We start from the raw sequence: 72089 nt of genomic DNA, 5'->3' as shown, positions 1-72089 counted from the left end.
TAAAGATAAATTAATCAACAATACAAGGAAAGAGTATGAACGGTACCAATCACGTCCAAATAGTGAGTTAATCTCTTCAACTATGTGGTTACTATATTAGGGGACAATACAAGGGGTATGATACGTAAAAGATATTGTATATATCCGTTTTCCCCAACTTTATATAAAATAAATAAATAAAATTTTCGCCATGAGCATGAAAATTTTCGGTTGTTGAACAACCGAATTCAACATATTTTTTGTTGTTCAACAACCGAAATTGAAAATATGAAAATTTTATCTGTCGGGCTATTTTCGGATGTACAACCTCTGAAATTACCATAAATTCAGATGTTGAACATTCGAGATTACCAAAGTGAATGTTTTAACTTACGCCCATTTTCGAATGTTGAACATCCGAAAAACTCACAAATTCGGATGTTCAACATCCAAAAAGGGGTAAAGTTGTCTTTTTTTTAAAATAACGTTATAAAAGATAAAAATCGAACACAACTGTAATAACATAAACTATTTGGTATATCCATAATAACACAAAGTATAACGGATTTTTATATAATTTTCTCATAATAGTTAATATTATATACTGAAATTGAAATTGTTGATTTACATTTTATAGTTATTTTATTATTCAAATAACAACAAATCCAAAATATCTTACAATATCATCTAATTTAAATTGTATTATTGACACTTATAAGAAAAAATAGTATATTACATAACTTATAATGTAAATAAATTAAAATAAATAAAATAAAAGATTTGGTTATCAATGTAGAAATAAATTCTAAAGTGGCATGAGTTAGTATTATTTTCTCTCTTAAAATATCCTCTAAACTAATATTTTTTAATATTCAATAAACTAGAATTAATATTACTTTTTGTTTTCTTAATATCCTATGAGCTAGTAATCATATTTCATCTCAATTCATGACTTAATTAATTATTAATCATACAATGAAATAATCCTGTGAGATGCCTAATAGAGTTTTTATGTTTTATTTGGGTAGGTAAATTTAGATTTTTTTGGTGGGATATAGGGGTCGTGAGCACCCAATTATTATTATTAATAATTTTTTCCCTTTTTGTCATATAATTTAATTATCACCACCGCGTCGACTCGCCATTTTTTAAATCACTGATTATAACCATTAATTATAATACATTATTACAATATTGCATCAAAATAATTTAAAAATATATATAAAAAACTTTCCTATAACTTAAAAATAATTCTATTGCATATAAAAATAATTATAGTGACATAAAATTAACATAATTATATTTAACTTATTAACATAAACAAATAATAATTTCATATAATTATGTTAATTTTTGTAAATTATTATATAGAATTTTTTTTTGTAATTATATATAATTAAAGATTAATTATATGTATTTTATGTTTGTATATTATAAAAAAGAAATAAATATATATATAATTAATCTTAAAAAAAATTAAATCTTATAAATAAATAAGTATGATTAATCTTAAAAAGAATTAGACAATATCATTTGATAGATTGACTTGTATAAGAGCGAAATCTATTTATAAAATATTTAATTTATACACCACAATACCGATGAGAGAGAGCTATTTAAATAGAGATAGACGGGTTTAGAGAGAGAAGAGAAACGGGGAGAAGGAGAGGCGAGGATTGAAGCAAGGGGCGAAGTAACGGAATCGTTACTAATATTAACGCAAATGACAAGAGGGAGTGAGATTTTAGCTGAGCTAATTAGTTGATATGGGCCGTTTGTTTTTTATCGGACGGTTAATGGAGTTATCCCACATCCAAGTTTTTAAAAAAACCACCTTTGTATAAATTGTTCGTGGTGGCCATTTTTTATTTCATTTAAGTGCGTGAGCAGGTTTGTGAGGCGTGTATTGAGATCCTGCTGGAATAAAAGAAATCACCCGGCCGGTTTCGGGTCGAATCTCCTGGTTTCCCCGTGAGGGAGTACAAGAATGATCCAATGGGAGGAAATTGTAAACTTAAGTTGAAAATTTATGGCTTTTTTAGCCAAAAAAAACAAAAAAAATTGTTTGTTGGAACAAATGAGCTCATCGCAACAACTCCAGCAAGTTTGATGGTTGATCTTCCATCTAATGGTGCTTCTTTGTTAAAACGACACCAAATGAGGCATTTTTATACCTCTCAACCTTTGAGCATTATACAGTTTATACTACAACAAATGCTTCACCGTGTTATAAATCATTTCAAGAGGTTCCATATGCATGATTTTCTTAGTCACATCGTGCTGAAAATCATCTTGTTTAATCCCACTCAATCCTTGCAAGGAGTTCTATTGTTTCAGGGAACTTGAACTTTTAATGATTTTTGAAGCTTTCATTGGGAATGGAAGCCACAACGAGTAACTAAAATATGAATGTGCTACCATGATTTTGGAAGCTCTTAGTGAAAATGAAAGCCACATTGAGCAATTAAAGTATAAGTGTGCTATCACCAAGACCTCAGCCCTTTCTCTCTTTACTTTATCTTTCATCAATAATTCCCTATGTTATGTCCTTCCATGTGTTATGCAATTTGCAGCCAACTAGGATTCGACAACTCTTCGTATTTATCCCAAAGTTCCAAGAACTCAAAATGAGATCAACTCAGAGTTCACAATCGATCATGGCGTAGCAACAATTTCATCAATTTGATGGCTATGATTTGCCGAAAGTTAGTTGATCCTTACCGATATAAACCCACTACTGTTGAGTGTCGGTTCTCTTCAATTTGACTCTATTTGGACTACATAAAATTTATCTACCTTCTTAGAATTTGAATTCAATGTTACACAATAGAGGGCAAAATAGACGCCCTCTTAATGTTACACAAAAGGTCATCATTAGCATGGCATTGGTTGAATTTTGGGTGTGAATCATTAATGGTCATTGGGTTCAATGCTTTTCCTTAGAAATAAAGCATGTCCCTTCAAATTCTTCATTTAGTGTTCCAATTGTGATAGGGCTCATCTTCCTCCTCTATTTATAAATGCAAAAGGCCAGAGTCCTCCTTACCCTTCCACCATGGCTAAGCCTTCTACCTCCTTTGGTTCTTCCCCCAAGTCCAAAGGACTAAAGTGAAAGTTGGACAATGCGATCTAGTATCATATATATAGATATTAATTTTTCTTTTTCTCACCGGTTAGAATAATTACAAAAGATCCAAGTACAATAAAAATAACTTGAAATAAACAAATAAATAACCAAAAGTGGATCTCACTTACTGCGACTAATTACAACTTCTTTATTCAATGCATAAAACCAACACAAAGATTATGGGAATAAAAAAGCATAAGAAATAAAATACTGCAAGCCATAAAGCAATATGCCTGATGATTACCTTAACCATACTTAGTGCACCCTACATCGGATCTCCTCCTCCGATGACTCACATGATCAATAGTCTATTTTAGATCTAAAAAGTATGGAAAAGTCTTGACTACAACCCTTATCAATATGAAAGCAATTGAACACCCATAAGCATAGCCTAGAGCCCAATGTCTAGTAGTTGTGGGGAATGCCCCCTCTTGCACCTAGCTTGAGGCGTGGCCCCTGCTTTGCTTACACTAATGGAGAGAGAGAGATGAGAGAACTAACTTAGATAGATGAAAGAGAGAAAACCCCAGGGGGTGTAGCGCCACCCTAGAAGAGACAGTAGAGAGAAGAGATAAGGGGTATAGAGATTAGAAGGAGAGAGCACGATTATAGAGTTTTCAAAGTTTCCTTAGGGTTAGCCATCTTTAGTGAGATTAGATCCTGACCATTGATCATAGAAGACATGTGAGGCGAGAGATCTGAGCTATACAACCCTTAGATCAGCCATCATAATTTTAAAAATGTGCTAAAATATTATCCTTCTATCAAATAATACAATATAAAAAATAATATTATACTTATTTTTATTCTCCATAATCTTCTTACACATACTTTTTTATTGAAATCAAATATCTTTAATTTCAAAACTTTCTATTATTGTTTCAATCAAAATCTCTATAAAATACTTTCTATAAATTTTCAACTTGATTGATTGTCTTAATTCACAAGGCTAGAAATTAAAAAGTAACCCCACTAAGTGGGGTGCGCACCCATGGGGTCCCTATGTTGGCCCCACGCACATCACAATGGTGGACTTGGTCGCCCCCATGGGCCTCTCAAATATTTATGAGTTATAAAATTATTAAAATGATTTTTAAAATATTGCAAATAAAGGAATTTTCTCTCTGAATATTTAAATATTGCAAATTGAAGATCTCTTAATATATAAATCCATTTTGTAAAAATAAAATATTTAGAGGCTCATAAAATTCAAATAATCATTCTAAAAATCATTTAGCATCAAGATAATCAATTCCAAATAATTTTGATGGGAATTAGAATCAATTCCAAATAATTTTGATGGTAATTAGATCCAACGAGGTTTAAGAATCATAATGTCGCTGAATCACTTCATCTTCTACTGTGGACTATAATCCACACTTGTTTTCTCAAACTGATCCAGCACATGACCCACAAAGTATTGTAGAGGTTGATGACTGGGCTACTAAAGTCAACCCATAGGCAAGGGGACACAATCTTAGTCTATAGATTACAAGTTCTCCCTTAGAGACGAGTCAATGTCACACATACTTGATGCAACCACAGCTCTATGGTGCATAGAAGAAATATCTCGCACATGTACATGCTTCGCCCTCAATGATGACTTGCTTTCTTAATACGATTATCATATGTACATTTCGTGATAGTTTAGTGATGAGGCTTTGGCCCTCGGTTCTAGAGATATATATGATGGAGCACTAAGTAGTGTACAAATAAACATTGGAGAGATGAGTGAGTTTCAGTGATATTAAGTTATGGACAACTTAACTGGGCACCTGCAGGATGAGGTACTATGGTGTATGTTATTTACATATGACATAATTTTGATCAATGAGACCTGAAACAACGTCAACACAAAGTTAGAACTTTGGAAGAATACTCGAGAATCCAAAGGTTTTAAACTTAGCCAGACTAACACAATATATGGAATTCAAGTATAGTAATAATAGGAATAGAGACAAGGAAATAGTTAAGATTGATGGTTAGAAAGTAAAGAAAATATCACATGTTTGATACCTTAGGTCGATAATCAAGAAAAATAAAGAGATTGAAGAAGATGTCGCATATAGAATTAGAGCTGGGTGAGTAAAGTGGAGATGTGCAACTGGAATTTTATCTGATCGTCGCATACCAATGAAGCTAAAGAGTAAGTTCTATAGGACAGTTGTGAGACCAGCTTTGCTTATGGGGCAGAATATTGTGTGAACAAAAAATAATATACACATAAAATGAGCGTAACGGAGATAAGGATATGAGATGAGTGGCAAGATAAGAAAGAATAGAATTCGAAATGAATCTACTCCAAAAAATTTAAGTGTGACACTAATATGCTATAAGATGAGAGATAATAAACTTAAGTGGACTGGCTATGTATGATATCGACCCCGTACAACACTTGTTGGAAGGTGCGAGTCAGTTCAAGTAGAAAGATTGAAAAGGGCAAGGGTAGGCCCAAAAGGATATGGTTGGAAGTAATCCGAAAATATATGGGGACTTATGACTTCACTAAGGGTATGGCCTTAAATAGAGCAGAATGACATATCATGATTCATGTAGCTGACCCAATTAATTAGAAAAAAGACTAAGACGGTGATGTTGCTGATTTTGCTCACACAATGATAGTGCAACTATCTTCATGAAACGGTCGAGTTACTCACTCATATTGTCTTGTGCTATATACCTATGGCTATGATTTCTTTGACCAGTCATTGTGTTTTTTTTTTCATTTTTAATCCCTGCTTTGATACGAAACTAATGCCAAAACAAAAAAAAGGAAATCAAACCACCTTTATTTTAATCCTCAAACAAGCAAAATTCAGTAACAAAAAGAAAAAACTATGAACGTAAATCAAGCTAAGTGAAGAAGGAACTCCCTTTATTTTTTTCATAAATTAAATTTTATTCCAAAATAATTTCAATGATACGTCCAACCTTTTTCATATCTTAAATAAATAATTTAAAAATAAAATCCAAAGACAACTTTTTTTTTCATCAACTTACGCAACCCTTTTCTAGATCCTATAGTTTAGGGATTATCTCCCATGATTCTTTCTAGATCCGCAAGTATATGAATTATCTCCCATGATTCTAAATTGCATCCCCTCAATTTGAGAGGACACTCCCTAGCGGGTTGCTTACCCAAGGAAGTAAGTATACACTATGATCCTTCCGGAGCATGCTACAAGGCAAACTATTCTCATTTGTCTCCTCAAAAGCGAAGCTTCAACTGAATGGGAATAAGTACGGAAGACAAAACCAAAAAAAAAAAAAACTAACAACGTTACACTGATAATTGATTTTTTCATGTAATAAAATGTTTCACTAATTTCATATTTTTTTTCAAAAAGGAGTCCTTCAAGTTTTTAGAATACTTTGTTGTATTAATAAAATGTTTCATTAATTTCATAATTTCTTAAAAAGGAGCACCTTACAAAAAATAAACTGAATTGTACATTGACCCAAGTCTATTTTAAATAGGGAAAAGTTTATATAAGGTTACAACCTTAAAATGTAGAACTACGGATGCACCTCAAAAATCTATCGGAAAATATTGTTTTAATGTTGAAAAACAATCTAATTGATCATCTCGATATTGAAATATATGACTATGAAAAATAAAAAGAATTTTGAGTCCTAAAAATAGTGCATCTTACAACACTTTATCTAGACCGTCCATTTTCAGGATTTCCATATGTTTATAGATCTACTTGATTTTAACCATTTTTGGAGTTTAAAATTTTACGATTAAATATGAAAATAGATTATGAGATAATCCTAATAATATTTTACATCAAAATTATATGTTATAATAAAATTTGGAGTTGAAGGTTGCAACCTTATGGAAACCACACCCTTTTAATTATCAAGTATTTCAATATTTATTTTAGAAGTGGTAAATTGTATATAAAAGGTTAAATTTTTTAAAAGTAAGTAATTTTGTTCTATGAGCGTAATTTAAAATCTCAAATAATTCAATTAATAGATCTGATTTAGTTTTAACATTGCATTTAGAATTTAACATTTAGTATATAGTAATTTTACTGATTAAATAGACAAAATTAAATTTAAACTATAACATAGTAATTTTATTAATTACATAGACAAAATTAAATTTAAACTATAACTATTTTTAGTTACAATGGAGTACATGTCACTCATGTTTTGGATAATCTATCTACACTTTTAAGTATTATAGCCGCCCGAATCAAACGCAACAATTGAAAAAGTAAGTGGTAAAACATACTTTTCATCATTACATTGTTAAAATCTGAATCTTAAATTACAATATTACCTTATAAATAGAATTATAAAATATTAATAAAATGTCAATAGTTTTAATAATTCTTTGTGATTCACAATATAATGATAATAAACAAAGTCCACATTTAGCGTTACTAATATGTAAATCAATTTCCAATTAAGTTTTCAAACGTTATTTAAAAATAGAAAAAAATGTCATAGTTCTATGGTGATAATCGAGTTCAATCAAGAGACAGGAAGAGATGTGGACTTTCCTAAGGCACTGTATGCTTTGAGAGAAACGTAGAGAAAGACTTTCGAACTTTGGTTATCTATGAAATAGAGATGTGGAGATACCTAAGATGTGCTAATACGAAGAGAGGTGGACTTTCCTGATTCATTATAGGCTTTGAGAGAAAGCTAGGGATAGACTTTCAACTTGGTTAAAAGAGAGATACGGAGATACCTAAGATTTCCTAATATCAATGTCTTTCTTCCTGATCAAATTTAAAGGATGTTACGGTCCACTCTTCTTCATGATCCAATATTCGTATGCCAAATGAGCTCATGTCTCTTTATTATAAGAATGCAGTTAGGGCTAAGATATGTTTGCAACTTGATTTAAGTAGTGCTTACGATAAGGTCTCTTGGGCCTTTATTGTGGCTAGGCTGCTGGTTTTGGGGTTTCCATAACATTTTATTTCCTAGGTTCGACTATGCATTTCCAATACTTCTTTTTCTGTGTTAAGAAATGGTTTTCCAAAGGGTTTCTTTAGAGGAAAAAGATGATTAAGGCAAGGGGATCCTTTATCTCCGTATTTATTCTTGCTAGTTATGGACTATCTCAGTAGACAGTTTGATTATGCTATGGTGCAGGAGATGATTCATAGGGCCTTTTCTTTGGGTTGTGATTATGGGGGTTTGCATTTGTTTTATGCTGATGATGCTGTCATTTTTTGTGAAGAATCTATCACCTCGGCCATTGTTATAAAGGAGTTCTTTCTAACTTTGAACTTACTATTGGACAAAAGCTAAACACTACAAAGAGCAAAGGTTTTTTCTTTGGAGTAACACAGATTGTCAATATACAATTCTGAAAGAGTTGGACTTTGGGGAAGGTTCCTTACCAGTAAGATATTTGGGGTTGCCATTGTTGCATGGCTATCTAAAGCACAATTATTGCCACATTCTAGTTGGAAAAGTTATTAGTAAGATTGGTATATGGCAAGCTCTTTGTTTATCTTACGCAGGTCGTTTACAGCTGTTGAAATCAATACTTAGTGCCTCATCTATTTTCTGAATACTATCTTTTATTCTATAGAAATGAACTTGTAAGATAATTGAAAGGTCGCAGAAGAATTTTCTAGGAGCAGGTGTGGCAGAAAAAAAAGGTGTTCACTTTGTCAAATGGAAGATAGTTTGCCTTCCTCAAGAAGAGAGGGGGACTAGGGGTATGCAATATTGTTGATTTTAATACTGTAGGAATGATGAAGCTGGCTTGGATAATCTTGGCAGATCCCTCATCTCTCTTAGCTCGATGTTTTAGGCACGTATATTTCAGGAATTATTCTATTTGGGAGGTCAAGACGAAGTGGTGCTGCTCTTATGCTTGGAAAATTATTCTATAAGATTTATCTCATTTGAAGGATAATGTCCAATGGGTTATTGGAAATGATCAGCTCGTGAATTTTTGGGCAGATCCCTGGTTATCAGGTCAATCTATATGGGACTCTTGTGGTGGCAATATACATGAGGATTTGGGGGACTTCGTTGGGAGAAAGGTTTCTGATTATATAAATGTTCATCACAATCTTGAGTTCTTCCTTCAACCACATTAGCTCCTCTATTCAGTATATGGAGGAAGGTCGAGAGTTGCACTATACCTTACAGCCTCGAAAGGATTTTTTAGTCAGGATCAACTTTGTTAGTGGTGTATTGTTTATTAAGGAGGCCTGGGATTTTATTCGAGATAAAAGATCATTGTAACTTGTTTTTTGAGTTCTTTGGTCTTCCAAATGTCATCCCAGAGCCAATGACTCTCTTAGATGGCTCTTCATAATTGCTTACCTACTGTATTCCGTATGCAATGCCATTTTATTAGGAATAGTGATGCTAGCCTTTGTCACCTATTGTTTCATTGTGTGTTCTTGCCGGGTGTATGGAGGTCGGTTGCATGACAGTGTGTAAGTGTTTCATCCATGGTATTTCTGCTTCTGATATGTAGAAAAGATGGTTAAGCTTCAGATTTAAATCGAATGGTCTCCTAAATATTTGGACTGTTATTTTCTTCACAATAATTTGATTCTTATGGACGAGAACATAATAGGAGAATCTTTGAGTCAAAGTCTACAAGAAGGGAACAAATTGTTTAGCATATTTTTTATCATATCAAGTGGTTGGCAAACACAAAGAAATGGGCATTTCATTCGTCAGAGAGAGCAATCATTGAAAATTTTCGGATTACATGGCGACAGTAAGAACCTAGACGGTGGCATGGTCACTCCCTGAACTCCACCACTTAAAGCTGAATATTGATGGAACTTCCTTACAAAATCTAAGATTAGTGGGTGGTGGCGGTGTTATCAGAGATAGTAATTGTGCTTTTGTTGCTGTCTTTGCTAAGCCATTTGGCAGCGCCTCAAATAATTATACAGAATTTTTTGCTCTTGAAGAAGGTCTCTATCTAGCTATCTAGATGAATTGCTTTCCCCTCCAAGTTGAAAGTGATTCATCCTTATTGGTAAATGTCATTCATGATCGTTGTCGTGTCCCATGGAGGTTACATACAGTTGCAGTAATTGTCGGAGTAGATTTTCTAGTCACATATGGTTAATTTCTCACATTTATCCTGAGGCCAACATGATAACCGATGCTCTTGCTAAGAAAGCCTATTTTAGTTATGGAGCCACTATTTGATGCTCTCGACTGCCGGACTTTACTTCTCCGCTTTTACTTCATGATTTGGTACAATTGCCTTATTATAGGGTTGTAAAATAGTGAGTTGTCTCTTCTTTATTGTTTATTAATAAATAAAAACAGGTAGGGTGCTTTCTCCCCCACTGACTTACCAACACATTTTTTTTTAAGGATGTCCTTCCTATTGTAGTGGTGGCGATCAAGACCCATGGACCCCAAACTTGATTGATAGACCTGACCCAGGCCCAGATGTGGATCCAAGATTTTGGTGGGTTGGGTCTAGGTCCAAATCGTGGATGTATTTGGGTTTGGGTCCTGCTCCATGTGGACCTAACCCTATTTTTATTAATTTATTTTAAATATAAAATTTATAGGTATAAAATTTATGTGTGTATATATATAGAAAAAACTGAGGTTAACCCAGTAGCTAACAACTTCAGTGTTAGCCCAATGGCCTAGATTGAATCTGAGTGGATCTAATGGTCATGATTATATTTCATATTTGAATTTTTATTTTTTTTATAAAATCAAATTACTTAAAATTTTGAGTGCGTATTATTTAAAAATAGGAGAATCTAATAAGAATATCAAAATTTTTTTTTGCAAAAATAAATTAGAATTTTTTTTGGGTAATTCAGTGGGGAAGAGATGCATCTACCCATTTTTTCAGCATCAACAGGATTGAAAACCATCACGTGGTAACTACGTATAGGGGTGCTACCACCACAACCAACCCCTTTCCGTGTGAGTGTGCCTTTGACTAAATTCCTAGCTTAACATTTTTTTTTTCTTAAATTTTATCTCATAACCTAAGCCATCCATTTTGACGTCTAGTAATAAGTAGCAATTTCATAATAGTTCAGCCGATTTTTGCTATTTAGTACCTATTAGTTGTAGTGTTTCGAAATGCATTTAGTGGGTATATATAATTTTGAATTTATAATTACACGTGGCAAATCAAGACAAAAAAAAAAAAAAAAAGACGGTTAAAATGTGGGGACTCCATTAATTTCATCTGAGAGGTCGGACGTAGAAATGAAGAAGACAAACAGATGAAACGGAGTCCGACAGAAATGAAACCGGGTCGTTCTACTTTGGCGGTAGTAGGGGACGTGTCCAGACAGGCTGCAGGCTTCTTAGGTTTTAACACTAAAGAGATCCCCTTGTCATATGATATGATTTGATTTGATGCGGCCGATATCTAACTTCTCCAATTCTCCCTAAACAAGGAAAACCGCCATCCCTTCTTCTCTACCTGTTGTTTCACCTTGTTTGGTACATTAAAGCTGTATATTTTATTGTGCGGACTTTGACATACCTCTGCATGGTATTGATGGATTATATTTTTTGTTTTGAAATTTGACGTTCATATGCACTATACAAATTAGGGATTGCCTATAGGGAGATTATTCATTTTTATTACAAGAAGGTCATAATCATTATTGTTGTCTTGTAAATTTCAAAATAGATGGTTGTAAAAGTGTTAATAGAGGCAAAGTTCTAAAAATGAAATTTCTTGGACTTTGTGACGCACCCTAAACCATCATATATGACATCTAATAAGCGGAAATGATTGTGACCTCCATGTATAAAAGATAAATGGTCTCTTTGTAGACAATTCTCCAAATTAAATAGATGGCATAGAGGCTGTGACACCTACCATATTCAAGCTAAGTGGTCTGATATTTGGAACATTGAATTGGTTTTACACCTCAAAATAATAAAAAAAATTAAATAAAAAATTAGTTCGATATTTGGATCATCGAATTGATGGGAAAAATTGGCAAACATAAAAAAAGGTGGGAAAAAAAAACAGTGGTTCCTAGTTTAGAACATCAAAACATTGGACCTCCTCGTAGATTTTAATGAGTTTTGGACCTCCACATTATCACAGTTAAATATGGTTACAGATTTTGATTTTCCTCTTTAAAAATAATCATGATTCTCAATTTTTTTTTTCAAAAAACAATTAGAAGTAGCCATTTTCCTCAAGGGGGAAAATGCACAAAATGATCCCTCAGGAGCATACAACACACTCCTTTTGTCTTTTAAAAAAAAATATTGTAGTTCTCCTATTAATGTCCGCCCGAACGGTTCAAGTGTGAGCCTTGTTATTGCAAAGCCCTGAAAAAGACTTCTCCACGTTTGTTTTCATTCTTTTTCTTATAAAGTGGGGGGAAAGGAGTTGGTAAACGTCATATAACTTTTTTTTGTAAAGAGAGAGAAAAAAAGAGAGAGAGTGGAGTAATTTTTTCCCTTTCTTTTTTGATTAGTAACTTGAGAAAGAAGAGTGTATTCATTCATAATACACGATGGAATTGGGGAGGCCATGCAGTCTTCTTCTTCTTCTTGCTCTAATGGTGGGGTTGGTGCTTCAAAATGAAGTGGCAGTGGCATTGGCAAAAGTGCCTGCTGTTTTCATATTTGGGGATTCCACTGCAGATGTGGGGAACAACAACTACTTGAGGAGCAAGGCCAAGGCGAACTTTCCCCATAATGGCATTGATTTCCCTGGAAAGAAAGCAACTGGGAGGTTTAGCAACGGTTACAATAGTGCCGATTTTATTGGTATTTGCTTTTTTTTTCACCCTTTCTGTACCTATTTTAGGCTCATTTGGATCGATTCGAAAAATATGAGCCTATATACTTATTCTTTTCAGTAATGGGTTCGGTCATGGTGGTTGCACCCCCATATCTAGTTGTGGTTTTCAATCCACCTATTGACACCCAAAAAGCTAACTCTCTAATCTATCTAAAAAATCTGGTAGGCCCCATCTTTCCCACTGAATTATCCAAAAAAAAGAAAGAAAATATTTACTTTTAATCAAGAATGGTATTGTTTCCTTTCGTGTCTATTTTAGAATAATTTCAAGAAGTGTTTGTTACCAAAATAGCTAATCATGAGGGACGCCTACTCTGCTCCGTCAGAAAACATTGGTAAATGCCCCCCTCTGATTTTTAACAATATTTTACCCTTTTTATATAGTTTTTGCTTTTCATGTATACATTTCTCGTGTGAGCCCACTCAGATTCGCCTGGGTGACTCTCTTCGTGTCAGTGGCCGTGTTCTTGGCCCAAGGCAATTCTAACAACATAGCATCATACCATCATATAGTCAGTCATCGTCCATTTGTGATGCCAAAGGACGGAAACGAATGTAGTTTGTTGTGACGGGTGTATTGTATGTCTTATAGCGTAGCATGCCTTTTGAGGCAATTTTGTACCAGTATTTTCACACACATTTTCTCTCCTTTTTGAACAGCGATGCATGTTGGTCTCAAGAGCAGCCCTCCACCCATTCTCTCTTTATCAAAGGGAAACTTCGACAAACAAATCCTTAAAGGTGTGAATTTTGCTTCCGGAGGGTCGGGTATTTTTGACACCACTGGCAAGAAACTGGTGAGTGCAAACCCATCCACTACCATCTATGGAATTCCTTTCCCTCTGTGTGCTTTCTATTTTCGAGCTCGTTAAGGAATAACTCATTTCGGTTTCAGCATCAAGTTCTGCCCTTGAAGACACAGCTGAGGCATTTCTCTGCAGTATACAAAAGCCTCACACAAAGGTTGGGGAAAGTGCGAGCAGAGGAGATGCTTGCTAAGTCCCTCTTCGTCGTTTCCGTAGGAAGCAACGATCTCTTCGATAACTTCAACCCTTTTATTCCTAAGACATCTGCTGAGCAGGACGAGTTCATTGCCAACCTGACTGCTACCTACAAAGGACACTTGAAAGTAATTACAAATAATTATCTTGTTGACCTTTATAGAAACCAGATATTGAGTTTCATATGTATCTTCAACTTCGGCATGATCATTATGACTTGTTCCAGGTGTGTTGGACACATCACTGGTACTATTATTAAGCAAAGGCAAACGACATCTTGAACACCCTCCTGTGTCATATTTTCCAAACCACTCTCCAATGTGAAAATAAGACTCGTTTGCCCTTGCCTAATATTAGTACCAGTGATGTGTCCAACACATCTGGAACAAGTCATAATGATCAAGCCGAAGCTGAAGATACATCTGAAACTTAATATCTGGTTTTTATAACTGTCAACATATCTGCACGAAATCCTTTCATATATATATATATACAATCTTGGAATGGAAGAACCAAATCCTCAGAATTTCCACTTCATTGTTTTTTAGGCTCTTTATGGAATGGGAGCGAGGAAGTTCGGGATAATAAGCGCCCCTCCAATTGGGTGTTGCCCTCAGATGAGGACACTAAGCCCTTCTGGCTCCTGCTTAGAGGAGTTGAATGACATGGCACGCAAGTTCTTCTCTGCTTCAGAGATCCTTCTCCGCAATCTCACCTTGGAGCAGAAATGCATGAAGTATTCAATTGCCAATACATTCGAGATGGTCGAGAACTTCTTCCTGAACCATACGCAATTCGGTAACAAACTCGGTCAACCTTATATCATTGCTTAACCTTATATCATTGCTTTTCTTTCTTTCCCCACTGCTACTTTCCAATGAGGAAGAGGAGGAACACATGTATAGAAATGGGAATCAGGCATGGGTTTCACTGGTTTGGTGTTTGACATTTGTAACACCATGTCCAATGTTCGAATCCCACCACCTAAAAAGACAAAAAAAAGGAAAAAAAGAACTGATAATGGCTAGAGATTGCTGTTTCCTTAGCTTTACAGGCAAAAGAAGTATACAAATAACAGATTGGTTTTGTTACCAAAACATCTCAAAGTTTATGCTGATATTGTTATATGCATAATAGGCTTCACTGAATTGGAGAAGGCTTGCTGTGGGAAAGGGAGGTTTAATGGGGAATCTGCTTGCACCCCAGATGCAGATTACTGTCCAAACCGCAACAAATACTTGTTTTGGGACCTTTATCATCCTACACAGGCTGCTTCCAAGCTTGCAGCAAAGACCATTTACTATGGCTCCCAGAAATTTGTGACTCCAATAAATTTCATGCAATTGGTCACTGAAAAATAGTAGGTAGTGCATACATATAGAATGTATTTATTTGAAAGAGTTATAGAGCGACACAGAGCTATGCATCAAATCACATTAAAGCATGAATTTGGTCGCAAGTTATATCGGTGTATGACTTTGGAATAACTTATTCGAAGACAGTAAATTATGAAAGAAAGATGAATATTGGTTTGATTGTAAGGGGTTTCTAGAGGAAGTTTCTGCCCACCTCTGGGCCGACCAAGCCCCAGTGCCTTCCTTTCATTTTTTTTTTTTTTTTTTTTTTGGAAAATATCAAGAGAAGTAGAAAGCTCTTAAAATATTACTAAAAGACTACAAATTATATATATAAGGGTATTCTTTTAAATTTCTATATTAATCAAGTACGTTCGGTGTTGGGAAGCAAGAATATTAGGGATAATGCGGTAATTTTAGCCCAATTCTCATTTGGTTATGGCTTCTTTGGAATTATCACAGAACCTCTAATTTTTCACTCTTTCCAAAGCTAAATATGGCCAATTTGGAATTTCTCAACAATTTTTTTTTAAAATGTACCTGATTGATATCGAAATTTAAAAACATACCTTCAAGTATAATTGACAACCTTTTGACCCGATTAGCGATACTGCAAGTGCCCTTTTTTTACATCCCTTTTTCTTTTTTGGCTATGCTTTTGGTCTTTGGTTCCTTTCATTACACCCATCCTTTTTGGTTAATTCAAGATTGTAATGTTTTTTATTTGAAGATTAAAAATTTATTTTATAGTAAGAAAGTAAAAAAGAAAATTAATCAAACTACACATAATTAGGTCAAGTAGTTGATATTTTATGCACATTTTTTTATTCAATTTCAAGATACCCATCAAAATACACATGACCAAAAGCTGGAATAGTTGAAATGGGGTAAATTATTAAATTATTTAAAAGGTTCACTATATTGTACTAAATTTTCCAATAATAAATAATAAATAATAAATAATAAATAATAAATATCCTTGTTTTAGGGTTCGGGAATTTTGAATTCTACCGCCCCTTCATATTATTTCTGAAAAGGAGTAGGGACCCGTTTTTATTGTGAGGATGCGCCTGAATATTCCAATGTATAACCGCAATATATTTTTTCAGGCCACTTAATAGGAGCATAATAATGAAATTACCCCTTGTTATGTAGGATTTGTGACCCGGAACAAGTGCATGCGATGAATTCCAGATTTTTAAGTTTGACTTGGCCAAGGCCAAATGACATAAATCCCCTTATTTTCAATGGGTAATGATTTCATGCAACACTTATATCGAAATATAATGCAACAACATTAAAAAATCATGTTTGCAATTGTATCCCAGAACAAGCCGAAGTACTCATGTTATTTGGTCAGGTTACTTAGGTAGGCCCAAATTACCAAGTACAACTACTTATTTAGGTTCCCAACCTTCAACAAGGGCAATTTGGATGATTTTTTGATAAATTTAGGGTAATTTTGATATTTTTTAAAGGATGTAATTGAATATAAACTTCAAGGGTGCAGTTTGTATAGAGAGGCTCTAAACAATCAAAGTAAAGCGCCCCTTCAAATAGTGTCTAGAAATGTGGTTTCAATATTGGAAATCTTTGTGAAAGCCTTAAAAATTTGAAAATCTTGAAAATTGATGGTCCAAAAATGCATTACAAGATGCATTGTTTTTAAAACTTGGAATCCATTTTTTCTCATGTCCATGCATCTTTAGGTCTAGATGATCAATTTGAGGATATTTGGGCATCAAAACAACCTCTTTTAGTGAAGTTTTTGAGGTGCGCCCTAATTTGATTGTTCAGAGCCTTGCATTTATATAAACTTTTTCCAAACTTAAAAGATAAGCATTATATTTTATAAGGTTAATTGAGAACATTTAACCACCTTAAGGATTTTGTAAAGTGGGTTGACCTTTTAAGAAAATGTTCCCATTCAGAAAATATTTTAATTTTAGAAAGACCACATAGTTAGTTATCTCTCTGTTTCTCCATGTGGAAGCCATCTCCTTCCTCTATCTCTGTGCTCTCTCTTACAGCCTAAATAAATTTTGTGTGATCAATCTGATCTATCTCCCAAATCTTAATCTTCTCTCTCTAAAAAATTGAAAGCTAACTTCTTATGAATCAAAATCACAACTCAAAATTGAACTTTCTCTTTCCTAAACAATAATCGATATTCCAACACAGGTTTCATCTCTACTAAATTAAAATCCAAAACTAAAATTCAATTCCTCTTCTCCTACTATCTTTTTTTAGTTGTGTTGGGATGATAGATATCTAGGGTTCATATTGATATACATCATTATGGATGTATGGATATATATCTCTTAATAAGGTTAGGTATCTAGAAGATAGAGACCAATTTACTTGGTCATCAAGTTATCATACTATATTTATCTCCTCTAATTGTGTGATATATTTATCTCCTCTAATTGTGTGATTGTCCTCTATATATAGAGGTACTTATCGATGTAAACATCCATCCAAAATAGTGAATATGTAGCTAGTTTAGCTTTCGATCCGTAGATGTAAGGTTTCGGCCTGAACTATATAAATGTTGTATTTTCTCGTCTTCTCTCTCCATTCTCCATTCTATACTCCCACAAATTCTAACAAGTTGTAGTAATGAAAAATTATTGTTGCATGGAAAAGAGTTCAATGAGCTCATGCAATGAAAAAAAGTGGGTCTATAGATCGAGACTTGAGATCTTTATCAATTTTTTGTTGGGAAAAAGAAGGAGATGAACTGATGTGTGATGTCGCTAGATGATGTATCACAGAGGACCCATGGTTTCTCTAGAATGATTGAGAACCGTTTTTTTTTTCTTTGTGTTTTTCCATGCCATGAAAATCTAATTTATAGAGAAATAGGAGGAGGCTGTTCTCCAATGTTCTGCTTTTCTTCCTAGAATATCTGAGAAGTGTTTTGTCTACTGGGAGATAAAGGAATTATCTACTATCTATTGGAAAGAGGGTTTTATCTATCTAAAAAATATTTCAAAGATAAATAGTAATTAATGGATAATATTTTTAAAAAGTATTAATTAGATAAATAAAAAATATGTTGCATATGTGCATGTCCACGTACGTACCAATATCTCCCACTTGGCCATGAGGATTGAATACATAGATATATCTTAAATTCAGTACTGCCTAATGCAGCGTTTTAAAAAACGCCGAGTCGAACCGGACTCGCCCGGTTCGACTCGGAAATAGTGAAAAGGGACCGGATTGCCCAAAAAATCGGAAATCGTCCGGTTCTAGAGAGAACCGGACGATTCTGTACAGTGAATCGTCGATTCACTGTACGGAATCGGCGAGTCCGAACAGTGAATCGGAGATTCCGTACGGATTTTTTTTTTTTTTTTTTTTTTTTTTTTTTTTTTTTTTTTTTTTTTTTTTTTTTTTTTTGTAATCCATGATAGATTTTTTTGTAATACTTGATCGATTTTTTTGTAATCCATGATCGAATTGTTTTTATTTTTTTATAATCCATGATCGAATTTTTTGGTTTTTTGTAACCCATAATAGAATTTTTTGTAATCCATGATCGAAATGTTTGTTTTCTTTTCTTGTAATCCATGATCGATTTTTTTGTTTTTTTTTTTTTTTTTGTAACCCATGATAGAATTTTTTGTAATCCATGATCGAATGTTTTGTAATACATGATCGAAATGTTTGTTTTTTTTTTGTAATCCATGATTGAAATGTTTGTTTTTTTTTTTGTAATCCATGATTGAATTTTTTGTTTTTTGCTTTTTTTGTAACTCATGATAGAGTTTTTTGTAATTCATGATTGAATTTTTTGTAATCCATGATCGAACTATTTTTTTCTTTTTTTGTAATCCACGATTGAATTTTTTGTTTTTTTTTGTTTGTTTTTTTTGTTTGTTTTTTTTTGTAATCCATGATCGAATTTTATGTAATCCATGATTGAATTTTTTTAAAATTTGTGATTTTTTTTGTTTAATCCATGATCGAATTTTTTTTTGTAATCCATGATAGAATTTTTTGAAAATTTGTGATTTTTTTTTTAATCCATGATCGATTTTTTTGAAAATTTGTTTTTTTTTTTTTTAATCCATATTATTCAAAGAGAAAACGAGAGAGATGATGATTCTGAGGCCACCCTATCCCAGCCATATTATTCACATATCGAGTCCCAACAGCAACAGTGTAGGGATGAGCACGAAATACTGTAAATTAAATGCTGAATGGCGGTTCATGCAGGGAAAGAACATATCAATATTCGCATATTCATTGAAAAACATGAAAATTCTTAATGGAGTACCCTCATTTTTTATTGAATTCCTAAAAAAAAATATTTATAATGAATTTTAATAATTTTTTTGAATTTTTTTTAAGCTTTATTCTGACCGATTCACCCGATTCCCGATCTGGATCGCCGATTCGCCGATCCGGATCGGTTTTTTGGAAGCCCGATCCGGTTCACCGATCCGTTTTTTAAACCATTGGCCTAATGGATTTAACCTTTATGAGTATATTCTTGTCGTAAGGCTTTTCACACTTGTGCGATTATATATCTCATGACCCAGAAATCATCTAAAATCTTGTCATGAGGTTTTTCATACTAATGGGGTTTTTCCTCTCATGACCAAGAAAAAAAAAGAAGTCCCTTTTGAGAGTTCCTGACTTAGATGTTCGTCAGTCCCATCAAAGTTACATGCATTAACAATATTTCAGCACTTAATCCCTTTGTCAAAGGGTTTGCAATCATATTAGCTGATAGTAAATAACTCACTATTATTTCATTCTTTTAAATAATATTGTAAATATAATGATAATCAATTTCAATGCGCTTGTCTTTGGAACTATTAACTCAATTTCTAATTGATGAGATGACATATTGATTATCAAAAACCATTTTAATTGGTCTATCGGCTATATCCACCTTCAAATCCGTTATGAAATGTCAAATCTAGATGATATATGTTGTAGCAATGCAACAAGCAATATACTTGCATTCCGTAGTATACCGAGCTATATAACTTTGTTTCTTATTTTACTAAAAAACACATCCACCTCCAAAAGAATACATGTCCTGAGGCTGATTTTATATCATCTGGGTCTCCTGCAAAGTTTGCATCAGAGTACCCAGTAACCGCAAAATCATCAGCTTGGAAGTATAATTTGTAGTTTTCAGTTTTATGAGTATACATGAGTATATTTTTTACGGATGACTTGCTAACATCCCAGGATTACTCTAAAATTTACTTACAAGATCATATGTATGATTCAAATCAAATTTTGTACATTAAATAAACAATATTGGCAGTTAATAATGTGGTGTCAAAAGTATTTCACGGAGGAGCACATAGAAAGTGCAATTTGGGGGTTTCGGTAATCCCCCCACCCTAAACAAAAAAACAAACAAGGAAAGGGCGTAAGGGTCAAGAAATTTTGACCGGGTCCTTGGTATGGATCCAGAAAGTGCTGCATCGTACTTGGGGAGGAAGGTGGCAGCCACATGATTTAGCCTTAAATAATTGTATAGATGAGTGTTATGAGCAATTTAACACTGATGAATGTATCAAACTCCAAAACACGCTCAAGATTGACCCAAGGCATGGACGTGCGCTTGTCGTGGGTTAGATGGCGCTGCGCCCACAAACCAAGTGCTAGAAATTAGTAAGTATAGACCTCATGGTGGTCCTCTCTTTCTCTATGTATATAAAGAGGGGAGGAAATGTTTGATTTTTTATCATATTGGTGATCCTCCTCTTCTTCTATAGAAAGAGCTCTTCTTCTCTATAGTAGAAGGGAGGAAACACCAATTGAAAGTAGAGGACATGGCAGCATATTGGTCTGGGCCGCTCCTACTGCTGGGGTTGTTGATCCTGCAAAGCCCATCATGGGCGGTGGAGGGGGGCGATGCACCTCCTGCAGTCTTCTTCTTTGGAGACTCAATCTTGGATGTAGGTAACAACAACTACCTCAATACGAAGGCCAAGTGTAATATGGCTCCTTACGGTGTGGACTTCCCTGGCGGGAAGCCTACAGGAAGGTTTAGCAATGGCCTCAACATTGCAGACTTCTTAGGCATGCACTCTCAACCCTACTCTTCTCTCTCCCTTCCCATCTTTCTCTTCTTTTTGGTAGTTCAGCTGTAGGAATTGAGCTTAAGCTTTGAATGGTTAGCAGCTGACATCTATCGGTAATATACTCGCTTTCCAGTAACAAGTCATGAAATTGAATCTTTCCTATAACATCTCATGGATCATGTCCATGTGGTTTTTGCTTCCTCCCTACAACATATGATTATGTTTTATTGATCTCCTTCAACTAATTTGCTCTATCTTCCCCAAGTGGTAAGAGTCAGAAAGATGACTTCTCCTTTGGATAGTACGAGACAATGAGTATTCAAATTGAGTCATGGTGGTGCAAGTGTTAGTACTTTCACCATTGAAGCCTAACCTAGAAACATGCTCAAAGGGTAGGGTAACTCGGTTTGGTATTGAGGTATTTATTACTTCACCGTTCTCAAACCAATCATTTGTCTTTTTTTTTTTTTGGGTAGTTCAATGATAGAAATTGAATTCAAGATGTAACTTTGCCTGATGTACTTAATGATTCTTCTCTGCTCAAAAGCCTATGTGGGTGTAGACTCAACCTCAAGCCCAATAGTAAGACAAAGACCAAATGACCACCCAAAAAAAACAAAGAAATTCTTAACCTCCTCCTATCCAGAAGAATGATGATAAGTTTACCATACAGTTGAGCCTCTAGGTGCGTAGTAATATAAAGTAATATTTACTCAATATAGTGGTAGTAATGTAAGGACATAACGGCCATTAGCTTTGACAAAGAGCGTTCAACTTTTCAAAATAATAACGGTCATACGATAAATATGAATGTGTTTTGAAGCGTTGGCAAAGTCGGCCAAAGTAGCTTCAAGTTTCAACTCGACCAAGGACCAAGTCACTCGAGCTTGGGCCCTTGCCGAGCTGAGTTGTCCGAAGTTGAAGGTCAAATTTGGGGATCTTAAAAAAATATTAAAAATGAGAAATATATTTGCTAAATACTTATTTATATTTTTTATCACTTTGGCAAAGATTGAAAAGTATTTTAGCCATGAATACTTAGTTTCATATTGAGAAATTTACGTTATAACGGAGTGGCCTAAAAATAGGCCGTTATTAACTGGAAGAATAGATTCCTTAATTTTTTTGCTACATTTGCTCCCTGTCCGATTTTTCAAAAATCAGATTGCTTTATTTGCAGCCTCAAAAACTTTGCCCTCTTCTTTCTCTGTCTCCTCTCTTCAGTCTCACCTCCTCTCGGCCATCTCTCCATTATAATGGGGGAATTTATGTTCAAATTGTAGAAAAGGAAAAGAATTTGAGCAGTAGTTGAGAGCTAAAATAGAAAAACAAATAAAAAGTTGAGAAGAATATGTTGAAGTATTGTATGGAATGCTCAAATTGGTTTATCACCCATCAATCCTTTTTTTTCAGCTATGCAGGTGGGATTGAAGGAGAGCCCACCAGCTTTTCTCTCCCTCTCAGGGCAGAACTTCCAAAAGGGTCCCTTCAGTGGTGTCAATTTTGCTTCGGGAGGATCGGGCATTCTCGACAAAACCGGCAGCAACTTTGTATGCACCATGCAATAAGATTTTTATGCATTTGTTTTATAGGAAAAACTACACAAAAAAACTATTTCCTTTTGGTACAAGATCACATTTATATTTAACCATTAGACATAAAATTAGGTGGTTGAGAGTGTGTTGTTGATAGAGCTCAAAGTCTTGTATATTATTGCAGACCTCCACGCACTAGATCTGACGTAACTAGGGATGACAATTACCTTCTAGAATATAAAGGAAACTGTCTTATAATGTAAGGCCTTTCTTATACTATTTGTCAGGAAAACAAATTCTAGGACATCATGACACCATACCCTATGGTTAGGGCGACTAGAGTTTACAATGGCATTCTTTTACTCTGTCTTAATGTTGCTTCTCTCAATTTGTATTATCCTCGTTATGCATGCTTTTAGGGGCAAAATCTACCGTTGAGCGTACAGATCTCCCACTTCAACAAAGTCTACAACGACTTCAGAATCGAAGTAGGTGAAGCTCATGCCCGAGCAGTGTTGGCTGAGTCTCTCATCTTCATAAGCGTCGGAGGCAATGACATCGTTCAGAACTTTAATCCCTCAACCCAAATGGACCAGCTGGTCGCGAATCTTGCCGTAACCTACAAGGCACATTTACAGGTGAACAAAAATCATCATCATCATCTTTATCTTCATCTTCTTCTTCGCTAATCTGACTAATTGGAGTGGATTTTTAGAAACTTTATAGCATCGGTGCGAGGAAGTTTGGGATATTGGGTCTGTCAAAGACTGGGTGTATCCCAGTGCTGCGAGCGCAGAGCAAGACTGGAGGCTGCATTGAGGAACTGAATTACGTGTCCCAAAGGTTCGACAATCAAGTGGAAAATATGTTGCGACAGCTTTCCTCAGAGCTGAGGGGAATGAAGTACTCGCTTTTTGTTGGGACTCACCTACCTGAAGTTGGTAAGCCATTGTTCTGCCCATTTCTCTTTTGACATCAGAAATTCACAAAACCAGTTTCGGGGTTCCGGGCACCTGCTGGATATTTTTTCTTTTTTAATGGCCCACAATGTCTTTGTCAGTGTACAGAAAAGGATCTTGGCCAATGTACTCGGCCTTTGGTCGAGCTGAGTAACTTGGTCGAGTCTAGCATATGGCAAAAAATAAACCATTTTTTGCAAAAAAAAAACGACAAACAAGTAGTAAAAGTAAATTGAAACCTAAAACAACTTGAAAAAGTTAAAACAAGCTTAAAAATGTAGTGAAAAATGGATTTGAAAGAACAACCTAACTTACAGTTTGGGATATTTTAAAAAAAAAATTTAAAAGTGGAAAATATAAAACTAGTGATTATGGCAAAAAACACTCACTTACCTTTACCAAAAACATCCAAATTATAAAAGATTGGAAGATAATCCATCATTTTTTTATAATTTTTGAAGATTTTTTAAATTTTTTATATCCCCGAGTTCTGAAATTCAACTCGAGGAAATTCGGCATCGTCCCATGCCCGTAGTGCAAGACCGAGTTCGCCACCTGAGTTAAAGTGGAGTCAGACAAGTCACGGTACATTGGTCTTTGAAACTTACGCTTCTCGGGTTTGCTCGGTGCGGCCACTCATGTGATGCATCTGAAAATACTATGAAATGACATGGTTTGGGCTCCGGATTTGCCCCATGCCTATGTGAGGTAAGTTGGCTGCGTCAATCCAAGTGAACTCAGACGAGTCAATTAGGAACCAAGAAAATACAAAGATCTCAAGATAAAAAGATTAATGAAAATCAAAAGAAGTTGTAAAAATATTAACAGTTTACAAAAGATGGAAAGAAGCATATAGAAGATGAATGTGGAAAGTTGATTTATTCAGAAAATTTGAAATAAAGAAAATACAAAAATAGTGCATATAATAAAAAATTTATAAATAACCATCGATAACATAAAATTTTCTTATAAATATATTTATACATCATTTATTAGTGATTTAGTAATGAAACGTATAGGTTTCTTTTTAAAGTTTTCTATATACTTTGAGTTTGTATATTAAACTCGCCTTAGAAAGGTACTGAGGTCGAGTAACTCAGCCAAGTTGACTCACATAGGCCGAGTATTCGGTCGCTGATTAACACTGTATATATTCTTTTAGAATCACCAGATGAGTATTTCTAGAAAAAGAAATTGAGTTTTAGTTCCTAAACCCTTAGATTTGAGAATCTATCAGGGGGAGGAAATAAAATATATGCTCATGAGTTAGCATGGAATCTTTTGGCATGTCTAAGACCAAGAACCTGAGGTCAAACCAGGGCATGGCATCATCTATCTAATACCCACCACACCCTCCCCCTCTTTCACACATGCACAGTGCACACACACACAAGCATTCTTTGATCACTTTCAAGAAGAAATTAGAATGGAAATGGAGGATTAATAAGTAGATTTGTGTTTGATGTTGGAATATAAAAATGATCTATTTATTTTTCATAGAAGGTGGCCACAATCACTCTTGTCGATTAGATTTCAATTGGGTGGTTATGAGTGATCATTGACTAAACTCAAAATTCAAAAAAAAATTCTTAAATTTTGTGACACGTTCTAAGCCATCTAATTTGGGCCATTAGCAATTGCGACCTTGTAATAAAGATAGACATGGTCTCCTGGTATACAATCCCTATACTTGATTGAGCCAGCTTTTTACGTGTCCTAGGGTTCGCTGAAATGAAGACTGCTTGCTGCGGATCGGGCAAATTCAACGGCGAGGTCCCTTGCAATCCGAAAGCTAGTTTATGTGCCATGCGCAACGACTACTATTATTGGGACACCTTCCACCCAACGCAGGCAACGTCAAAACTGGTGGTGGACCTTATGTACAACGGCTCCCCACAATACGTTGTTCCCATCAACTTCAAGCAATTATGGAGGTCTTAGAGAGAGAGAGTGAGAGAGTTATGACGAATGCTTTGTTTTGTCATGAGTACCGATCTTTCAAATTAGTTTTTGTGGATGAAGTTCCAACAATCTTATCAGAGGAACTGGCTTTTTGTTTGTCATGATCATCCCCGTGTGTTTTTGTTTCCTGCCTTTATAAATGGATCATCAGTTGGTTTTCCTCTTTTCCTTGCTTTTCTTTTTTTCTTTTATGAATGAATAGCAAGGTGGTTTTTGGGAACTAGAAAAGTAGTATTTGCTTTTTTTTTTTTTTACGGCTAACATTAAATTTCATTAGATTGTGGAGTAAAGCTCCATAGTAGTTGTAAAATAGTGCAAGCAGAAGAAATAGAGAGGAACACTCCCTATATCCAAGACTGACTTGTTCTAGCTCCCAACACACAACAATTCCAAACATTGTTCGTATTTTGGTTTTGAAAAATACTTAGTATGTATTTCAAAATAACAATATAAATTTTATGGTTTTTTTTAAGCTGTATTTTGTAGAGAAATAAAACAGTGGGTTTTAAATCCCCACATTGAAGAGGAGAGTAAATTGAATAATATTTAAGTGTAGACATTCTTATGCCTTATGCTCTTAAAACAAAGGAGAGAATGATGATGCATGTGCGGAATACGCAAAGTGTACGATGTACACTCAAAGTGTGCATGCGAGGGCATGGGCGCTTGATGGCACACTTTGCACTTCGCATCGGTGCCCCTCGTGGGAGCACATGTACGGCCTCAAGGGTAGATATCGTTTTGTGAGCCCGACTCGCAGTTGATGAAATGGAGGCTTGTAATAGTAGCCATCAAGTGCATATAACTTGTGACTGTTTGTGGTGCATGTAACCACTACTACAGTAAATTCTTTAACAGGCTTTGGCAACTTTCTCAATACACCTTTCTCTGTGAAATTCCAGTGAGCATAACATAGCTCTCATCTCTCTCTCTACTTGCTTTTCTCTCTTTCTATCTCTATATCATTATAAGACTCTGGTGTCTAGCGTGTGGATTTCAAGCTAGGGTGCATAGAGCTTTGGAGAAATAAAGAGACCTCTCTATTTTCCTGTATTATGAGGACGAGTTTTGGTTTGTGTTTTTAGAATACAGAGATACAAGTGATATACTAGTAAATGAAAAAACCAAGTTGCAGTGAATTTCAAAAGAATGCAGTGAAATTTAACCCTAAAGATGTTTATTTCTAATATAATAATGAGAGGAGAAAAAAAAATGATAATGGGTACCTGTTATTCCTTCTTCCAAAGAGACAATAACAAAGAAATAAAGAATACGAGAAGATAACTCATTGCTCAAGGCACATAGGGATGCAGAGAGGAAAATTACAGTAGCACCAAGATTGTTGACAACAACACCGCTTTGACACCAATGTTGGGAAAAGAAGGAGATGAATTTGCCAAAGATCCTAGATATTGATGGGCAATATCACTAAACTTGTATATTGCAGAGGACCTAGGGTTTCTTTAGAACAGCTGAGAAATGTTTTCTTTTTCTTGCGTTTTTCCATGCCACGAAACCCTACTTTATAGAGATGGGAGGAGGCCGTTATGCAATGTTTGCCTTTTCTTCCTGAAATCCCTGAAAAGTAGCCCTCAATATCTTGGAGACATGAGAGTTATCCACCATCCGTTAGAAAAATGGGTTTTTCTCTCTAAAAAACCTTTTAAAAATAAATAATAATTAATACATTATCTATTTAATAAAAATATTAATTAGATAAATAAAGAAGAGTAATATATTATGAGACCCTCCCACACCAATGTGAATATGACCCCAAAGGATCACTACTAAATTTTGACGCAGATCTCTAGAAGAGATTTAAATTCACTGGGAGACCTTCTCAACACCGAATTGCTTGGTCGTAACTCTTTCTCTACTTGTGCCTCTCTCTCTCTCTCTATTACTTTACCTTTTAATTTATAACTCTCTCTCTATCCCGTGCCTCTCTCTCCATTTCCCCTAAAGAGGAAGCAAAAGGGAAGTAGCTTCTCTTACAAATATTTTCTCACTCTAACTGCCACGTACTTTACTAATCTCTCCATTGCCTTTGCTCTTGTCTCCCCAAATCTCTCAGTATTGTGGTTGTGCTTTGTGATGCTTGTGCTTCATGATGCATTTGCAAAGAAGCAGATAATACGTATATTAGCTTTGTGCTTCCTAATGCATTGATGCCAAAAGTGTTTTCTTCAACATCGATTCATGGTGCGAATGGGCAATAGGGCATGTTTACTGTTGTTTCCCTACAATTTGATAGTGGTTTTTGTATGCATTTTCTTGCAATTTTCAGTGAGGCATTGATACCTTGTTTTCTAAAATTACAGGCAAGGGTTATTGTGCTGAAATGAATTGAGATAATGGCCAAAACTTAAGTCTAGGTACATCTAAATGGCAAGGTCCTAAGCCCTAATTTTATATTCAATAACCCTCATTTTGAAGTAGCTTTCTCAAATAGGTACTTTCTCCTTCTAAGATGCCACTTATTGGGAAATGACCATATCACCGGATTATAGGCACCCATATATTTGAATATGTGTAGCTATTTTTTGACCTTACCTCTGAATTTGACTCTTCAAGTTATTTTATATTTAGTTTTGGAATATGGTACTTCCCTTGACATTCTTTAGGACTTTATTTTCCATCTTATTTTTCTTCATTTACATATCTCTTGTAGAAAGCTCGTGCAATTATGTTGGAGTTGCAATATGTTGCAATTTCTCAAATAAATTGTGATATGACCACCACCCAAAAAGATAATAATCAATAATGTAATAAACTACTTATTTATTATTGTTTTTTGTTTGATTTCTCCAAGGTGCACACCAATCTTTCCATCAAAAGAAAAACAAAAGGTACTGATCTTCGAAGAATTCAATTTTGTATAACATATTTAGTTTACTGAATTCTTCGAACAATTCATGTGAAAGCCTATCTGTAATAGCTGTTTTTTTGTATGTGACATTGAACATGCTTTATAGGTGAGTGTGGTCTCTCTTAAAAAATAGTTCAATTAAAAGATTTATCCTAGCTGCAAGTTGAAATTAAAATTGTAAATACCTTGGATCATGCCTTAACTAATAAAGGAACCTATTTGGGTATTGTTGAATGCAAAGCACTATAGCCCATTACTTATTGGACTTATTTCTAGATAATCCAAATTGGCATGCTAATACATGAGCCCTTTATATTTAGGTCAGAGTTTTGGATTGTCTAATTATTGCATATGTGATTTTTATTCCATTGTTTTATTGTTGACACGAGAGACCGATTCAAATGTTTGGTTCCATTGTTTTTATATTGTTTTTACATTGTTTTATAAGGGATTGTTTTACATATGTTATTTTTATTCCATTGTTTTACACGGGATAGAGAAGGCCCTGAATGTTGACAATTTTGTTCAATTGTATAGAACAGCCAATTGAACTTTTATGTCCCATATTGAGTGTAAAAATGTGAATTGTATAGAACTTCTTTTTACATTATGTTGGTACTGTGAAACATTAGTGAATCAATTATTGGAGAATTTGTATTTAACTTTTGATTATCTAACTTTGTAAACTTTTTTGTTATCTAATGAGATGTAATGTTATGGATATGATGTAATACATGTCGCATACGTAGAGAGAGAGAGAGAAAATGAGAGCAAGAGAAAAAAAAACCATAATTTGACCTATAAAAATACCAGAAAATTTGGTCCTAACTGTATTTTTGTAGCTTTGTTTTTTTCTATACAAGGTTTCAAATTGCCTACTAGGCTTATGAAGCAGTTCATGTGCCCCAATCTAAAAAAAAAAGGATAAATCAAAAGTTCAGTGTAATAGGGGAAGCAAGCCCATAAAAGGCCCCCCCCATCACTAGCCTTTCAAGAGAAAGATCAAAGGTTCAGTGTTAAGCAAGTTCCCTCGTCGCTAACCTTTTAAAGAAAATCTGACGGATTGGGAATGAAGTTTCCAAGCAAGTCCCCCGACTGCCAGACATATCTGGATTATGATAATATTGGGATTATCAAGCCCTTAAGCAAGGCTCCCAGTTGTTGGAACAAAAAATACCATTGGATTGAGATCAAGCCCCAAAGGCACCCACCAGTTGGCTCATTAGGAAGTATTGTTGAGTTGGGAAAGTAAGCCCTTCCACAAGGCACCCGGTCGGCATACTCCCCAGAAAATGGATTCTAGCAGTATTGGGTTTATGAAGCCCTTAGAAGGCTCCAAATCATTAGAATCCACTTTGGTCATCCCTTAGGGAAAAAGCTTGGCATGATCTCCCCCTCAAGGATCGTGTTGATGCCGATGATCAAGAAGAAAAATATTGTTGAGGGATAATAGCAACGCCTTAGTAAAGACTTGAAAGATGAGCTTTGATGAGGTTTTATTCCGAATGTTATACTTCTTGCTTTTCTTGAAGAGTAGCATTCGGAGGGCCAGTTGTCATACGTCATTTTTAATGTGCTTTTATCCTCAGGGTGAATAAGGAAAGAGCCGGTAGTAACCAGGTCCCACCGATACTCAAGACATCGCCAGACCATGGGAATACTGTAGCAATAAGCCTAAAATTGGGTGACCTTCAAAGAAGTGCCAGAATGACTTCAAATTACATGAGAGAGTATTTTTTGATACCCTAAAGACACCCATAAAGTTTGATCGCGTTCTGAAAAGTTTTGATATGATCAAGAAAAAAACTTGGTTTCCAAATCTAGTTCATATTATGCTGAAAATAATATCAGACCACTATAGCCCTATTTTTTAGGTCTCAAAATAACATCAGACCACTGCCATTGGATCTGAAACATCGAAAAAACCCCAAGTACCAAATTTCGACTCAATCAGATCCTCCAAGACTATTATGAGCTTAACTTACAATAAAGGGGTTTTATACTATTGTGTTGCATCCTTAATAAATCTAAATGGAAACTGTGTTTCTCATTTCAAGTTGATTTTCAAATGCTCATAACTTGCTCATTTTGAGTACAATTAAGCTCAAATTCGAACACGAGCTAGATCTCAACGACTTGCTCGTTTTGACATATGACACGCATCATGGCGTTGCCCGAAACGAGAGAATTTATAGAGAGAAAATGGGCTAGAAATATGAAAATTTAGATTTTAAAAAGAAGAACATCCAATTCTTTGGGAGGTCATAGCTCAAGATCCTGATATTAGATCGTCGCAAGTATAAGTCAGTTGTTACCGTGCTTCGAAGAGCTACAGTTTGATGAAATTTTTATGTATAATTGGAGGCCGGATGACACCGAATTATGAGGTCGAAGATAACATACTTTTCCGGTCGCCGGATTCTCATTTTTCAGTGACTTCCCAAAATTGGAACGTGCTCAAACGAAGACCAAAATGGACACAATTTATCACAAAATGATCGTAATAGTATCCTCTTCAATTTGTGATCGAAATGAGGCTTGGAACATTATGGATCGTGTCAGATTGGTTGTTGAAGAATCACAAAGTGTATGGACTTGATCGGATTTTGGGCTATTCCTTAAAAATCCGTTTCAAGACGATCAAAGGTATCAAAACGTGCACAATCGTTCAAGCATTGATTTTACGATGATTGATCGCCCACAATACCACCGTAAGCATCCGAAAAAGCTCCCGAGTCCTAGCAACGGCAAGATGCCTCTCATAGAGGGATGATTTTGTCATTTGTTAAAAAGTGCTAAAGAGTATTTTAGTCATTTGGTCAAAAACTGGGATGAATAGTTTAATTCATAAAATGTATATATATTTTTAATGTACAATTTTAGCAATTTTTGAGTATTCCATCCTTGTTTTGGGGTTGCTCTATATAAAGAACTCAAGTCATTTGTAACCTTAAGTTTTGGGAGCATAATAAAAAATTTGGTTTTTGCCCCCTCAAGCCTTTGCTTGTCCATAGCTTCTAACTTCAAGCAAGATGAGAGAGAAAACTTTATCACTTTGGATAATTGCCCTTGGACCTCTCACTTCCAACTCCCAACTTCCAAACCCTCCACTTCCAACTCCCAACTTCCAAACCTCCTACTTCCAACTCTCAACTTTCAAATCTCCCACTTCCAATTCCCAACTTCCAAACCTCCTACTTCCATCTCCCAACTTCCAAAGCTCCACTTCCAACTCCCAAATCCCTAGAACTTCAAACTCCCTACTACCTAGAACCTCAAACTTCCTACTCCCTACACCATACACCTCACATTAGATTATCATACACCCTATCTCATACACTACCTTAACCCCCTTAGATTCATTAATCTTAAGCCTAAACCTCCAAAGGTCAAGAAACCTCTTTAAGAGAGCTCAAAAGGGACCCTCAAAGGCGCACATAAATCCAAGCCGGCCAAGGTCCACTCTCTCTCCTCTTTCTTTATCTTCTTTTTCACTCTTCTCTTTCTCTCTCTTCATTCTTTATTCTCTTCTCTGTCTTATTTAGTTAAAAAGGAGGCTCTTTGGGTTAGTGACTTTCTAATGGGCTAAGCCCACGACTTCGTTTTTCGAACCCTCCAGGTACCAAGGCTTCGAGCCTAGTACCTTCATTTATCTCCGATAATACCTCTTAGGAGAGGTTACGCCAGATGGCGACCCAATTCCTGGGCTTCTTCTTTCTCTCCATCTTCTTTTTTTTTCTCTTTCTTCTCTCTTCTTTCCCTTTTTTCTCTCTTTCTCTCTCTTCTCTATTCTCTCTCTCACTCTCTCTCTATCTTTCTCTCTCTGCACTTGGACCCAGGGTGGGTCCGAGCTTCCCCCTTTCTCTTTCTCTTTTTGCTCTCTCTTTCTCTCTCTCTCTTTGCTCACTCTCTCTCTCCCAAAGCTATGGACCCGTGCCATAGGGCAAGTTCGTCCTCCTTCCCTCTCTTTCCCTTGCTCTTGCTCTCTCTTTCACTCACTCAAGCCACGGACCAGGGCCATAGGCGGGTCCGTTACCTCTTCCTCTCTTTTACCCTCTCGCCGTCTCTCTCTCACAGACCAAGCCAGGGACTTGCGTCATAGGAAGGTCCGTCTCTCTCTCTCTCTCACTCTCTCTCTATCCTACCCTCTCTCACCTCTATCTACCACCAAGATGTACGGACTCGCGCCATAGGAGGGTCCACCCTCTCTTCATCTCTTTAACCCTTCTTCCTCACTCTAACACTCCACTCTCTTTAACTCACACCTTCACCTCTCATTCACTTACTCTCATTTCATTGCTTCTTTACTCATCCCTTCTCTCACCCTTGAGGACTCGAGCCGGGGTCTTCCTGAGATAGTTTCTTAGGGTTCTAACTCTCAGGTTGCTGCTCTAACCATCAGTTCACATAGTGTTGTTGAGTCGTAAGAGATATAGATTCTCTTTCACTCAATCACTCGGGCATCCTGAGACAAATTTCTTAGAGTTTTTAACCCTCGCACTGCTCTAACCACCAGCTTACATAGTGTTTGGGTTGTGATGAATCTCTATCATTCTTTCTCACTTACTCTCTCACTCTCGTCTTTCTTACATATTCTCTTCTTATCTTCTTCTTCCTTCTTTCTTAAGTCTCTACTTTCTTTTCTCGCATTCCATTTCTCTCTCTCATCTCTTATAAATCTACTTCTCTTGTACTCTATCAATCTTTTTAGCACGGATAGATCTCGCGAGGCTCTTCAGAAGTGATTTCATGATAGTTTAGAACTGCAGTCCCCATTCTCCAGCTTCGGAAGTGGTTTCTCGACAGTTTAGAACTACAGACCTCACTCTCTAGAATCCTTTAGAGTGCTCTTGACTTTGGTATCAAAGTCTAGAGACCTTTTCGACGTTCCTGGTTACCTCTTTAGCGAGGGGATGCCGGAAAGATGTCTGAGTTTTGATAGCTATTCTTTTTGTTATATTCTCACTCCTTTCTCATACGATCTCTTATTTCTCTGTTCATCTTCTTCTTAGTTACTCATTAGGGGACCTATACGGAAGTGAGCTCTCAATAGACTAGAACTAGGAACTTGACTCTCCTAAATCCCTAGGGATACCTGTAGACTCTAAGCCCAACATCTTTCTTGTCTCTAGTAAAATATCTTGGGAGAGGTGATGCCGGAAGCCTGCCTAATTTCAAGGTCAGTTTCCCCATTTCTTGTATCTACTTCTTCTTCTCTATCCATTCTCAACTCCTCTAACCTTTAGACTATACCCCCAATCTACCATAAAACTACCAATAGGAGGAGATCCCAAAAGGTAAACCCTGAAGGCCATTTTTAGTGTGTGGATCCGAGTGTTGTGTAATAAAGCAAGGGAGCTGAATTCAAGTTGCGCTTCAATGACAGTCGGAGGGATTTTGAAATGATCTAAAAGGGTGAATCGCCCGAATGCATCCCCTGAACCCAAAACGGCAAGGTAGGTGCTCGATCCATTCTTTGTCGATTAAAATCTTTCTCTTTGTTGGTTCCTATCCGCACTACATGCATATGCACACACACGTGTGTGGGCCTCATGGTTGTTCAAGAAAGGATTTCTCTGACTGGATCACCCATATTGGGCCAACCCGGGACGACGAGAAATCAGGCCCGATCACTTATCAAAATCCTTTTTTTATATATTTTCATTATTGCTTTGCAACCAACTCTTGTGTCTGGTGCCTTATGAGTAGATTTTTCAATATCAACTTTCTTTGAACGAAATCTTTCTCTTGAACATAGAAATCTACGAGAGTGCATGATCCCGTCATGTTGTGTTTTTTTTGTATTTCCCATGCGCATGCTAAATCCCATTCGCCTCCCATATTCATTATATAATAATTATTTGCTTCTTCCTCAGATGAAAATTCCATACCCACAAATAGTTCACAACCAATATTTCCTTCATTTGCATTCAGGCTTCCCATTCTTCCATTTTCATCTTCTTCACTGCAAGGGTTTATAATACTGACCTCATTTGAACCATCATTATTGCTCCTTTTTACATATAATTCCATTGGTGCATGAGGACTTTTTATAGGTGCATGTTGTCATTCAAATGATTAGTCGGATTTCAATACGTTCTGAAGCACTCATTACCTGGATAGCACTATCAATTTCTTCCGCATTGGCACCATACCGTAAGGGATGATCCTCAATGGTTGCCTCCATGGTTAGGAGGAAATCTTAAAGCATTTTTGGTCTCTCCTTCTGGATCAACAGTATGGAATTAGAATGACACAATGAAGTGTAACAGAAATATTTAAATTTTAGAGACAATTGGAAAACTCGATCAATTCAACTAGAAAAACATGTATAGTTCAAAAGACGCATCATGTATCATACTCTATACCACCACAACAATCAACATCAGTAAACTAAATATGCTGTACCAAAACGAATTCTTGAAAGATCAGTACATATCGTTTTTCTTTTGTTGGTAAGATCGATGTACATCTTGGAGAAATCAAAACAAAAAATAACTAATAAATAACCAGTTTGTTACATTATTGATTATTGTCTTTTTGGGTGGTGGTCATATCACAATTTATTTGAGAAATTGCAAAATATTGCAACTCCAACGTAAATGCTCGAGCTTTTTACAAGAGATATGTAAATGAAGAAGAAATAAGATGGAAAATAAAGTCCAGAAGATCTTTGAGGAAAGTGTCATATTCCAAAATTAAATGTAAAATAAATTGAAGAGTCAAATTCAGAGGTGAGGTAAAAAAATAGCTGCACATATTCAGATATATGAATGCCTATAGTCCTGTGATATGGTCATTTCCCAATAAGTGGCATCTTCGAGAGCGAAAGTACTTGTTAGAGAAAGCTACTTCAAATTTAGGGTTCTTGAACACGAAATTAAGGCTTAGGACCTTGCCATTTATGTGAACCAAGAATTAAGTTTTGGCCACCATCTCGATTCATTTCAACACAATAACCGTAGCCTGTAATTTTAGGAAACAAGGTATTAACACCTCACTAAAAATTGCAAGAAAGCACATACAAAAACCACCATTAGAATGTAGGGAAACAACAATAAATAGCGGCCCAATTGCCCATTCGTTCCATGAATCGATAGAAAATTTTTTTGGCATCAATGCATTAGGAAGCATAAAGTAATATATACATTACCTGCTTCTTGTTAAATGCATCACAAAGCACAAGCATCACAAAACACAAGCACAATACCGAGTGATTTGGGGAGATAAGAGAAAAGGAAATGGAGAGATTAGTAAAGTTAGTGGGAGTTAGAGAGAGAAAATACCTATCAGAGAAACTACTTCCCTTTTGCTTCCTGGTTAGGGGAAATGGAGAGAGAGGCATGGGATATAGAAGCTGCCGTTTTGTGTTTTGGTCAGGAGAAATGGAGAGAGAGAGAGAGAGAGATATATATATATATATATATATATATATATATATATATAATTTGAAAGGTAAAGTAATAGAGAGAGAGGGGCACGGGTAGAGAGAGAGTTACGACCGAGCAACTTGGTGCTAAGAAGATCTCCCAATGAATTTAAATTTCTTTTAGACATCTGCATCAAAATTTAGTGGTGATCCTTTGGGATCCTATTCACATCGGTGTGGGAGGGTCTCATATTATCATCACTCTTATTTATTTATCTAATTAATATTTTTTAAAATATTTAATGTATTAATTATTATTTACTTTAAAAGGTTTTTTAGAGAGAGAAACCTTTTTTTTTCTAAAGGATAGTAGATAACTCTCATATCTCCAAGATATTGAGGGCTACTTCTCAAAGATTCTAGAAAGAAAAGCCAAACATTGCATAACGGCCGCCTCCCATCTCTATAAAGTAGGGTTTCATGACATGGAAAAACATAAAGAAAAAGAAACCAGTTCTCAGTGGTTTTAAATAAACCCTAGGTCCTCTGCAATATACAAGTTTAGTGATATCACCCATCAATATCTAGGATCTTTGGCAAATTCATCTCCTTTTTCCCAACACTAGTGTCAAAGCGGTGGTGTTGTCAACGATTTTGGTGTTGTTGTAATTTTCCTCTCTGCATCCCTATGTGCCCTGAGCAGTGAGGTATATTCTCGTATTCTTTATTTATTTGTTATTGTCTCTTTGGAAGAAGGAATAACAAGTACCCCTCATGGATTTTTTTTCCCCTCTCATTATCATTGTAGAAATAAACATCTTCAGGGTAAATTTCACTGCATTCTTGTGAAATTCACCGCAATTTGGTTTTTTATGTTACTAGTTTATCACTTGTATCTCTGCATTCTAAAAATGAGAAAAACAACTCATACTCGGGATACATGAAAACAGAGAGGTATCTTTATTTCTCCAAAGCTCTATGCACCCGAGCTTGAAGTCCACACACTAGACACTGGAGTCTTATGATAATTTAGAGATAGAAAGAGAGAAAGACAAGAAGAGAGAGAGAGAGAGAGAGAGAGAGAGAGAGATATGCGAGCTATGTTATGCTCACTGGAATTTCACAGAGAAAGGTGTATTGAGAGAGTTACCAAAAGCCTATTAAAGACTTTATTATAGTAGTGGTTACATGCACCACCAACAGTCACAAGTTATATGCACTTGATAGCTACTGTTACAAGCCTCTATTTTATCAACGGTTAGATGACCATTGGATGCCCTCCATTTCATCAACGGCTAGATGACCGTTGGAAGCCTCACACAAGCTGAGCTTTCATCAATGACTAGATTACAGTTGGATGCCCATCATTTCATCAACGGCTAGATGACTGATGGATACCCCCATGAGCCGGTATCTACCCTTGAGGCCGTACACGTGCTCCAGCAAGGGGCACTGATGTGAAGTATAAAGTGTGCCATTAATCACCCATGGCCTCGCACGCACATGTGCACGTGCTCGTCGTACACTTTTGCGTGCTCTGCACATGCATCATCATTCTCTCTTTTGTAGAGCATAAGGCATATGAATGCCCACACTTAAATATTGTTCAATTTACTCTCTCCTCTTCAATGTGGAGACTAAAAACCCACTGTTTTATTTCTCTACAAAATACTGCTTAAAAAAAATCACAAAAAGTATATTGTTATTTTGACATACACACCAAGTATTTTTCAAAACCAAAATACTAACAATGTTTGGAATTGTTGTGTTTTGGGAGCTAGGACAAGTCAGTCTTGGATATAGAGAGTGCTCCTCTCGATTTCTTCTTCTTGTACTATTTTACAGCTACTTTGGAGCTTTACTCCACTATCTAATGAAATTTAATGTTAGCCATAAAACAATAAATAAGCAAATACTACTTTTCTAGTTCCCAAAAACCACCTACCTATTCAATCATAAAAGAAGAAAAGGAAAGCACAAGGAAAAGAGGAAAACCAACTGACCATCCATTCATAAAGGCAGGAAACAAAAATACAAGGGGATGACATGGCGATCAAAAGACCAGTTGCCCTGATAAGCATGTTGGAACTTCATCCTCAAAGAATGGAAAAGAATGAAGAAAAAAAGGACTGAAAACGAATTTGAAAGATCGGTAATCATGACAAAACAAAGTATTCTTCATAACTATCTCTCTCTCTAAGACCTCCATAATTGCTTGAAGTTGATGGGAACAACGTATTGTGGAGAGCCGTTGTACATAATGTCCACCACCATTTTTGACGTCGCCTGCGTTGGGTGGAAGGTGTCCCAATAATAGTAGTCGTTGCGTTTGGCACATAAACTAGCTTTCGGATTGCAAGCGACCTCACCGTTGAATTTACCCAATCCGCAGCAAGCAGTCTTCATTTCAGCGAACCCTAGGACATGTAAAAAGCTGGCTGAATCAATTTTTAAAGGGATTGTATACCAGGAGACCATTTCTATCTTTGTTACAAGGAGGTCGCAATTGCTAAGGGCCCAAATTAGATGGCTTAAAATGTGTCACAAAATTTAAGAATTTTTTTTTGAATTTTGAGTCTAGTCAATGATTCACTCATAACCACCCAATTTGAAATCTAATCGACAAGAGTAATTGTGGCCACCTTCTATGAAAAATAAATAGATCATTTTTATATTCCAACATCAAACACAAATCTACTTATTAATCCTCCATTTCCATTCTAATTTCTTTTTGAAATGTAAAAATAGGTGATAGAAGAATGCTTGTGTGTGTGTGTGCACTGTGCATGTGTGAAAGAGGGGGAGGGTGTGGTGGGTTCTAAAAGAGTATCTACAGTGTTAATCAGCTACCGAATACTCGGCCTATATGAGTCAACTTGGCTGAGTTACTCGGCCTCAGTACCCTGCTAAGGCGAGTTTAATGTACAAACTCAAAGTATATAGAAAACTCTAAAAAGAAACTTATACGTTTCATTACTAAATCACTAATAAATGATGTATAAGTATATTTATAAATTTTTTTTATGTTATCTATGGTTATTTATAAATTTTTTATTATAAGCTCTATTTTTCTATTTTCTTTATTTCAAATTTTTTGAATAAATCAAATTTCCACATTCATCTTCTATATGCTTCTTTCCATCTTTTGTAAACTGCTAATATTTTTACAACTTCTTTTGATTTTCATTAATCTTTTTATTTTGAGATCTTTGTATTTTCTTGGGTTCCTAATCGACTCGTCTGAGTTCACTCGGATTGACGCACCCAACTTACCTCACATAGGCATGGGGCAAATCCGGAGCCCAAACCATGTCATTTTACACTATTTTCAGATGCATCACATGAGTGGCGGCAGCGAGCAAACCCTAGAAGCGTAAGCTTCAAAGACCAATGTACGGTGACTTGTCTGACACCACTTTAACTCAGGCGGCAAACTCGGCCTTGCACTACGGGCATGGGACGACGCCGAATTTGCTCGAGTTCAATTTCACAACTCGGGGATATAAAAAATTTTAAAAATCTTCAAAAATTATAAAAAAGTGATGGATTATCTGCCAATCTTTTATAATTTGGATGTTTTTGGTAAAGGTAAGTGAGTGTTTTTTGCCTTAATCACTAGTTTTATATTTTCCACTTTTTTATGTTTTTTTTTAGAATATCCCAAACTGTAAATCAGGTTGTTTTTTCAAATCCATTTTTCACTACATTTTTAAGCTTGTTTTAACTTTTTCAAGTTGTTTTAGGTCTTCAATTTACTTTTACTACTTGTTTGTTGTTTTTCTTGCAAAGAAATTTTTATTTTTTACCACGTGCTCGACTCGACCAAGTTACTCAGCTCGACCAAAAGCCGAGTACATTGGCCAAGTTCCTTTTCTGTACACTGACAAAGACATTGTGGGCCATTAAAAAAGAAAAAATATCCAGCAGGTGCCCGGAACCCCGAAACTGGTTTTGTGCATTTCTGATGTGAAAGGGTTTCAAAAGAGAAATGGGCAGAACCATGGCTTACCAACTTCGGGTAGGTGAGTCCCAACAAAAAGCGAGTACTTCATTCCCCTCAGCTCTGAGGAAAGCTGTCGCAACATATTTTCCACTTGATTGTCGAACCTTTGGGACACGTAATTCAGTTCCTCAATGCAGCCTCCAGTCTTGCTCTGGGCTCTCAGCACTGGGATACACCCAGTCTTTGACAGACCCAATATCCCAAACTTCCTCGCACCGATGCTATAAAGTTTCTAAAAATCCACTCCAATGAGTCAGATTAGCGAAGAAGAAGATGAACATAAAGATGATGATGATTATGATTTTTGTTCACCTGTAAATGTGCCTTGTAGGTTACGGCAAGATTCGCGACAGCTGGTCCATTTGGGTTGAGGGCTTAAAGTTCTGTATGACGTCATTGCCTCCGACGCTTATGAAGATGAGAGACTCAGCCAACGCTGCTCGGGCATGAGCTTCCCCTACTCTGATTCTGAAGTCGTTGTAGACTTTGTTGAAGTGGGAGATCTGTACGCTCAACGGTAGATTTTGCCCCTAAAATCATGCATAAAGAGGATAATACAAATGAGGGAAGCAACATTAAGCGCCCTAACCATAGGGTATATGGTGTCATGATGTCCTAGAATTTGTTTTCCTAACAAATAATATAAGAAGGGCCTTACATTATAAGACAGTTTCCTTTATATTCTAGAAGGTAATTGGAGGTCTGCAATAATATGCCAGACTTTGAGCTCTATCAGCACACTTTCAGCCACCTAATTTTATGTCTAATGGTTAAATATAATTGTGATCTTGTATCAAAAGTAAATGGTTTTTTTATATTTTTTTATGTTAAAAAAAAATGCATAAAAATCCTATTGCATGGTGCATACAAAGTTGCTGCCGGTTTTGTCGAGAATGCCCGATCCTCCCGAAGCGAAATTGACACCACTGAAGGGGCGCTTTTGGAAGTTCTGCCCTGAGAGGGAGAGAAAAGCTGGTGGGCTCTCCTTCAATCCTACCTGGATAGCTGACAAAAAAGGATCGATGGGTGTTAAATCAATTTGAGCATTCCATGCAATACTTCAACATATTTCTCTTAATTTTTTATTTGGTTTCTTTTAGCTCTCAACAACTGCTAGAACTCTTTTCCTTTTCTACAATTTGAACATAATTTCCCCCGTTATAATAGAGAGAGGGCCGAGAGGAGGTGAGACAGAAGAGAGAAGAGAGAGAAAAAGAAGAGGGCAAAGTTTTTAAGGTTGTAAATAAATCAATCTGATCTTTGAAAAATCTGACCGGGAGCAAACCTGACAAACAATTAAGGAATCTGTCGTTATAATGTAAATTTCCCAATATAAAAATAAATAGTCACTGCTAAAATACTTTCCAATCTTTGTCAAAGTGATAGAAAATGCAAATAAATATTTAACAAATATATATCTCATTGTTTAAAAATTTTAATTTTTGTTTTTAAGATTCCCAAATTTGACCTCCAACTCTGGACAACTCAGCTCGGCGAGGGCCCAAGCCCGAGTGACTTGGTCCTTGGTCGAGTTGAAACTTGAAACTACTTTGGCCGACTTTGCCATCGCTTCAAAACACGTTCATATTTATCGTACCATTATTATTATGAAAAGTTGAACGTTCTATGTTAAACCCAATGGCCGTTTTGTCCATACATTACGACCACTATATTGAGTAAGTATGACTTTATATTACTACTCATATAGAGGCTCGACTGTATAGTAAACTTAGCATCATTCTTTTGAATAGGAGGAAATTAAGAATTTCTTTTTGTTTTGGTGGTCATTTGGTCTTTGTCTTACCATTGGGCTTGGGGTTGAGTCTACACCCGCAAAGGTTTCTAGTCGAGAAGATTTATAGGTGACATCAGACAAAGTTATATCTTGAGTTCAATTCTTATAATTGAACTACCAAAAAAAAAAAAAAGATAAACGATTGGTGAAGTAATGGATACCTCGATACCAAACCGAGTTGACCTACCCTTTGTGCATGTTTCAGGGTTAGGCTTAAATGGTAAAAGAGCTGGCACTCGCACCACTATGACTCAATTTGAATACTCATAGTCTCATACTATCCAAAGAAGAAGTCATCTTTCTGACTGTTACCTCTTGCGGGAGAGAGAGCAAATTAGTTGAAGGAGATCAATAAAACATAATCAAATGTTGTAGGGAGGAAGCAAAAACCACATGGACATGATCCATGAGATGTTATAGCGAGGATTCAATTTCATGACTTTGTTACTGGAAAGCGAGTATGTTACCGATAGACGTCAGCTGCTAACCATTCAAAGCTTAAACTCAATTCCTACAGCTGAACTACCAAAAAGAAGAAACAGATAGGAAGGGAGAGAGAAGAGTAGGGTTGAGAGTGCATACCTAAGAAGTCCGCAATATTGAGGCCATTGCTAAACCTTCCAGTAGGCTTCCTGCCAGGGAAGTCAATACCGTAAGGGGCCATATTACACTTGGCCTTCGTATTGAGGTAGTTGTTGTTACCTACGTCCAAGATTGAGTCTCCAAAGAAGAAGACAGGAGGCGCGCCCCCCTCCACTACCCATGATGGGCTTTGCAGGATCAACAACCCCAGGAGTAGGAGCGGCCCAGACCAAAATGCTGCCATGCCCTCTTCTTTCAATTGGTGTTCCTCCCTTCTACTATATAGAAGAAGAGCTCTTTCTATAGAAGAAGAGGAGGATCACCTATGTGATAAAAAATCAACACTTGCTCCCCTCTTTATATACATAGAGAAAGAGAGGACCACGACGAGGTGTATACTTTCTAATTTCTAGCATTTGGTTTGTGGGCACAGCGCCATCTAACCCACGAGAAGCGCACGTCCATGCCTTGGGTCAATCTTGAGCGTATTTTGGAGTTTGATACATTCATCCGTGTTAAATTGCTCGTAACGCCCACCTATACAATTATTTAGGGCTAAATCATGTGGCTGCCACCTTCCTCCCCAAGTAATACAGCACTTTCTGAATCCAGACCAAGGACCCGGTCCAAATTTCTTTGACCTTTACGCCCTCCCTCCTTTTTCTTTTTCTTTTTTTTTCTCTTCTTTTTTTTTTTAAGGGGGAGGGGGGAAAAACCCCCAAATTGCACTTTCTATATGCCTTTCCGTGAAATACTTTTGACACTACATTATTAGCTGCCAATATTGTTTATTTTATGTTCAAGACTTCATTTGAGTAATGCATATGGTCTTATAAGTAAATTTTAGAGTATTCTTGGGATTGCTCATCGGCAAGTCATCCGTAAAAAGGATACTCATGTATATTTATAAAATTGAAACCTTCAAATTGTACTTCAAAGTTGATAATATAGAGGTTATTGGGTACTCTGATACAGACTTTACAGGAGACCCATATGATATAAATCAAACTCAGTTCATATATTCTTTTGGAGGTGGATGTGTTTCTTAGTTAAGCAATAAATAAGGTTATGTAGCTCAGTATACTATGGAAGGCAAGTATATTGCCTGTTGCATTGCTATAACATATCTCATCAGGATTTGACACTTTATAAAGGATTTGAAGCTAGATATAGCCGACCGACTAATTAAAATGGTTTTTGATAATCCGTCTATCATCTCATCAAATTAGAAATTGAGCCACTAGTTCAAAGGACAAGCTCATTGAAATTGGTTATCATTATATTTATAATACTATTTAAAAGAATGAAATAATAGTGAGTTGTTTACCATCATCTAATATGATTGCAAACCCTTTGACAAAGGGATTAAGTGCTGAAATATTTTTAACGCATGTAACTTTGCTAGGACTTAAGAACATCTAAAGTCAGGAACTCCCAAAATAGATATTTTTTTATTTCTTGGTCATGAGAGGATAGCTCCATTAGCATGAAAAACCTCATGACAAGATTTTAAATGATTTCTGGGTCATGAGATGTATAATCGCACAAGTGTAAAAAGCCTTATGACAAAAATATACTCATAAAGGTTAAATCCATTTTGCAGTATGGGCTTTAATGTATATCTATGTATTCGGTCCTCATAGCCAAGTGGGAGATATTGGTACGTGTATATGAATATGGAGCCTCACATGTGCCACATATTTTTTCTATTTATTTAATTAATAATTTTTTAAAAATATTATGCATTAATTACTATTTATCGTCAAAAGGTTTTTTAGAAAGATAAAAACCATTTTTCCAACAGATAGTGGATAATTTCCTTATCTCCTAGATATTGATGGCCGCTTCTAAGATATTCCAAGAAAGAAAGTTGAACATTGGACAACAACCTCCTCTTATTTATTTATAAATTAGGTTTTCATGGCATTAAAAAACGCTTAGAAAAAGAAAACAGTGCGTTCTAGAGAAACCCTAGGTCCTCTGCGATACATCATCTAGCGACATCGCCCATCAATATTTGGGATCTTTGGCAAGTTCATCTCCTTCTTTTTCCAACAAAAATTTGATAAAGCTATCAAGTCTCGATCTATAGACGCACCTTTTCACTGCATGAGCTCATTAAACTCTTTTCCATCCAACAATTGTTTTTCATTACTACTACTAAGAAAAGATAGTAGGATAAGAGGAATTCAGTTTTGGTTTTGCATTTTAATTTAGAAGAGATCACAACTGTGTTGGAATATCGGTTATGGTTTAGGAAAGAGAAAGTTCAGTTTTGAGTTGTGATTTTATCAAGAAGAAGTTAGCTTTCAATTTTTTAGAGAGAGAAGATTAAGATTTAGGAGATAGATCGGATTGATCACGCAAAATTTCGATAGAGGAAGGAGATGGCCTCAGAAGGGAGAAACAGAGAGATAACTGAGTGTGTGGTCTTTCAATAATTAAAATATTTTCTAAACGGGAACACTTTCTTAAACGGTCAACCCACTTTACAAAATCCTTAAGGTGGTTAAATGTTCTCAATTAACCATATAAAATATAATGCTTGCCTTTTAAATTTGGAAAAAGTTTATATAAGTGTATGGCTCTAAACAATCAAATTAGGGTGCACCTCAAAAACTTCACCAAAAGAAGTTATTTTGATACCTAAATATCCTCAAATTGATCATCTCGACCTAAAGACGCATGGACATGAGAAAAAAATGGTTCCAAGTTTTGGAAATAATGTATCTTATAATGTATTTTTGGACCGTCAATTTTAAAGATATTTAAGTTTTCATAGATTTGCTCGATCTACACTATTTTTTGAGATTTAAATTTTATAATTAGATATGAACATATATTTTAAGGTTCTCACAAAGATTTCCAGTATTGAAACCGCATTTCTCGACACTATTTGAAAGTGCGCTTTATTTTGATTGTTTAGAACCTCGGCTCTATACAAACTGCACCCTTGAAGTTTATATTCAGCTACATCCTTAAAAAAAAAAAAAAAAACAAAATTACCCTAGATTTATCAAAAGGTATCCAAATTACCCATGGTTGGGAACCTAAATAAGTAGCTGTAGCTGTACTCTATAATTTGGGCCTACTTGAGTGACATGAGCCAAATAACATGAGTACTTCTGCTTGTTCCGGTTACAATCGCAAACAAAGTTTTTAAATATTGTTGCTTTATATTACTATACAACTGTTACATGAAATCAGTATCCATTAAAAATAAGAAAATTTATGTCATTTGGCCTCGGGCAAGTCAAACTTAGGAATCTCGAATTCATCACATGCACTTGTTCCGCGTCACAAATCCTACATAACAAGGGTCAATTTCATTATTATGCTCTTATTAAGTGGCCTGAAAAACAAATTGCGGTTATACCTTGGAATGTTCAGGCCTATCCTCACAATAAAAATGGGTCCCTACTCCTTTTCGGAAATAATATGAAGTGCTGCTGCACTTGTAGAATGCAAAATTCCCAAACCCTATAACAAGGATATTTATTATTGAAAAATTTATTAGAATATAGTGAAGTTTTAAATAATTTAATAATTTACCCTATTTCAACTATTGGTCATGTGTATTTTGATGGGTATCTTGAAATTGAATAAAAAAAATGTGCATAAAATATCAACTACTTGACCTAATTATGTGTATTTTGATTAATTATCTTTTTTAATTTCTTACTATAAAATAAAATTTTAATCATCAAATAAAAAACATTACAATCTTGAGTTAACCAGAAAGGATGGACGTAATGACCAAAAGCATAGCCAAAAAAGAAAAAGGGGATGTAAAAAAAGGGGTTGAAATCACTGGCAATATCGCTAACGGGCCAAAAGATTGCAATTTGTACTTGAGGGCATGTTTTTAAATTTTGACATCAATTAGGTATGTCTTTAAAATAATTGTTGAGAAATTATTAAATTGCCCCTTTTTACCTTTGGAAAGTGTGAATAATTAGGGGTACTGAAAAATACTACCAAATTTAACTAAATATAATGCTAAATCAATTTCTAAATAAAATAAAATAGAGAATTAAATGAAGAAAATAAATTAATTAAGCAGAGAGATAAATTCTTATTCTAGGGACTTGAAACTCAAAGTTTTAGACTTGATTTGACCACTTTTCTGATTTGCATCATCATTTCCTTTTTGGATGCCTATGCTTGCTGGAATTGGTAGATCTATAGGTCTTTCACCTATATCTAGGGTTCTTAAGATATGGTGAAAAGCTTGGGATTTTTAGTTAGGGTCACCCTAGGCTTTTTTGAGGATTTGGAAGAGATTTTTCTTAGCTTTGTAAGGGTTTTGAGATCTTCTAAAGTAGACTCTGAATTATGGGATTTTTGGAAACTTTTGGGGAATTTTTGGGATTTGTTTTTTTTTTTTTTTTGGTATTTTTGGGCTATTTTTTCTAATTTCAGGATTTTTAAAGAATTTCTTTGGATTTTTTGAATTTTTTTTCTAATTATTTTATATATATTTTTTGGATTTTACAAGGGAGTATTTATAAGATTCAATTAAGGATTTTTCTTATTTTTTGGGATTTGTTTTTCAAAATTTTCCAAATTTTCCAAATTTTTCTGATTTTTTGAATTTATCCTAATTATCAAAATGATATTTTCTGTATCATCAGGCTTTCCTTGCCGGGCCGCCCAACACATCATGCAATGACACATGTCCAGCCCGACAAGGACTAAATTATCATTTTATCACACAATTTCCCTCGGGCTTTAACTTCCTAACCACAAGTCCGATTTAAGCAATTCTTAGACCATTGGAAAGCTCTAAGGTTACCTACGACTCGGGATAGGTTTTGGGTAGGTATAGGGTAATTCTTTTGGGTCTAGATTTTCTATAGTCTACTAGGGTTTTTGTGGTCATTTGGGCTTAGAAATAAGGTTTTTAGGAATTTTCTTAACCAAAATTTGTGAGGGGGTGTCTACAGTATGTCCAAATTTTCTACAAATTTGACACTTTTCTTGGGGTGTCTGAGCTGATTGATGTGAGTTTTGTTGGAACCTTTGAATCATGATTGTATAGGTGTACACCTGGTTTCCTATTGTTATTGTTCTACCATTTTTTAGCAAATCCACACTCTCGAGAATTGCAAAATTGTTGAACACTAAAGTTGTGTCAGCCACTACCTCTATAATTTTTATTACCTCTATTAGGTCCAAAATTTATTTGTTGTTCAATAAGGGCCATATTCTGATTTGAATATGAGTCTTTAGAGACATGAGGCTGATTTCTAATCTCATGGCTTTGAAGAAGTGATATAATTTCATAATAGAAAGGAATCAGAAGCTTAAGTATAGTGGTAACAAAACTCTCATATTTTAAACCAAGTCCATTAATAAGCCAAAAGACCTTATTTTCATCTAGTACAGGTTTTCCAATAGCAGCCAAATTATCATAAATACTCTTGAATCTGCATATGTAGTATGTATGATAGGGTCGAATTCCCTTTCTTATAAAGTTAGAGTTGCTGGGTAAGTCGAAACTTCCTAGCTTGAGAATAGGCATTCTTCAGAGCTTTCCATATTTCTGCAGAAGTCTTAAGGCCAACCTTCCAATATTTCTGGAGAAGTCTTAAGGCCAACCATAAGATTGAGACACTTTTCTGATAGTGTCCCTGCGATTCAAGCTTTAAGAAATCAATCAGACTCAAACTATAATTTGTAGTCTGGGTTTTTTATTTCACTCCTATTATCAGGAGATGAAATCTTTTGACTTGGCGTATGGCAATCACCCTTAATAAATTTAAAAAGTTCCTAACTCTTAATAAATGATAGTATTTGGGTTTTCCTTAAGTGATAATTGTTCTCTATCAATTTAATCGACACAAAATTTCCTATGTTAAGGTAAAGGTATAAGCATATTTAGATATTGAGGATAGAGTACCCGGATCGCTAAGATCAAATACTGATCACTATTTAGAGAGAGAAAGATAATGGAGTGAAGATGATGGCGTGAGTAGATGATGATTGTGAGAAGATGTTTGGAAGAGAAAGAAAGATCTTATGCTTTTGCTTTTAATTGCGTACTGAAATGGAGAAGCTTATTTCAATGGTTTTGGGCTCATTGGGTTTTCAATACGAGTGAAGATGAACACGCATGGATCTCATTGAGTTTTGCAGGATAAGTTTATTAATTTCTAGTGGTTTTACAAAAAAACCGATGAAGTAAGAGTAATATTGAGTTAGAGATGATGAAATGGTGGAAATTTTTTTTACAAGGAAAGATGGGCCACGTGAAGAATATTGATCATGCAAAACGAGAGAGAGCGCAAAAGATGCAGTACCCGTGCATTGATCATCACATGAAGCTCGATAGAGCGTAACATCGTTCTCAAACATGGTAGTTACTGTGCGGTGATCTTTTCATATGCGATCGGTAAAACAAATTAGATCGAATGCGATCCTTGCTTTGATACTATAAAGAAGTTTAGAGAGAGAAAGGAATTTTTGAAAAATTATTTGTGCCCCACACTCAGTTTGTAGGGGTTCTTTCATCGTATATATAATAATGATACAATGGTATAATGGTCATTCTTCTATTTTGTTACATGTAATATACACGTTTCTTTCTTGTTACATTCTCTCAAAAAAGAAATAGCAATATTTCTCTTGTTGCCTATCTAAAAACTAGGATTATTAAATTTTGTTTTTATTACCCCCAAATTTTAACCCATGTCTCACAAGCAACATGTCCAGAATCAAATGTTTTGGACCGACACATTTGATACCTGCCTAGAACAAAATATGACAGACCGGCTTATATTGAAATTGTGTCTGTCTAGCACATCTTCTATATTCAAGGTAAGCTAGTCTGATGCTCTTATTGTTGGATACGGTGATATCCAGAATCACCTATATAAAGAAATCCCATATTATGTGGGATTGAGATTGATATTGATAAGTTTCATGAAGGAAGTAAAAATCTAAAAAGATTAAAACTCTAGGATATATATCTTGGTTCTTGAGATATATGTAACCCCTATAAGAAGTTTCCTATTTTGTATGGACTTCTAACCATATATATATATATATATATATATATATATATGAAATGAAATGTGTGCCCTATTTAGGTCACAATATAGGAAATGTGACTTTCTCTACAGAGCAAGGTAGGGCCCTCCTATGCATGAGAGGCAAGGTCCTCCCTTCAAAGAGAAAATAGCTTTCTATAGAGAGAAATACGATGGATATGCCTCATGTAGATTAAGCGGCTGGTTTCTTGTAGATAAGCAGTTACCATGGAGATTTTGGGTAGTTTCACCTTTTAGTGAGAGAAAGTTTTGGTTGCGCTTATGGTTCTCCTCCTATAGAGAGAAACACTATGGATATGCCTCCTGTAGATTGAGAAGTTGGTTTTTTGTAAAAAAGCAGTTCCTATAGAGATTTTGATTAGTTTCTCTTTTTAGTAAGAGAAAGTTTCAGTTGCTCTTAAGGTTCTCCTCCTTGATATTTGTTTATCTGTGGAATGGAGATGATCTCAACTTGAACAATACTTTATCTATGGAATAGAGATGAGAGATTGGTGGGTGCTGATTAGAAGAGCAGGTTTAAAAGGGTTTGCTCGACTGGGTTTTATCCAGGGTTAAAGAGATAACTCTATGTCTCAAAATCTATGATGCAACTTTTATTGGTATAATGGATATTAGTTTGTCGTGCCAGTGGATATAGCCCTCTTGGGGTGAACTACGTAAATCTTGTGGGTTGTGTGTTTGATGCTTTATTTATCCTATTATACCTCATGCTCTCTCTTATTTTGTTTATAGCTAGATAAGTATACGATCTTGGTGAGATCCATCTTTTGGGATTCCTGTTTCCGCATCTAAGAGGGTTCCTAAATCCTAACAATTATGCCATACCAACTTAGAGAGAGAAAGTGGGAGTGTGAAACATGGGTTAAAATGAAGGTATTTTGGTCTAAAATACTCAAATTTATTGTTTGAAATAATGGGTACAAAATTGAACAATATTGGGGTTAATAATATGGTATCAAAAGGATTTTTATGGAAGAGCATGCATAGAAACTACAATTTAGGATTTTTATAAGAGTTAATTACATACCCCCCCTAAATAAGTAACAAAATTATGACTTGCTCCCTTTATACCCGAAATTAAAATTAAAGTCGGTCAACGTGATTTTTTTTTTTATATATAAAATTACCCCTCAGTCCGAGGATGCCATCCTCGGAACGCTTTTAGGGTCAAAACTTAAGTTGCGGTCCTAGAATGGCATTCTCGGACCGATTTTCTTTTTTCAAATACATTTCAGTCCAAGAATACCATCCTTAGACTGCAACTTTTAGTTTTTGAATAAAAAAGAGGTCCACGGATGCCATCCTTGGACCGCTTTTGTTTTTTAAAGCTTAAGTTTTGGTTCGAGAATATCATCCTTGGACCGCAAGTTTAAGTTTTGGGAAAAAAAAGAACTTAAATTTTTGGTCCGACGATGGTATTCTCAGATCGCCTTTTTTTTTTAGAACTTAAGTTTTGGTTGGAGGTTGAAATCCTCGGATCTCAACTTAAAAAAACGCGGTCCGAGAATGTATCCTAGGACCGAGGGGGTAATTTTGTCAAAAAAAAAAAAAAAGGTCGCGTTGATTGACCTTGATTGTAATTTTTGGATATAAAAAAAGCAACTCGTATTTTTCTAATTTATTTAATTTCTAATTTATTTAAAGTCTGTACGTAAATAACTCTCTTTACAATTTTCTCAAAAAAAAAAAAAAAAGAAAAACAAAAAAAAAGGTATAGGATAAGAAATTTTGACCGGGTCCTTGGTACGGATTTGGATCGGGCCGGATAGTAATAGGGGAGGAAGGTGCCAGCCAATGATTTAACCCTAATTAATCGTACAAATAAGTGTTATGTGCAATTCAACACCGATAAATGTATCAAACTTCTAAAATACGCTCAAGATTTAACCGAAGGCATGGACGTGCGCTTCTCGTGGGTTAGATGGCCCTGTGCCCACAAACCAAGTGCGAGAAATGAGAAAATTTCCACATTCAGGGAAATTCAGATCGTGTTGGTCGTCCTCCTTTCTCCATGCATATGAAGAGGGGATGAAGTGGAGTTTTCAACATGTTAGTGGTCCTCCTCTTACTCGCTGACAGAAATTAAGTAATTACAAGTACAGGAGATGGCAACATATTGGTCTGGGCCGTTCCTACTCCTGGGGTTGTTGATCCTGCAAACCCCATCATGCGCGGTGCAGGTGGTCGCCATGACTCCTGCAGTCTTCTTCTTTGGAGACTCAATCTTCGACGTAGGTAACAACAACTACCTTGATACGATAGCCAAGGCCAATATACCCCCTTACGGTATCGACTTCCCTGGCGGCACGCCTACCGGACGGTTTACTAATGGCCTCAACATTGCAGACTTCCTGTGTATGCACTCTCAACCCTACTGTTCTATATCCCCTCTCATCGTTTTCTTTTTTCTGGTAGTTCAGCCGTAGGAATTGAGCTTGGGCATTGAATGGTTAGCAGCTGACATCTATTGGTAACATACTCACTTTCCGGTAACAAAGTCCTGAAATCGATTCCTCGCTATAACATCTCATGGATCATGTCCATGTGGTTTTTTATTCCTTCCTACAGCATATGATTATGTTTTGTTCATCTCTCTCAACTAATTTGCTCTCTCTCCCCGGTAAGACTCAGAAACATGACTTCTCCTTTGGATAGTATGAGACTAGAGTATTCAAATTGAGTCATGGTCTTACAAGTGCCAACACTATCACCATTGAAGCCTAACGCTAAAACATGCTCAAAGTGCAGGTCAGCTCTGTTTGGTTATTGAGGTATCCAATACTTCACCATTCTTGGACCAATCGTTTGTCTGTTTTTTTTTTTTTCGTTTTTGGATAGATCAATGGTAGGAATTGAACTTAAGATATAACTTTATTGATGTCACCCCATAACCACTCAAAAGAAAAATGTTAACTTTCTAAAAGATACCAAAGTAGCAAATTTTGGTTTTCCCATGATGTATAGTAGAGTATGGGTATGGGCAAATATTATGGTCACAAATTCATATTTCAATGTAGTGGTCGTAATGTGAGGATCTAATGGCACTGTTACTATGTTAGTGGAGAGTTTTCTAAATATTTTCTTTTGGTATTTAAAGAGTTTCTCTATTATCCTAAATCGCCTATCTTTGTGTTATTTTTTTTTTAAATTTTTTATTATACCCTTAAATAAGAGCTCCAAGTTCTGACCCCAAATTTTTTGCCTGGTTTTTGGGTTGAAACTCTTAAATTATGCTTTGTGAATAAGGGGGATTGGGACAAGATTTGATTTGGTCTTAAAAACTTGCAATTTTTTTTTCTCGAACGACCGGCATGGATCTCCAACTTCTGACCAGCTTTTTAAAGTGCTTTTTTCCTAAAAAGACCTGGTTGAAACTTGAGGTTGGATCACTTCTTAAATACTTCTATTATTTTCTTCCGACTCGGTTTTTCACACAGCTTTTTTTATTTTTTCTGAAGGGTCAAACATGAGGTTTTGATCCACTCTTAAAAACTAATTTTTTTTTGAATGATGGCGTTGGATTCGAGTAGTTACACATTTCTTTGTCTTTTTTTTTTGGTAAAACCAGGTCGGAACATGAGGTTCTGATCTCCAACTTCCAACCCAGTTCCTAAAGAAAATATTATGTCGGAACTTGGAGTTCCGACCTGAAAACCTAGCCAAATTAAGAAAAAATACCAGGTCGGAACTTGGGGTTGGTTTTCATTTTGAAACAATTTAAAAAAAAGGCACATGGATGTAAAATTTAAACTACAAGGAACATTGTCGAAAATATTTCAAAAGAATGGGTATTACAAATATTTGGCCATGAAGCCAGAGCAAGAGAAAGAAAAACCCAAATAAGGGACCATCTGAAAGCCGCTCACAACTGTTTTAAGAATTGGCGATTTTCGATTTAGATCGTCGATTTGGATGGGAATTTGTTTGGCTTGAACCTATTTCAAGATGGTATGAGTCCCGACCCAATTCCCCCTAAAACTCCCTTACATATTTTTTAAATTTTTTTTAAGCTTATATAATATTTCTTAGGTCCTCTCTAAAACCCCGCGTCATAAACCTTTCTTTTTATTTTAATTCTAATTTATTTATTTATTTAATATTTTTGAAATATTAATTTTTTTAATTAATATTTTAGTTTTGATTTTTTTACTTTCAAATGCAAAGAGAGAGAGAGAGGGAGGGAGGGAGGGATAGAGAGAGAGAAAGAGCATAGTTATTTTGATCGGACTAGACCAACCAATTCAATTGGTCTGATTATTGACTGGCGTCTTTGTTGGTTTAGTCCAAAATAAAAATTATAATAAAAAATTAGTTAAAACAAATGTTTCACAACTTTCGGCCAGTCTGACTATTGACTGGTGTCTTCATTGGTTTAGTCCAAAAGAAAAATTGGATTTAGTCAAAAATCAGTTAAAACTAATGTTTCACGACTTTCAGCCAGAAGAACCAGTAGGTTCTAACCAGTTCAACCTTCTACATAACTTGAGAAAGTGTTCTTAATAAATTTCTTATTTAAAATAATTTTTAAAATTTTATTTTGATTTTTTGAAATGTTCAATCCAACTAATTTGACAATTGGTAAGACTAGTTTTGACTAGATTAGGTCCCTTACCCGTTTGATAGATCTTGAGACATTGAACAAAGCCCAAATTTCCATGCATCATGCATTGAGATTACATGATAACAACCCAACTAGCTTGTAAGAAATGGTCTCTCTCAAGAAACTTGGTAAGATAACCTTGTCGCACATAGAGACTATAAGGATAACAACCCAACGAGCTTATAAATAGTTTCTCTCTGAAGAAACCAGGTAGGATAACACTGGAAGACATGAAAATGACACAGCCCTTTGGACTGTCTCTCCTTGAGTAGCACCCATCTCCAAATTCAAGTGAGTGAGTTGGATTTCCATGACTTGAGAGGTTCTTCAAAACCCCTCTAGGAGAATGGTGGGTGTCCTATGAAACCCTAATTTTTTGGGTGTTACATGCTTCTGAATGGTTTCAAGGGTACTTATAGGGTCACCCTAATGGTGCAACCTTTATTGACTTCCATCAAAATACTCTTAATAAATCACATAATTGAATAGAAAAGGTTTTCTTTAAACGGCATTGAATTATTGTTATGGAATCCAATAATGTTTTCTTTGTTGAATTTTGTCAATAACATTTTCACATGAAATTTGAAAGATTGGTTAGGGGTGGGAATGGGCCGGCCCAAACTTAGCCCTAGCCTGCTCTAGTCCCTACGTGGCCTGTCCATGACAGAGCCAAAGAAGCCCCGACCCAACCCTGTCAAGGTTCCTTGGCTTTGTCCAGCTTTCCTGGCCAAATACAACAAATATAAATAAAATAAAAAATAATAAGGAAAAAAGGGACTGACAGGGCCGAACAGGGCTAGCCCACCTGGCCCTATTGCGGGTTGGACCAAGGCCCTTACTTTTCTATAGCTGGGGCAGGGGCTAGGCCGGGCCAATTGGCCTATTGCCATCCCTAAGGGTACTGTAATTTTCCGTTTGAGAAATGCCGGACACTAAACACTTGAAATGTCATTTAGAACAAGCACTATCGACCTAAGATGCCTTCGTTGCTAGTTAAAATTGACCATAGTGGTAACCCAAGCAGACCCCTAGGGCGTGCATGTTTTTTGAAAAATGTATCTTCTAGGGAAGTGGATATCGCAAGTTCCATGGATGACCATGAAACTTGTGGTATCCACCTTTTAATCTTAAATATGAGGCAAGTGGGTACCACAATATCTAGTTGTAGTGTTGGACTTCCTCGTTATCGAACAAGAAAGTTCTACAGTACTTAGATAAAAAAAACATACACACCCTTAGAGATCATCTTAGCTGTCCTTCCTGAAATCTAAGAAAATAAAACTTGGTAAAGTATAATAGGGAAAGATATGTTCAAATTTGAGAAAATGAAAAGAATGCCCGTAGTAGTTGAGAGTAAAAAAAACCCAAATGAGAAAAAAAAAAGAAATGTTGAGAAATTATGTTAAAGTATTGTATGGCATGCTCAAATTGATTTATCACCCTTCAATTCTTTTTTGTCAGCTATGCAGGTGGGATGGAAGAGGAGCCCACCAGCTTTTCTATCCCTCGCACGACGTGACTTTCCCATGCGTATCTTCAGTGGTGTCAATTTCGCTTCAGGAGGAGCGGGCATTCTAAACGAGACCGGCATCATCTTTGTATGCACCATTCAATAAGACTTTTATGCAATCTTTTAAAAGAAACATATAAATGAAGACAATTAACTTTTGGTATAAAAAGGTCACAATTATATTTAATTATTAGATATGAAATTAGGTGGCAAACTGTGTGCCACTGATATAGCTTGTCTTGAATATTACTGCACACCTCCAAGCACTAGATCTGACATATGATGACTAAGGATGACAATTACCTTCTTATATTATTTGTAATCAGTCTTACAGTAAAAAGTAATCAGTCTTATAATGTAAGGCCCCTTCTTATATTATTTGTAAGGAAAACATATTCTAAGATCTCATGACACCGCTATCCGTTATTTCAATAGAATAAGAAGTTATATTTTTGAAGGTGTTAATTGAAAGTGTCAGCAATAGGAATTTATACCACGATGTGGTAACTAGGTGTGGAGATGCTACCCCCACAACCCTAGGCGAACAGATCTCCCAGTTCACCACAATCTACAATAACTTCGCCATCAGAGTGGGTGAAAATCTGGCCCAAGTAATGTTCGCTAACTCCCTCTTCTTCATAGCACCGGAGGCAATGACATCATGCAAAATCTTAATCCCTCAAATCCCTTGACCCCAGCCAAAAGGACGAGATGGTCGCGACTATTACCTCAATCTACAAGGCACATTTACAGGTGAACAAAATAATCATCATCATCATCATCTTCATCTTCTTCTTGTTTTTTGTTCTGCGCTAATCTGACTAATTGGAGTGAATTTTCAAAAACTTTACAGCGGCGGTCCGAGAAAGTTTGGGATAATGGGTATGTCAAATACTGGGTGTATCCCGTCGCAGAGGTGGCAGAACGATACTGGGGGCTGCATGGAGGAACCGAACGACGTGGCCCGCAGGTTCAAAGTTGTCATGACAAATGTGATGCAAGATCTTTCCTCAGAGCTGGGGGAAATGACGTACTCGTGTTTCGATGGAATTCACCTGCCCCCAGTTGGTAAGCATAGATAGCATTGTTCTGCCCATTTCCCTTTGACATACCAAATACACAATACCAGTTTGGAGGTTTCAGGCACCTGCCACAATGTCTTGGATAGGGTACAGAAAATCGACTCTTGCAATGTACTCGGCCTTTGGCCGAGCTGAGTAACTCGGTCGAGTCCGCATTGAGAAAACAAAACTTAGAAAAAAAAAAAAATGAAAAAAAGAACAATAAACATGTAGCAAAAGTAAATTGCGTAGTAAAAAAGTTAAAACAAGCTTAAAAATGTACAGGAAAATGGATGTTTTTTTAAAAAAAGATTTACAGTTTGGGTACTTTTAAAAATACAAAAATACCGAAAATATAAAACTAGTGATTATGGCAAAAAAACCCTCACCAATCTTTACCAAATACATCCAAATCATATAGACTAGTTACAGTATATAGGTCTTAGAAGCTTGCGCTTCTAGGGTTTGCTCGGTGCAGAGACTCATGTGATGCATCCGAAAACAACGTAATGGTTTGGGCTCCGGATTTGCCCCATGTCTAAGTGCGGTAACTTGGGTGCGTCAATCTGAGTGAACTCACACGAGTCCATTATGAACCCAAAAATGGCTCAAAATTTGTAAAATAAGATACAAAGATGACTCAGAATTAAAACATTAATGAAGTCAAAAGAAGTTATAAAATATTAACAGTCTACAACAGATGGAAAGAAGTATATAAAAGATGAATGTGAAAATTTGATTTATTCAGAAAAATTGAAATAAAGAAAAATAGAGCATATAATAAAAAATCCATAAATAATCATAGAAAACACAAAATTTTCTTATAAACATTTATTAATGATTTAGTAATGAAATGTATAAAATATTTTTTAGAGTTTTCTATGTACTTGAGTTTGTACATTAAACTCGCCTTAGAATGGTAGTGAGCCCGAGTATTCTATTAAGGGCAAGCTTTCTATGCTTCCTCTACAGCATAAAACTTATATACTTCCCCTTATCCGACCGTCCATTTTGAATGGACAGCTAAGATTGCCCTAATCACAATGTCACGTCTCTACACTATTTTATTTTAAAATTTTTTCTATAAACTATTTTGATACCAAATTTTGGACGTCCAATATTCTATTAAACTCGTACTAGCGAAAAATACAAAACAGATATTTTCAATAAAATAAAATGACCAAAATACCCCTGAAATTTTCAAGGGGTATTTTGGTTATTATATTTTATCGAAAAATTATTTTTAATATATTTTATTGGGGCTCCCCAATAAGAAGATGGCACATACCAAATTTTATATTCATGCAATTTGTATAAAAAAAAATTAAAAATAAAATAATTTGAGACGTTGGATCTAAGATCAAACGGTGAGTGGCTCTCTTGATCAAAATTGGAGGGCTGGATGGTAGGAGAAGCATAGATCTTCTATGTTGTAGGGAAAGTATAGAAACCTTTCCCTTCTATCAATGGCTAACAGTGTAGATACTCTTTTAGAATCACCGGATGAGTATTTTCATAAAAGAAACAAACATTTTTTATTTTAACTTCCTGAACACTTTGATTTGATCACCCCTTCATTGGATAATCTATGTTCGATTTTAGGATTTTATTTATTTTAGGCACCTGTAAATGGTATATAAAATTTCCATTTTCGAGGTTAGTTGCTTGATGGAGGGGGTTACATCTACAACACCTGGGGTCCTATGGACAGTGCACACGCACAAGCATTTTTAAAAATGGTAATGGAGGATTGATGGGTGCGTTTGATGTTGCAATATAAAAATGGTAAAAGTATAAGAAAAAGACTATTTATTTTTATGAGAAGGAGATCACAATCACTATTATCCATTAGATTTCAGACCAAGTACTTATGAGTGAGTAACTGACTAGACATAAAATTAAAAAAAAATAAAATTCAAACTTTGTGACATGCCCCAAACCATCTAATTTAGGCCAACAATAATTGTGACCTCCATGTAAAAAAAGACAAAAATTGTCTGATGATATACAATCCTTATAAAGATTGATTGTGCCGATTTTTTCCGTGTCCTAGGGTTCGCCGAAATGGACACTGCTTGCTGCGGATCGGGCAAATTGAATGGCGAGAGACCTTGCTCCCCGAAAACCGATTTGTTTGTGAAGCGCACAGACTACTATTATTGGGACGCCTACCACCCAACGCAGACACTTGCAAAAGGGGTGGCGGACAGCATGTGCAACGGCTCCCCACCATCCGTTGCTCCCATCAACTTCAATCAATTATGGAGGTCTTAGGAAGAGAAAGTTATGTTGAACGCTTTGCTTTTGGCATGAGTGCAGGTCTTTAGAATTTGTTTTCAGTCTTTTATTTTTTCATTCTTTTCCATTCCTCTGCGGATGGAGTCCAACATGCTTATCAAAGGAACTGGCATTTTGTTGGCCATGATCCCGCCTTGAATATTTGTTTCCTCCCTTTATAAATGAATGGCCGCCAGGTCGTTTCCCTTTTTTCCTGGTGCTTTCTTTTCTTCTACTGGTTTTTGGGAACTAGAAAAGTAGTATTTTGCACATAGGTTAGCCCACTAGTTCATTGGAAAAACTGAACCCAACGGTCCAGATTGAATTTGGACCGATCTGACGATCACAAATAACCGGTAGTATTTGAATTTTAATTTTTTTATACAAATCAAAATCATTTGAAATTTTAAGCGTGTGTTCTTCTCATCAAGTTGAACTTAATAGAAATATAAAAAGAATAATTCGAAACAAAAAAAAAGTGATCAAAATACCCCCGAAACTTTTTGGGGGTATTTTAGTTAATTTATTTCATGTAAAATATTTGTTTTGATATTTTTTGAAGATTCATCTATTTTTGATGTACATACGCTCTAAATTTCAAGTGATTTAGATTTGTAAAAAAAAAAATTAAAATTCAAATACTACCGGACTTGTGATCGTCAGATCGGGCAAGATTTAATATGGGCCGTTAGGCTCATTTTTTCTGGTGAGTTAGTGGACTGACCCTAGCATCTTTTATATATATATATATATATATATATATATATATATATATATATATATATATATATATATATATATATATATATATATATATATATATATATATATATATATATATATATATATATATATATATATATATATATATATATATATATATATATATATATATATATATATATATATAGGGATATTCTAAACTTCGCAACCCTTCAAATTACAAAGGTTCAAAATAGAGAGAGTTGTGAATGGTGGATTTATTAATTTTGCAATCTATTTTATAAAGAAAAATACTTTTGTAGGGCAATTTTGTAAGTATTACTATATGACAAAGGGTATTTTTGTCATCTCCATAAGTAGTAAAATTGAAATTTTAACTAAAAGACAAGGGCACTCTACAAATAAAATTCCATGGCACTAACTTCCAAAATATCATTGTACCTTTGTGAAAATTTCAAATTTGTCATTGCTTAATTGTAAAGTTACCTACTTAAATAATTTTTTAATAAAAAAGTAATAATTTTTTTGATAAATACACTCATCACAACCCCTTCTAACTTGAGCTTTTGTATTTTGAGGGGTTGTTATCTCTAGACAAACCCATATATATATATATATATATATATATATATATATATATATATATATATATATAGCGGAAATAAAGAAACATCTAAGATAATCCAAGAGGTATGAGTTGAATTTCTAATTTTAATACTGAAGACTAATTTCAATTGTATTTCATAACTATAACATCAATACAAACATCAATACAATGGAATAGTCATGTTTACATGAAACTTACTGTTGACATATACAATAGCTATTAAACAACTTCCATTCTGATGGACAGTAAGTAGGGAGAAAAGAGAAATTACAATCACACATGAAGAAAAGTAAGAATAAAAGTTACCGACTTTGTAGTAGACGGTGTATACAGGGCTGAGAGAAAGCTAATCTACTGTAGTAGAAAAGAAAGAGAGAATAGAAGAGAAAAATAAGAGAGGAATGTTGAAGAAGGACTTCTGATGTGGCTGTGAGGTCTCCTTGTTCGCTCTCCCTTCAAGTTGAGAGGAGATGGGGTTTTATAGATGGAGCCGAATGTCAATGGCTGCCAAGTGGACGAAGATGCGCACATGAGAGGATGGTGATATGATAGAAGATGCCTTTGTAGATAAGGAAGACTGCATTCGTGGCTGAGGATGTCTCAGTAATGTCGATGATGGGATGCCATGTCGGTGAGAATCTTGCTTTTTTATAAAGAGACAATCATGATACTATTTGTTGAGGGTACGTGGACGCTTTGATATTCGAAGAAGAAGGGAGTGATGTGACTAATATTTAGTCAAATCAGAAAAGCATGTGACTAATATTTAGTCAAATCAGAAAAGCAATCTAATTACTGTGCTTGGGGTCTTGTCAAGTGAAGGAATATTGCTTTTTACTATTCAAAAGGTCATATCAAGTCTGCGTTATGGATAAGGAGAATCTTTTTACTATTCAAAGGGTCATATCAGGTCTGCTTTATGGATAAGGAGAATATTTTTCTTGGACTTGATGGGCCTGGGTCTAAGAGTCGGGTTTTTTGTTTCGATTTGTGAGATGTATTAGAAGAGATATTTAAATCATTTTGAGTTAAATAATTTGGATTACTCTTAAATTGTATTTCTATGTTACCATTATTATGTTCCACTATTTTTTCAGGAATGTTTTGGACCGGATACTGTGTAGGTTGTTGATCATTTTGTACTGACCATGATTGTGGTAGAACTATTTTTGACAATGATATTGTTCTGGGGACAATAATATTAGATTTCTCTATATTTGTTTGGAATAAGATAGTTTGTCCTCCAGTATCTACCTGGAGTACAATTTAGTTACACAATGTATAATAGCTAATAATTCCTTTTTGACAGTGGAGTAATTCTTTTGAGTAGGATTCCAAGCTTTGGAAGTAAAGCGAATGAGTTGTTTTTGAGAATCAATTTGTTGTTTTAAATCGAGTTCAGAGGCATCACATTCAATTATTTTGAATGCAGTCGGATTAGGTAAAGTTAAACAAGGTAATTCTTTAGCTTTTAGTTTGAGTCGTTGAACTGCAGTAGTATGAAGATCCGTCCAAGGTGGAGGATTCTTTTTTAGTCTATCATATAAATCTTTTGCATCAATAGCAAGATTTTTATAAAAATTACTAATATAATTTAAACATCTTAAAAATCTTTGAAGTTCGGTTTTATCTAAGATTTTATCAGGGAATTTATATATATATATATATATATATATATATATATATATATATATATATATATAAGTAATGATCCTGTGAGACCCTCCCACACCCATGTGTGTAGGACCCCAAAAGATTACCATTAAATTTGACATAGATCTTTAGAAAAGTCAATTCTCACATCCATATGATAACTTTTTTAGAGATCTGTGCCAATTTTAATAGTGATCATTTTGGGTCCTACAAACATGGGTGTATAACGGTCTAATAGGATCATTACTTATATATATATATATATATATATATATATATATATATATATATATATATATATATATATATATATATATATATATATATATATATATATATATATATATATATATATATATATATATATAGATGGAAGATACTACAAAACACCTATAAGAAAAAATGAACAGTAATTTTGCCTACCATCATCACCGTTCAAAGTTAATCGTACTGTCACGATTTTCTTTTAATGTTTTATTTTTCAATTTTTTGTATAAATTGGAATGATCTGAAATTTGGAGTGTAAGTTCATAAAAAATAGATGAATCTACAAAAAATATAAAAAAAAACATTATCTTGAAATAAATTGATCAAAATACCCCCGAAAAGTTTTAGGTGTATTTTGGTCAATTTGTTATCACAATTATTTTTTATATATTTTTATTGAGTGCGCCTCACTAAGTTGTACACATATTCCAAATTTCACGTTATTCCGATTTGTAGAAAAAAATGAAAATTTAAACACTACGAGAAAATCGTGACCATGCGATGAAGTTTGGACGGTGATGAGGGTAGGCTAAATCACTGTTCATTTTCGCCTATAAGCATTTTATAGTATTTTCCATATATATATATATATATATATATATATATATATATATATATATATATATATATATATATATATATATATATATATATATATGTAAACAGTGATTTTGCCTACCCTCATCACCGTCCAAAGTTCATCACACGGTCACGATTGTCTAGTAGTATTTAAATTTTTATATTTTTTTTTACAAATCTGAATGACCTGAAATTTCGAATGTGTGTACATAAAAATAGGTGAATTTACAAAAAAAATCAGAAAAATATTTTACATTAAAAACATTGATCAAAATACCCCCAAAAATATTTCAGGCATATTTTGATAAATTATTTTTTACGAATAAAAAATAATAGGTCCGTCTCACAAAGATGTACACAAGTTCCAAATTTCAGGTCATTTCAATTTGCAGAAAAAAATAATGAAAAATGAAACACTAACTGAAGATCGTGACCATGAGATGAACTTTGGACGTTGATGAGGGTAGGCGAAATCAATGTTCATTTTTGCCTATAGGAAAACTCTTCCCAACGCCTATAGGAAAAAATGAATAATGATTTTGCCTACCTTCATCACCGTCCAAAATTCATCGCACGGTCACGATTGTCCGGTAGTGTTTCATTTTTCATTTTTTTTTGTACAAATTGGAATTATCTAAAATTTGGGGAGTGCATTCATAAAAAAGAGGTAAATCTACTAAAAATATCAAAAATATATATCATGAAATAAATTGACCAAAATACCCTCAAAAATTTTCAGGGGTATTTTCATCAATTTTTTTTGTAAATGATTATTTTTATATTTTTATTAGATGCGCCTCATTAAGTTGTACATAAGCTCCAAATTTTAGATCATTCCGATTTGTAGAAAACAAATGAAAAATAGAACACTATCAGACAATCGTGACCGTGTGACGAACTTTGAATGGTGATGAGTATAGGCGAAATCACTTATCATTTTCGCTTATAGGTTTTTGTATATCAATATGTATATATAAGCAATGATTTCATGCAACCGTTGTATAGTAATATGATGCAACAACATTAAAAAACCATCTTATGGCAATTTGTTTGATCCAAAATTTTAAATATACACTTTTTTTATTGTAATGAACAATCACAAAAAAAAAGAAACAATGGAAAACACAACCCATAAGTATTTTTTTAGCCCAATTAACATAAGCCGTTCATTTTGGTGAGATGCTTAGATCTAGGTCTTAGAAGGATTTTTTAATTTCCAATTTTTTTTAGATGACTTTATTATCATTAGATAAACAATGTTAAAAAAGAAAAAAATGATTTTGAGTTTATAAAGACTAAGATCTTGAAATTCAGAAAATGAATGGTCTAGATTCGTTTTTGGAGAGGATACATTTTGACCATATTTAGGGTTCAAATTGAATTTTTTTTGGGGGGGATTGATTATTGAGATGAATAGAGTGTGTGTGCAACATTTGAGGTGATACAAATACCACAAACATTGTCGTTTCATTATACTACGATACAACCGTTGCATTGGATCAATGATATATATATATATATATATATATATGGATATTCTAAACTTCACAACCCTTCAAATTACAAATGTTCAAGATAGAGAAAGCTGTGAAGGGTGGATTTATTAATTTTGTTATCTATTTTTTAAAAAAGGTTACTTTTGTGGGGCAAATTTGTAAATATTACTCCAAGACAAATGGTACTTTTGTCATCTCTATAAAGGGTAAAATTGAAATTTTAACTAAAGGATAATGATACTCTACAAACAAAGTTTCAGGATATTAACTTCCAAAATGCCATTGTACTTTTGTGAAAATTTCAAATTTGCCCTTGTTTAATTATAAAGTTACCTATTTAAATAATTTTTTAATAAAAAAATAATGATTGTTATTATATATACACCCATCACAACTCCTTCTAACTTGAACCTTTGTATTTTGAGGGGTTGTTAACTCTAGACAAACCCATATATATATATATATATATATATATATATATATATATATATATATATATATATATATATATATATATATATATATATATATATATATATATATATATATAAGTCTTCCCAATGCCTGTAGGCGTAAATAAATAGTGATTTCGCTTGTCCTCATCACCGTCCAAAGTTCATCGCATGGTAATGATTGTCTAGTAGTATTTCAATTTTCATTTTTTTTCTACAAATAAGAATGACCTCAAATTTGGAGCGTGTGTTCATAAAAAATAAGTGAATCTAAAAAAAATATCAAAAAAATATTTTACATGAAAAACATTGACTAAAATACCCCGAAAATGTTTCAGGGGTATTTTGGTTAATTATATTTTGTGAATTTTTTTTATATTTTTATTAGGTGCGCCTCACTAAGATGTACACACGCTCTAAATTCAAGTCATTCAGATTGGTAAAAAAAATGAAAAAATAAAACAATTCCAGACAATTGTGATCATGCGATAAACTTTGGACGGTGATGATGGTAGACGAGATTACTATTTATTTTTGTCGATAGGCGTGTTGTAGTATCTTATATATACATATATATATATATATATATATATATATATATATTATAGCCTGACAAGATCTTTTCCTATGGCCATAGTCTGATAGCTATAGTATAAGCCCAAAGTTATAGTAGTAAAATAGTACACGAAGAAGAAATAGAGAGGAGCACTCCTTGTGTCCAAGACTGACTTTTCCTAGCTCCCAAAACACAAATCCAAAAAGTGTGTATAATTTGGTTTTAAAAAATACTTGTGTATATTTCGATAACAATATGGTTATTGTGGTTTTTCTTGAGCTGTATTTTGTAGAGAGAGAAACCTATGGGTTTTTAGTATCACATTGAAGATGAGACAGTAAATTGAGTTGTATTTAAGTATAGGCATTATTATGCTTTATTCTTTTAATACAATGGAAAGAATGATGGTGGATGTACGGCACACACACATGTGAGGGCATGGGTGCAACGGAATTTGATGGCGCACTTTGCACTTCGCATCGGGGCTCCTCGCCCTAGTCCGTATACGGGCTCGAAGCTCGAAATCGTTTTGTAAGCCCAACCCGTTGGGGCATCCAACGTACATCTAGTTGTTGATGAAATGGAGGCTTGTAACTATAGTGGTCAAGTGCATGTAACTTATGATTGTTGGTAGTGCATGTAACCACCACTATAGTAAATGTGTAACATCCTTATAGCTCTATAAAATGGGGCATTTTTCTCATACGAAATGGAGTCTTTAATAGGCTTTTACAACTCTTTCAATACATCTTTTTTTGTGAAATTTTAGAGAGTATAGTGTAGCTCTTATCTTTCTCTCTCTACTCATTTTTCTCTATATCTCTCTCTAAATCATCATAAGACTCTGGTGTCTAGTGTGTGGTCTTCAAGCTCAAGTGCATTGAGTTTTGGAGTTACAAACAGGCCTCTATATTTTCTTGTATCCCGATTATGAGTTTGCTTTTTGTTTTTAGAACACAGAGGTGCAGGTGATATATTAATAAAAGACAAAATCAAATTGCGGTGAATTTCACAAGAATGCGGTGAAATTCATCGTGAAGATGTTTATCTTTATGATAATGAGAGGGAAAAAAAAAATTCAATGATGGTACATGTTATTCCTTCTTCCAAAGAGAATAACTAACAAATAAAGAATATGAGGCAACTCACGGCTCGGGGCACCTAGGGCTCTAGAGGGGAAAATTACGGCAACACTAAGGTCATCGTTGAACAACACGGCTCTACTACCAGTGTTGGAAAAAAGAAGGAGATGAATTCACCGAAGATCCCAGATATTGATGGGCAATGTAGCTAGACTTGTGTTTCGTAGTGGACCCAAGGTTTCTCTAGAATGATTGAGAATTGTCTTATTTTTCTTTGTGCTTTTCCATGCCATGAAACCCTATTTTATGGTGATATGGGACGGCTGTTCTCTAATGTTTGCCTTTCATTTAAGAAATCTCCGAGAAGTAGCTCTTAATATCTAAAAGATAGGAGAGTTATCCACTATTCATTGAAAAAAAATGTTTCTCTATCTAAAACTCCTATTAAAGATAGATAATAATTGATACATAATATATTTTAAAAAATATTAATTAGATAAATAAAAAATATGTGGCATATGTGAGACCCTATGGCCACACATACCAAAATTCAGCCGTCGTCAACTATTCGGCATGGGTTCTAGTTTTGGAGACAACTTACATTAATTACATGCCGAAACGCAATATTTTGAGAGATTTGGAGAAATTATCGAAAGAAAGACCTATATGATCTTTTGCTTGAGAAATACATTTTTTTTTTTAATAATAATCACCCCTTATAATTTTGACAACAAGATCACTCACAGATGGTCTTATTACAAATAATAGAAATTCCAAAAATAAATAACACATCAATAAAATAAATCTAAACTACTTGATGCCATTCATACAACCTAATATTGTGCTTGAGAATATAAAATAAAGAACAAGTAAGTATAAGATAAATATGCCAGAGATTACCTTAACCGGGCTTCTTATACCCCACACCGAGTCACCACATTCAATAGCGTGGGATCTACGGTCTAGTTTCAATCTCAAATCGGAAAAGGTGATTTCAGTCAAACTATGTAACCACCCTTAATTCTTCACAAAACCCTAACCTCCAAAAATAACTTAGGCTTCCCTCTAATTTCTACAACCTTTAGTTTCTTTTTAGTTTAGTAGCTAGAGTTGGAGCGAAGCCCCCCCTTTGAAACTTTGGGAAAGAGAGGGTCAGAGAGAGAAACTCATAGGCGAGAGAGTGGGGCGTGCCCCACAAAGAGATAAAGAGAATTGGAGAGAGAGAGAGAGAGATTGTTATTATTTTAGAGATGAGAAAGAACTCTCCTATTTATAGAGAAAATAAGATCTAGGGTTTTCCATAGTTTGCCTCTTTTACGAGATTGAATATGTACCGTTGATCAAGGTGACGTGTGGGGTGAGAGATCTGAGTCATCCATTCTATAGATGGGCCATCAACATTATGGAATATGCTTCGATCATTATCTCCATTTTTTTAAACCATTTTTCCATCAATATATTTAGATAAAATAGATATCATGCATTCCATAAAAATAGCATGATCATATCACATATTCCATAAGGATATGTCAAACATTATCAAGTAAATAAATACTACAAAATTTTTTAAACAAGATCATGTCAATGTTAACCATCTATTCAAATTGACCGTACGTACCCCTTTTAAAGCATACTTATCAGATTACAAAATATACCATGCCTGCTATAACCTTTCCATGATTTGACCACATGCCTCAAATCAAAATTACTATAATCTTAAAGACCATGATCACAAAGAAACAAGAGGAATCCAAGGGTGGGGCATGCCACCCCTTTGAAGCACATGTGGGCACCCACCCACATGCCACATGGTGGGCCCATGTGCACTTTGGGCCCCCATGGAATTTTATAAAAAAAATTTAAAATTAAATAAAATGAATTAATACATATTTTAATTTTTACAACTTTGTAAAATCAATAACTGTGTTCTTATAAGTCCAAAAATCATAATTAAAATATTGAGAGATTCATAAAAATTCAAATAATAAAACTAAAATCATTTCAATAATAAAATGAACACAATTAAATTAATATGATAGGAAAATGATCCATATGGTTTTAGGAATTCGACCTGGAACAATAGGGTACTCCACCTTCAACTGTGAACTACAGACCACACTAGCTTTATCGAACCGACCTAGTGTTTCCCATGGCCCACAGTCCAAGCAAGAGCTCATTAAAGAATCACCAAAGTTAGGTTGATGAATCAAGGGATTGCAATCTCAGTCAGTGGATTCCAGGTCCTCCCCTAGAGACGAGTCAAGGTCACCACGACCTGATGCGACTACAGCTTTATGGTGCATAAAGGTATCTCTCGCACATGCATACGCTTCACCCAAAGGTGGATATCTGATTTTCTCGAATGATCTATCAATATGCATGCCGTGTAATGAAACATGGATGATGTTTTGGCCCCCGTCTCAATAGGCCTACCATTATACACAAGGGACACACAGTCTGTTAGCTCTCTCATCTAAGCATAAGCTCTGACCTCATCAAGGACTAACCCAAAACCCTCCTCGGTTAATTCTTTATGCTCAGGTACCTTAGGTCTTACAACTGACTGGTCTAGATCGATAAACACAGTCCGGTATTAGCAAACACCATTCACTAAGTATGGTCCTCGAGGGACCACACTTCCACTGAGTTTATGTTTCACTATAATAAAAGTATTTCAATACACATTCATAAGGCCTTTAAAAGCCACATAAACCCAACAATTATTGATTGTGGGGGGATTGGTATGGGAGGTAGGCTGAAAGCATCATAGTACATTGTGAGAAATTTGGAGAAACTATTGTAGTACTTGTGGTCACAGATAATTACTACATCAGTTCCTTCCCTTCTGGGGGAAATGTGAGGGAGTGTCATGACAGAAAGAGAGCGTGAAGAGAGTGAGTTAGAGAGAGAGAGAGAGAGGCAGGGGTGATTTCCGCAGAGAGATAATGGATGAGATGATAAAGAGATGGGAGTAACAAGGAGGAGATGGTGCAATGCGAGCGAGAGATGGTTTGGGGGGGGGGAGAGAGAGTGTGTCTTGCGTTTTTTGGGTTATGCATTTTATAGAGGTTGTTACGCATTGAAATGTTTTTTTTATCCATTTGATGTTATTTTCTTCAAAAATTACGAGAAGCACTTCACCTCTACGATACTTTTACTTTTTCTAAGAGGAAGGGTTTCTATGCTTCCCCTACAGCATAGAAGTTCAATCCTCCCCCTACTATCCAGCCGTCCAATTTTGATCAAGAGAGCCACTCACTGTTTGATCTTAGATCTGACGTCTCAAAATATTTTATTTTTAGGTTTTTTTATACGAATTGTATGAATATGAAATTTGGTACGTGTCATCTTCTCATTGGGGCTCACCTATAAAAAATATTAAAAATAATTTTTCGATAAAATATAATGATCAAAATACCCCTTGAATCTTTCAGGGCTAGTTTGCTCATTTTATTTTATTGAAATATATTTTTTTATATTTTTCACAAGTGCGAGTTTAATAGAGGAATGAACGTCCAAAATTTGGTATCAAAGTATTTTATAGAAAAAAATTAAAAATAAAATAGTGTAGAGACATGACATTATGATTGGAGCAATCTTAACCCTCCATTTCGAATGGACGGTTGGATAAGGGGGATGATAGAACTTCTATGTTGCAAGGGAAGCATAGAAAGCTTGCCCTTTTTTTAAGTTGCCCGCATCCCCAGCAATAACAAGACTGGGTTCTTTCCTTTAGACCCCTCGACAGCCTTATCAAAGGTATTATACTCCTTCGGGAGTATATTGTTGATTTACTCCCTCAAGTAAAGCTACATCTAGGATTAATTTAAGGAACCCAAATTTTGAAGATATAACCTCTTCAACCTATAAATTAACCTCAATAAAAAGCTTTTCTAATTGAGCCCTCTATACAATTGGAAAAAAAACAAAAAAATTGCCTCAAGATTGAATAGAGACTGTCTAATTTTTAGAGGGTAAGATCTAAGTATTAGTAAACTCAAATTTCAAATTGTAGCTTTTTAAAATAATCATTTAGTGAATTATTAAGTGGTTCCCAAAATTTTAAATTAAAAAATATCCTCCCAAGTAGGTCTTTTTACTGAGGGAGTAAATTTATACTATACTTTCCCTAGAGTATGTCCATTTTATTAATTTAACCGCAATGCATTTAAGGAGCGTGTTGGGTTTATTACTGTCTGCGCAACTTGGAGAAAAAAAAAAACACAGCCGAGAGGGGTGCTCTTCGTAAGTTTTGAGAAAAATAACCACCCCTCTTCGTAATTTTTGAGAAAAATAACCACCCCCTCTTCGTAATTTTTGCGAAAAATAACATTAAAAGATAATAAAATGACACAAAAGGTGCAAGTTCTACTTTTTCAAAGAAAACATTTTTTGGACCCTACTTTCTTGGCATTGCCACCTCACACTCCCCCATCCAAATTTAACCCACCTCTCACACCGAACATATCCAAAATCAAATGTGTTGGACCTGCACATATATACTAAAATTCTACCGGTCAGGTTTGGGGTTTCTATAAATCTCTCAAATAAATAAATAAATAAATAAAAATGTGTAAGGGTCAGGAAATTTTCACCGGGTCTTTTGGTATGGATTTGAAAAGGTCCGGATAGTACTTGGGGAAGAAGGTGCCAGCCACATGATTTACCCCTAATTAATTGTACAAATACGTGTTATGTGCTATTTAACATGGATGAATGTAACAAACCCTAAAATACGCACAAGATTGACCTTAGGCATGGACGTGCGCTTCTCGTCAGATGGCGCTGTGCCCACAAACCAAGTGCCAGAAATTAGAAAGTATCCACCTCAGGGAAATTTAGTCATCCCTTTCTTTATCTATATAAAGAGGGGATGAAGTGTTCATGTTGGTGGCCCACCTCTTCTTTGCTGATACAAATTCAGTAATTAGAAGTAGAAGAGATGGCAGCATATTGGTCTGGGCCTCTCCTAGTCCTGGGGTTGTTGATCCTGCAAAGCCCGTCATGGGCAGTGCAGGGGGACGATGCGCCTCCTCCAGTCTTCTTCTTTGGAGACTCAATCTTGGACGTCGGTAACAACAACTACCTTGATACGCAGGCCAAGGTCAATGTGACCCCTTATGGTATTGACTTCCCTGGTGGGAGGCCTACTGGAAGGTTTACTAATGGCCTCAACATTGCAGACTTCTTAGGTATGCACTCTCAACCCTACTCTTCTCTCTCCTCTATCATTTTTTTCTTCTTTTGGTAGTTCAGTGGTAGGAATTGAGCTTTGGCTTTGTGTGGTTAGCAGCTGATCTCGCTTTCTGGTAACAAAGTCCTGAAATCGATTCTCGCAATAACATCTCATGGATCATGTCCATGTGGTTTTTGCTTCCTTCATATACAACAGATGATTATGTTTTATTGATTTCCTTCAACTAATTTGCTCTCTCTCCCCCAAGAAGTAAGAGTCAGAAAGATAACTTCTCCTTTGAATAGTATGCATATTCAAATTGAGTCGTAGTGTTGCAACATTGAAGCCCAACCCTGAAACATGCTCATAGGGCATGTCAGCTCTGTTTGGTTAATGAGGTATCCAATCGGACAAATCCTTTTGTCTTTTTCTTTTTAGGGTAATTCAATGGTAGGAATTGAACTTGAGACGTAATTTTGCCTACGATCTCATGATAAAAACTCAAGTCCAACCCAATTCCTACCGATCGTTTATCTACCATTGGAATCAAAGACCAAATAACCACCAAAAAGGTAAGAAATGCTTAGTTTCCTGCTACCCAAAAGAATGATGTTTAAGTTTTCAAAATATACCAAAGTAACAAAATTTG

At 35.1% G+C, this 72089-nt stretch overlaps 4 protein-coding genes and 1 non-coding gene across 6 annotated transcripts in view; 4 read left to right on the top strand and 1 right to left on the bottom strand.

Annotated features, from left to right (window-relative positions):
• Nucleotides 1-12372: 12372 nt before the first annotated feature.
• On the top strand, nucleotides 12373-15399 carry LOC18424534 (GDSL esterase/lipase At5g55050). Its single transcript, XM_006829120.4, has 5 exons — nucleotides 12373-12829; nucleotides 13524-13660; nucleotides 13759-13992; nucleotides 14413-14662; nucleotides 15002-15399. Exons 1-5 carry the CDS (start codon nucleotides 12574-12576, stop codon nucleotides 15223-15225), a joined length of 1101 nt encoding a protein of 366 aa, XP_006829183.3. The 5' UTR covers nucleotides 12373-12573; the 3' UTR covers nucleotides 15226-15399.
• A 5564-nt stretch (nucleotides 15400-20963) lies between these two features.
• On the top strand, nucleotides 20964-25895 carry LOC18424533 (GDSL esterase/lipase At5g08460). Of its 2 annotated transcripts, none has more exons than XM_006829119.4 (5): nucleotides 20964-21273; nucleotides 22689-22825; nucleotides 23230-23448; nucleotides 23526-23751; nucleotides 25490-25895. In XM_006829119.4, the coding sequence occupies exons 1-5, from the start codon at nucleotides 21024-21026 to the stop codon at nucleotides 25708-25710; spliced, it is 1053 nt and encodes a 350-aa protein (XP_006829182.1). In that variant the 5' UTR covers nucleotides 20964-21023; the 3' UTR covers nucleotides 25711-25895. The 2 variants fall into 2 exon arrangements, with proteins under 2 accessions (XP_006829182.1, XP_011629023.1); XM_011630721.3 differs by having other exon boundaries at nucleotides 25473-25895.
• A 12059-nt stretch (nucleotides 25896-37954) lies between these two features.
• Nucleotides 37955-42681, bottom strand: LOC18424532 (GDSL esterase/lipase At5g33370). Its single transcript, XM_088845998.1, has 5 exons — nucleotides 42350-42681; nucleotides 40841-40977; nucleotides 40308-40502; nucleotides 39979-40204; nucleotides 37955-38386 (listed from the first exon to the last, which is right to left on the bottom strand). The coding sequence occupies exons 1-5, from the start codon at nucleotides 42591-42593 to the stop codon at nucleotides 38166-38168; spliced, it is 1023 nt and encodes a 340-aa protein (XP_088702124.1). The 5' UTR covers nucleotides 42594-42681; the 3' UTR covers nucleotides 37955-38165.
• Nucleotides 42682-56088: 13407 nt separating this feature from the next.
• LOC110008569 (uncharacterized) lies at nucleotides 56089-59059 on the top strand. The gene is made up of 3 exons (XR_016041779.1): nucleotides 56089-56264; nucleotides 56365-56579; nucleotides 58626-59059. It is a non-coding gene; the product is annotated as an uncharacterized LOC110008569 (transcript).
• Nucleotides 59060-71137: 12078 nt separating this feature from the next.
• LOC18424529 (GDSL esterase/lipase At1g71691) overlaps nucleotides 71138-72089 on the top strand; it is an 11734-nt gene continuing 10782 nt past the window's right edge. Inside the window, exon 1 of the mRNA XM_006829115.4 lies at nucleotides 71138-71456. Coding sequence (XP_006829178.1) covers nucleotides 71207-71456 — 250 coding nt within the window. The 5' untranslated portion in view covers nucleotides 71138-71206. The remainder of the gene's footprint in view (nucleotides 71457-72089) is intronic.

Source organism: Amborella trichopoda, chromosome 9 (genome assembly GCF_054954075.1).
Source record: "Amborella trichopoda isolate Santa Cruz 75 chromosome 9, AtrichopodaSantaCruz75HAP2 v2.0, whole genome shotgun sequence".
Lineage (NCBI taxonomy): Eukaryota > Viridiplantae > Streptophyta > Magnoliopsida > Amborellales > Amborellaceae > Amborella > Amborella trichopoda.
This window is presented reverse-complemented; position numbering and strand designations above follow the sequence as displayed.

Coding starts and splice junctions, on each gene's coding strand:
- LOC18424534 (XM_006829120.4), top strand. CDS start 12,574: ATGGAATTGGGGAGGCCATGCAGTCTTCTTCTTCTTCTTGCTCTAATG. Junction 12,830..13,523: donor CAATAGTGCCGATTTTATTG/GTATTTGCTTTT, acceptor CTTTTTGAACAG/CGATGCATGTTGGTCTCAAG. Junction 14,663..15,001: donor CCTGAACCATACGCAATTCG/GTAACAAACTCG, acceptor TATGCATAATAG/GCTTCACTGAATTGGAGAAG.
- LOC18424533 (XM_006829119.4), top strand. CDS start 21,024: ATGGCAGCATATTGGTCTGGGCCGCTCCTACTGCTGGGGTTGTTGATC. Junction 22,826..23,229: donor ACAAAACCGGCAGCAACTTT/GTATGCACCATG, acceptor GCATGCTTTTAG/GGGCAAAATCTACCGTTGAG. Junction 23,449..23,525: donor CCTACAAGGCACATTTACAG/GTGAACAAAAAT, acceptor GTGGATTTTTAG/AAACTTTATAGCATCGGTGC.
- LOC18424532 (XM_088845998.1), bottom strand. CDS start 42,593: ATGGCAGCATTTTGGTCTGGGCCGCTCCTACTCCTGGGGTTGTTGATC. Junction 40,503..40,840: donor ACAAAACCGGCAGCAACTTT/GTATGCACCATG, acceptor GCATGATTTTAG/GGGCAAAATCTACCGTTGAG. Junction 38,387..39,978: donor GACTCACCTACCCGAAGTTG/GTAAGCCATGGT, acceptor TACATGTCCTAG/GGTTCGCTGAAATGAAGACT.